Source organism: Homo sapiens, chromosome 16 (assembly GCF_000001405.40).
Source record: "Homo sapiens chromosome 16, GRCh38.p14 Primary Assembly".
Lineage (NCBI taxonomy): Eukaryota > Metazoa > Chordata > Mammalia > Primates > Hominidae > Homo > Homo sapiens.
In genome coordinates this window covers 28,368,389-28,438,561 of record NC_000016.10, presented here as the reverse complement: position 1 = coordinate 28,438,561, position 70,173 = coordinate 28,368,389, and the positions used below count along the sequence as shown (strand labels likewise).

General features: G+C 48.8%; 1 protein-coding gene, 1 non-coding gene and 1 pseudogene across 7 annotated transcripts, besides 1 other annotated feature; 2 read left to right on the top strand and 1 right to left on the bottom strand.

Moving 5' to 3' along the window:
* Positions 1 to 12,143: 12,143 nt before the first annotated feature.
* EIF3CL (eukaryotic translation initiation factor 3 subunit C like) lies at positions 12,144 to 58,981 on the top strand. 6 transcript variants are annotated; one of them, XM_047434558.1, is made up of 21 exons: positions 12,144 to 12,378; positions 34,914 to 35,044; positions 36,958 to 37,023; positions 37,166 to 37,355; positions 37,578 to 37,703; positions 37,893 to 37,947; positions 38,076 to 38,185; positions 38,564 to 38,691; positions 46,420 to 46,582; positions 46,707 to 46,810; positions 47,581 to 47,722; positions 47,917 to 48,042; positions 48,178 to 48,271; positions 49,864 to 50,054; positions 50,280 to 50,504; positions 55,081 to 55,444; positions 57,771 to 57,930; positions 58,029 to 58,094; positions 58,183 to 58,270; positions 58,424 to 58,586; positions 58,682 to 58,981. In XM_047434558.1, the coding sequence occupies exons 2-21, from the start codon at positions 34,944 to 34,946 to the stop codon at positions 58,762 to 58,764; spliced, it is 2,745 nt and encodes a 914-aa protein (XP_047290514.1). In that variant the 5' UTR covers positions 12,144 to 12,378; positions 34,914 to 34,943; the 3' UTR covers positions 58,765 to 58,981. The 6 variants fall into 6 exon arrangements, with proteins under 6 accessions (XP_047290514.1, NP_001093131.1, NP_001304785.1 ...); NM_001099661.2 differs by lacking the exon at positions 12,144 to 12,378 and adding an exon at positions 34,677 to 34,779; NM_001317856.1 differs by lacking the exon at positions 12,144 to 12,378 and adding an exon at positions 34,677 to 34,824.
* CDC37P2 (cell division cycle 37 pseudogene 2) lies at positions 24,447 to 24,814 on the bottom strand (annotated as a pseudogene).
* Positions 34,394 to 34,894: an enhancer, noted in NCBI's record as "H3K27ac hESC enhancer chr16:28414989-28415489 (GRCh37/hg19 assembly coordinates)". NCBI's record gives its function as "activates a minimal SCP1, AML or CMV promoter by ChIP-STARR-seq in naive H9 embryonic stem cells {active_cell/tissue: H9 hESC(naive)}" and the evidence as "EXISTENCE:reporter gene assay evidence [ECO:0000049][PMID:30033119]".
* On the top strand, positions 47,511 to 47,580 carry MIR6862-1 (microRNA 6862-1). Its single transcript, NR_106922.1, has one exon. It is a non-coding gene; the product is annotated as a microRNA 6862-1 (primary transcript).
* Positions 58,982 to 70,173: the final 11,192 nt, after the last annotated feature.

Here is a 70,173-nt window from a genome sequence, read left to right as displayed (position 1 = left end):
GTATTTTTGGTAGAGACAGGGTTTCACTATGTTGGCCAGGCTGGTCTCAAACTCCTGACCTCATGATCCTCACACCTCAGCCTCTCAAAGTGCTGGGATTACAGGCATGCGCCACCATGCCTGGCCTATTTACTTATTTTTATTTTTATTTTGAGACAGGTTCTCACTTTGTTGCCCAGGCTGCAGTGCAGTGGCATAAACATGGGTTATAGCAGCCTTGACCTCCTAGGCTCAAGCAAGCCCCCTGCCTCAGTCCCCCAAGCAGCTGGAACTACAGATATGTGCCACCATGTCCGGCTAATTTTTTTTTTTTTTTGAGGTGGAGTCTCGCTCTGTTGCACAGGCTGTAGTACAGTGGTGTGATCTTGGCTCACTGCAACTTCTGCCTCCCAGAGGCAGAGGATTACTCACACCTGTAATCCCAGTTTAGGGAGGCTGAAGCGGGCAGACAGCTTGAGGCCAGGAGTTTGACACCATCCTGGCCAACATGGTGAAAGCCTGTCTCTGCTAAATAAAAAAATTAGCCAGGCATGGTGGCACATGCCTGTGGTCCCAGCTACTCAGGAGGCTGAGGCACAAGAATCGCTCGAACCCAGGAGGCGTAGTTTTCAGTGAGCTGAGATCTCACCATTGCACTCCAGCCTGGGCGACAAGAGACTTCGTCTCAAAAAAAAAAAAAAAAAAAAAAAAAGATAATAAAGATGAGCAGAAATAAATGCAGCAGAGAATAAAAAATAGAGGAAGTAAGTAAAACCAAAATAATTTGGTTCTTTGAAAAATCCATAAAATTGATGAACCTTTAGATGGACTGACCAAGAAAAAAGCAGAGGAGACTCAAACTGCAAAACAGGAGCAAAAGAGGAGACATCACTACCAACATTAGATAAGTAAAAGAATTATCAGGGAATACTATGAACAGTTGTATGCCAACAAATTAGATGAAAGGAACAAATTCCTAGGGGAATTTAAACACCAAACTTAAGAAGAAATATAAAATCTAGGCCAGGCATGGTGGCTCACGTCTGTAATCCCAGCACTTTGAGGGGCTGAGTCAAGTAGATCATCTGAGATCAGGAGTTTGAGACCAGCCTGACCAACATGGTGAAACCTCATGTCTACTAAAGATACAAAAAATTAGCCAGGCAAGTGGCGCACGCCTGTAATCCCAGCTGAGGCAGGAGAATCACTTAAACCGGGGAGGTGGAGGTTGCAGTAAGCTGAGATTGTGCCATTGCACTCTAGCCTGGGTGACAGGGCGAGACTCTGTCTCAAAAATAAATAAATAAATAAATACAAAAATTAGCCGGGTATGATGGCATGTGCCTATAATCCCAGCTACTCTGGAGGCTGAGGCAGGAGAGTCACTTGAACCCAGGAGGCTGAGGCTGCAGTGAGCTGAGATGGCGCCATTGCACTCCAGCCTGGGCAACAAGAGGGAAATTCCAACTCAAAAAGGAAAAGAAAAAAAGAAATATAAAACCTAAATTGATCTATTGTAAAGACTTTTTTTTTTTTTTTTTTTGAGATGGAGTCTTGCTGTGTCACCCAGGCTGGAGTGCAGTGGCGCAATCTCAGCTCATGGCAACCTCCCCCTCCTGGGTTCAAGCGATTCTCATGCCTCAGTCTCCCAAGTAGCTGGGATTACAGCTGCATGCCACCAGGCTCAGCTCATTTTTTTGTATTTTAGTAGAGATGGGGTTTCACCATGTTGGCCAGGCTGGTCTTGAACTCCTGACCTCAGGTGATCTGCCTGCCTTGGCCTCCCAATGTGCTGGGATTACAGGTGTGAACCACCACACCCGGACTATTCTTTTGTGTATGGATATCCAGTTGTCCCACTGCTATTATCGAAAAGGTTGTTCTTTCCCCCATTAAGTGGTCTTGGAACCCTTGTCAAAAATTAATCTTCCATGTAGAAGGTTTATTTCTGGGCTCTCTAATCTATTCCACTTGTGTCCGGAATTGGTGGGTTCTTGGTCTCACTGACTTCAAGAATGAAGCCGCGTACCCTCGCGGTGAGTGTTACAGCTCTTAAGGTGGCGCGTCTGGAATTTGTTCCTTCTGACGTTCGGATGTGTTTGGAGTTTCTTCTTTCTGGTGGGTTCGTGGTCTCCCTGGTTCAGGAGTGAAGCTGCAGACCTTCGCGGTGAGTGTTACAGCTCTTAAGGTGGCGCGTCTGGAGTTGTTCATTCCTCCCGGTGGGCTCATGGTCTCGCTGGCTTCAGAAGTGAAGTTGCATACCTTCGCGGTGTTACAGCTCATAAAAGCAGCGTGGAGCCAAAGAGTGAGCAGTAGCAACATTTATCGCAAAGAGCGAAAGAACAAAGCTTCCACAGCGTGTAACAAGACCCGAGCCAGTTGCCACTGTGGGCGCGGGCAGCCTGCTTTTATTCTCTTATCTGGCCCCACCCACATCCTGCTGATTGGTAGGGCTGAGTGGTCTGTTTTGACAGGGTGCTGATTGGTGCGTTTACAATCCCTGAGCTAGACACAAAGGTTCTCCACCTCCCCACCAGATTAGCTAGACACAGAGTGTCAGCACAAAGGTTCTCCAAGGCCCCACCAGATAGCTAGATACAGAGTGTCGACTGGTGCATTCACAAACCCTGAGCTAGACACAGGGTGCTGATTGGTGTGTTTACAAACCTTGAGCTAGATACAGAGTGCCCATTGGTGTATTTACAATCCCTGAGCTAGACATAAAGGTTCTCCACGTCCCCACCAGACTCAGGAGCCCAGCTGGCTTCACCCAGTGGATCCCGCACCGGGGCTGCAGGTGGAGCTACCTGCCAGTCCCGCGCTGTCTACCTGCACTCCTCAGCCCTTGGGTGGTCGATGGGACTGGGCGCCGAGGAGCGGGGAACAGTGCTCCTGGGGAGACTCCGGCCTCACAGGAGCCCATGGAGGGGGTGGGAGGCTCAGGCATGGCGGGCTGCAGGTCCGGAGCCCTGCCCGGCGGGAAGGCAGCTAAGACCCCGTGAGAAATCGAGAGCAGCGCCCGTGGGCTGGCATTGCTGGGGGACCCAGTACACCGTCCGCAGCTGCTGGCCCGGGTACTAAGCCTCTCATTGCCCGGGGCTGGCAGGGCCGGCTGGTGGCTCCTAGTGCAGGGCCCGCCAAGCCCACGCCCACTCGGACCTCCAGCTGGCCCGCAAGCGCCGCGCGCAGCCCCGCTTCCCACTCGTGCCTCTCCATCCACACCTCCCCGCAAGCTAAGGCAGCTGGCTCCGGCCTTGGCCAGCCCAGAAAGGGGCTCCCACAGAGCAGTGGTGGGCTGAAGGGCTCCTCAAATGCCGCCAAAGTGGGAGCCCAGGCAGAGGAGGCGCCAAGAGCGAATGAGGGCTGTGAGGACTACCAGCACGCTGTCACCTCTCACACTGGTCTAATATATGTGTCTATTTTTTTCTCTCTTTCTTTATTTTTGAGACGGAGTCTCACTCTGTTGCCCAGGCTGGAGTGCACTGGCATGATCTCAGTTCACTGCAACCTCTGCCTCCTAGGCTTGAGTGATCCTCCCACCTCAGCCTCCTCCTCAGTAGCTGGGACTATAGGCGCAGGCTACCACGCCTAGCTAATTGTATTTTTTGTAAAGACTGGGTTTTGCCATGTTGCCCAGGTTGATTTTGAACTCCTGGGCTCAAGCAATCCACTCACCTCAGTCTCCCAAATTGTTGAGATTACAGGCGGCCTTATATGTTTGTCTTTATGCCAGTACCACACTCTTTTCATTGTGGTAGGTTAGTATTTAAGTTTTGAAATCAGGAAATGAGAGACCTGGTTTCTTCTTTTTCTGCAGACCTTTTTTTCCGTCTTTTTTTGTGTTATTTAGGATGCCTTGTGATTCCACATAAATTTTAGGATGAGTTTTTGTATATCTGTAAAATATTAAAAATACCATTTGGATTTTGATACAAATTGCATTGAATCTGTAGATTGCTCTGGGTAGTACCGTCATCTTAACAATATTAAATCTTACATTCAGGCCGGGCGCAGTGGCTCATGCCTGTAATCTCAGCACTTTGGGAGGCTGAGGCGGGCAGATCACTTGAGGTCAGGAGTTCGAGACCAGCCCTGCCAACATGGTAAAATCCTGTCTCTACTAAAAATGCAAAAAAAAAAATTAGCTGGGCGTGGTGGCACGTGCCTGTAGTTCCCGCCACTCAGGAGGCTGAGGCAGAAGAATCACTTGAACCCAGGAGGCAGAGGTTGCAGTGAGCCAAGATCGCATCACAGCACTCCAGCCTGGGTGACAGAGCAAGACTCTGTCTCAAAAAACAAACAAACAATAAATTTTACATTCTATAAACATAGGATATCTTTTTATTTATGTCTCTTTAATTTTTTGTAGTTTTCAGTTACAAATATTTTGCCTCATTGGTTACATTTCTTCCTATTTGATTCCTTTTCATGGCTTTTTTTTTTCTTGAGATAGAATTTCGCTCTTTTTGCCCAGGCTGGATTGCAGTGGTGTGATCTTGGCTCACTGCAACCTCTGCCTTCTGGGTTCAAGTGATTCTCCTGCCTCAGCCTCCCAAGTAGCTGAGATTACAGGCACCCGCCTCCACGCCCAGCTAATTTTTTGTTTTTGTTTTTGTTTTTTGAGATGTAGTTTTGCTCTTATTGCCCAGGCTGGAGTGCAATGGTGTGACCTCGGCTCACCGCAACCTCTGCCTCCCGGGTTCAAGCAATTCTCCTGCCTCAGCTTTCTGAGTAGCTGGGATTACAGGCATGTGCCACCACGGCCAGCTAATTTTATTTGTATTTTTAGTAGAGACAGAGTTTCTCTGTGTTGGTCAGGCTGGTCTCGAACATCCGACCTCAGGTGATCTGCCCGCCTTGGCCTCCCAAAGTGCTGGGATTATAGGCGTGAGCCACCGCACCCGGCCAGTTTTTTGTATTTTTAGTAGAGACTGGATTTTACCATGTTGGCCAGGCTGGTCTTGAACTCCTGACCTCAGGTGATCCACCCACCTCAGCCTCCCAAAGTGCTGGGATTACAGGTATGAGCCATTGCACCCGGCCGCATGGTAATTTAAATAGAGTTGTTTTCTTAATTTCTCTTTGGGGTTATTCATCGTTAGTGTAAAGAAATGCAACTGATTTTTGTGTGTTGACTTTGTATGCTGCAACTTTGTTGAATTCATTTATTGGCTCTAATAGTTGTGTATGTATGTAAGCTTTAGGGTTTTCCACGTATAAAATCATTTCATCTGCAAGTACAGATAATTTTACTTTTTCCTTTCCAATTCAGGTAACTTTTACTTATTTTTCTTGCTTAATTTCTCTGGCTAGAAATTCCAATACTCTGTTAAATAGAAGTGGCCAAAGTGGTGGTTCTTGTTTTGTTCCTGATCTTATGGGGAAAATTTTCAGTCTTTCATCATTGAATATGATGTTAACTCTGTTTTTCATGTATGGCCTTTACCATGTTGAGGAAAATTCTTCTAGTTCTAGTTTTATTTTATTTTTTCCAGACAGGGCCTTGTTCTCTCACCCAGGCTGGAGTGCAGTGGCCTGATAATGGCTCCCTGCAACCTCCACCTCCTGGGTTCAAGCCATCCTCCCACCTCAGCCTCCCAAGTAGCTGGGACTACAGGCATGCACCACCATACCCAGCTTAATTTTTGTTTTTGGTAGAGACATGGTTTTGCCATGTTGCCAAGGCTGGTCTTGAACTCCTGAGCTCCAGCGATCCACCTGCCTCGGCCTCCCAAAGTACTAGGGTTACAGGCGTGAGCCACCGTGCCTGGCTGAGTGTTTTTTTTTAAATCTTGAAAGAGTATTGGATTTTGCCGAATACTTTTTCTGCATCAACTGAGACAATTATAAGATTTTTCCCTTTATTCTATTAATGTGGTATATGACATTGATTAATTTTCATATGTTAAAACATCTTTGCATTCCAGGAATAAATCCAACTTGTTCATGGATAAAATACTTTTTTTTTTTTTCCTGAGACAGTCTTGCTCTGTCGTCCAGGCTGGAGTGCAGTGGCGCAACCTTGGCTCATTGCAACCCCCACCCCCTGGGTTCAAGCAGTTCTCCTGCCTCAGTCTCCTGAGTAGCTGGGATTTACAGGCATGTGCCACCACGCCCGGCTACTTTTTGTATTCTTAATAGAGATGGGGTTTCACCATGTTGGCCAGGCTGGTCTCAAACTCTTGACCTCATGATCCGCCCACCTTGGCATCCCAAAGTGCTGGGATTACAGGCATGAGCCACCATGCCCGGCCCCATAAAATCCTTTTAATATGCTGCTGAAATTGGTCCTCTATTTTATATATATATATATATATATATATATATTTTTTTTTTTTTTTTTGAGATGAAGTCTCACTCTGTTATCAGGCTGGTGTGCAGTGGCACAATCTCAACTCACTGCAACCTCCACCTTTTGGGTTCAGGCGATTCTCCTGCCTCAGCCTCCTGAGTAGCTGAGACTACAGGCACGCACCACCACACCCAGCTAATTTTTGTACTTTTAGTAGAGATGGGGTTTCACCATGTTGGCCAGAATGGTCTCGATCTCTTGACCTTGTGATCTGTCCGCCTCAGCCTCCCAAAGTGCTGGGATTACAGGTGAGAGCCACCGTGCCCGGCCATATATATATATATATATATTTTTTTTTGAAACAGAGTCTCACTTGTTAACCCAGGCTGGAGTGCAGTGGCGCAATCTTGGCTCACTGCAACCTCCACCTCCCAGATTCAAGCAATTTTGTATTTTCAGTAGAGATGGAGTTTCACCGTGTTGCCCAGGCTGGTGTCAAACTCCTGACCTCAAGTGATCCACCCGCCTCAGCCTCCCAAAGTGCTGGGGTTACATGCGTGAGCCAGTGCAGATATGTTTTGGTCCCCAGCAGGATATGTTTTGGTCCAATTTATGGAGGAGGAGGAAGGAGGAGAGTGAGGAGGAGGCGGAGAAGGAGAGAGGTCCCAAGGAGGCCTCCCATCAAGTTCCGTTCCCAAGGCAATGCTTCCCTGCTGATGCTCAGCAAGCAGTGAAAGAATGCAGCACGCCCAGCCATAAACACTAATGAAATCATGTTCTTCGCTCTGACATGGATGTAGCTGGCGGTCATTATCCTAAGCAAATTAACCCAGGAACAGAAAACCAAGGACTGCGTGTTCTCACTTATAAATGAGATCTAAACATTGAGTACACATTGCCTGGGTGTGGTGGCTCACACCTGTAATCCCAGCACTTTGGGAGGCTGAGGCAGGTGGATCATCTGAGGTCAGGAGTTCAAGATCAGCCTGGCCAATATGGCGAAACCCTGTCTCTACAAAAATACAAAAATTAGCCAGGCATGATGGCAGGTGCCTTTAATCCCAGCTACTCGAGGGGCTGAAGCAGGAGAATCATTTGAACCCGGGAGGTGGAGGTTGCAGTGAGCCAAGATTGCATGATTGCACTTCAGCCTACGCGACAGAGCGCAACTCCATCTCAAAACAAAACAAAAAAAAAACATTGAGTACACACATGGATGTAAAGATGGGAACAATAGATACTGGGACCTCCTAGAGTGGGGAGGGACAGTGGAGAGTAAGAGTTGAAAAACTGTTGGGTATTATGCTTACTTCCTGGATGACAGGATCATTCATAGCCCAAGCCTCAGCATCATGCAGTATACCCAGGTGACGAACCCACACACGCCTCCCTGAACCTAAAATAAAAGCTGGGAGACCAGGCTCGGTGGCTCAGGTCTGTAATCCGAGCACTTTGGGAGGCCGAGGTGGGAGGATGGCTTGAGCCAAGGAGTTTGAGACCAGCCTTGGCAACATAGAGAGACCCCACCTTTACAAAAAATTAGCAGGGTGTGGTGGAACTTGCTATAGCACCAGCTACTCAGGAGGCTGAGGTGGGAGGATTGCTTGAGCCTGCGGGGGTGAGACTGCAGTGACCTGTGATCGAGCTACTGCACTCCAGCCTGGGCAACAAAGCAACACCCCATCTCAAAAAATAATAATAATATGGCCGGGCACGGTGGGTGCCTCACGCCTGTAATCTCAGCACTTTGGGAGGCCGAGGCAGGCGAATCACCTGAGGTCAGGAGTTCAAGACCAGCCTGGCCAACACGGTGAAACCCCGTCTCTACTAAAAATACAAAAATTAGCCAGGCATGGCAGCAGGCACCTGTAATCTTAGCTACTTGGGAGGCTGAGGCAGGAAAATCACTTGAACCTGGGAGGCGGAGGTTGCAGTGAGCCAAGACTGCACCACTGCACTCCAGCTTGAGTGACAGAGCAAGACTCCATCTCAAGAAAATAATAAGATAAAGGTTGAAATTATTTTAAAAAAAATGTGGCATGCCCTGTGAAACGCAGAGCAGCACAGTACGACCCTCTTCTGGGTCACAGGTGAGATTTCCTCATGCACCTGTCAGACCTCAGGTTTCTCTCATCACTTTTCCCAAGCTCCCCCGCCGCCATTTTTTTTTTTTTTTTTTTTTTTTGAGACTGAGTCTGGCTCTGTCACCCAGGCTGGAGTGCAGTGGCGTGATCTTGGCTCACTGCAGCCTCCGTCTCCCAGGTTCAAATGGTTCTCCTGCCTCAGCCTCCCTAGTAGCTTGGATTACAGGCATGCATCACCACAACCAGCTAATTTTTTTTTTCTTTGAGATGGAGTTTTGCTCTTGTTGCCCCATTGGCGCAATCTCGGCTCACCACAACCTCCGCCTCCCAGGTTCAAGCGATTCTCCTGCCTCAGCCCCCCGAGTAGCTGGGATTACAGGCATGAGCCACCATGCCCGGCTAATTTTGTATTTTTAGTAGAGATGGGGTTTCTCCATGTTGGTCAGGCTGGTCTCTAACTCCCAACCTCAGGTGATCCGCCCGCCTTGGCCTCCCAAAGTGCTGGGATTACAGGCATGAGCCACCGCTCCTGGCTCTAATTTTTGTATTTTTAGTAGAGATGATGTTTTGCCATATTGGCCAGGCTGGTCTCGAACTCCTGACCTCAGGTGATTCTCCCACCTCTGCCTCCCAAAGTGCTGGGATTACAGGCATGAGCTACTTTGCTTGGCCTCCCTGAGCCTTTTAAAATAGAATCAAAGGCTCTATTTCTCCAACCCTCCTTGGTCCACAAGATGAGAGTTCTTGGGAATAACCACTCCCAAGCTTTTAGGTTATTCTCACCATTGCCCTCAACTTCCTTGTAACCCCAACCTCTCCTAGAATTGCCTGCATATGAGATAGAAGGTCTCAGACAAATAGATGGAAGTGTTTATTTTATTTTATTTTATTTTATTTTTATTTTTATTTTTTTGAGATGGAGTCTCACTTTGTCGCCAGGCTGGAGTGCAGTGGCGCGATCTCGGCTCACTGCAACCTCCACCTCCCAGGTTCAAGCGATTCTCCTGCCTCAGCCTTCCAAGTAGCTGGGACTACAGGCGCGTGCCACCACGCCCAGCTAATTTTTAGTAGAGACTGGTTTTCACCATGTTGGCCAGGATGGTCTCCATCTCTTGACCTCATGGTCTGCCCGTCTCAGCCTCCCAGAGTGCTGGGATTACAGGCATGAGCCACGGTGCCTGGCCAGGAAGTGTCTATTAATAATTGATAGTCCATCTGGCTGGGAGCAGTAGCTCACGCCTGTAATCCCAGCACTTTGGGAGGCCGAGGCGGGTGAATCACCTGAGGTCGGGAGTTTGAGACTAGCCTAACATGGAGAAACCCCGTCTCTACTAAAAATACAAAATTAGCCGGGCGTTGTGACACATGCTTGTTGTAATCCCAGCTGCTCGGGAGGCTGAGGCAGGAGAATCACTTGAACCCGGGAGGCGGAGGTTGTGGTGAGCCAAGATCACGCCATTGCACTCCAGCCTGGGCAACAAGAGCGAAACTCCATCTCAAAAAACAAAATAAATAAATAAAATAAAATAAAACACATTAAACTGGCTGGGCGCAGTGGCTCACTCCTGTAATCCCAGCACTTTGGGAGGCTGAAGTGAGTGGATCACCTGAGGCCAGGAGTTCAAGACCAGCCTGGCCAACATGGTGAAACCCTGTCTCTACTAAAAATACAAAAATTAGCCAGGCGTGATGGTGGGCACCTGTAATCCCAGCTACTCGGGAGGCTGAAGCAGGAGAACCACTTGAACCCAGGAGGCGGAGGTTGTGAGCTGAGATAGAGCCACTGCACTCCAGCCTGGGCAACAGAGCAAGACTCTGTCTCAAAAAAAAAAAAGGAGGCGGGGTGCGGTGGCTCACACCTGTAATCCCAGGACTTTGGGAGGCCGAGGTGGGTGGATCACAAGGTCAGGAGATCGAGACCATCCTGGCTAACACGGTGAAACCCCATCCCTACTAAAAATACAAAAAATTAGCCAGGCATGGTGGCAGGTGCCTGTAGTCCAAGGTACTCAGGAGACTGAGGCAGGAGAATGGCGTGAACCTGGGAGGTAGAGCTTGCAGTGAGCCGAGATCATGCCACTGCACTCCAGCCTGGGGGGCAGAGCGAGACTCCATCTCTATAATAATAATAATAATAATAATAATAATAATAATAATAATAATAATAAAGGAGAGGATAAAATCTGTAAGTGGTAGGCAGCCGCCAGGCTAATGAAAACAGATATTTTTTTTCATTTTTTTAAATTCTAATTTTCACTTAAAAAGTAGAATTTTGGCCAGGCGCAGTGGCTCACGCCTGTAATCCCAGCACTTTGGGAGGCCAAGGTGGGAAGATTACTTGAGGTCAGGAGTTGGAGACCAGCCTGGCCAAAATGGTGAAACCCTGTCTCTACTAAAAATACAGAAATTAGCCAAGTGTGGTGGCACGCACCTGTAATCTCAGCTATTTGGGAGGCTGAGGCAGGAGAATCACCTGACCCTTCTAGGAGATGGAGGTTGCAATGAGCCGAGATCTTGGCAATGAGCCGAGATGGTGCCACTGCACTCCAGCCTGGGTGACAGAGCGAGACTGTATCTCAAAAAAAAAAAAAAGAAAAAGAATTTCATCATTGGTAGCACTGTCAGTTGTTTTTCTTGATGTGACCGACTCAGTTCATTTTTGAAACAATGTCTGCCAGCTACCCAAGTCTGAATAATAATAATTTGGCTGGGCGTAGTGGCTCACGCCTATAATCCCAGCACAACATGGTGAAACCCCATCTCTGCTAAAGGCACAAAAATTAGCCCAGTGTAGTGGTGTGCACCTGTAATCCCAGCTACTTGGGATGCTGAGGCATGAAAATTGTTTGAATCCAGGAGGCAGAGGTTGCAGTGAGCCAAGATTGCGCCACTGCACTCTATCCTGGGCGACGGAGTGAGACTCAGTCTCAAAATAATAATAAATTGTTCTTGGTTCTTCCATGTATAAATGGTGTTCCATGACAGGTGGTGGTTGGCTCATCCCACAACTCCATCTCTGAGAGCCTTTCCAGAGGTAACCATTGGATTTATGATTAATCTAAACACTTTATCCATTCTTCTCATTTTGACACGCAGAATATTAAGAAGAAATATATTCAACGGTTGAGATTTAATAAAATTGATCATTTTTACTGCTTCAACAAGGACATTCTGAAATGAAACTGTGGCCAGGTGTGGTGGCTCACACCTATAATCTCAACACTTTGAGAGGCCAAGGTGGGAGGATCGCTTGAGCCCAGGAGTTCGAGACAAGCCAGGGCAACATAGTGAGGACCTCATCTTTACAAAAAATAAATAAATAAATAAATAAACATTAGCCGGGCATGGTGGTACACACCTGTAGTCCCAGCTACTTGGGAGGCTGAGGTGGGAGGGTTACTTGAGCCTGGGAGTTCGAGGCTTCAATGAGCCCAGATTGTCACTGCACTCCAGCCTAGGCGACAGAGCAAGAATCTCTCTCAAAATAATAATAGAAAGAAAGAAAGAGAAAGCAAGCAAGCAAGAAGGAAAGAGAAACAAAACTTGCCTTTCCTTTTTTTTTTTTTTTTTTTACCATGAGCACATACTGGTGCCAGTTTTCTATCTGTTGCCTCCCAGTTCCAAATCCATTTATTGCACCGCTTGCTACCAGATGTGGAACTGGCAAACATTTCTTCTTTGCCAGTAGAGGGCGCCGGAGGGACACCACAGGAGGAAGGGGCTTGTCCTGGTTCCTCCTCTGTCCCACCCCCGTGGCAGGCAGCCCTGCACCGGACACACAGTGGCATTCAACTTCCTGCCTGCCAGCCCCAGTGTGTGGTTCCCAGCCTGACAACCTTGGCACCCCAGCACCCCAGCAGGAGGGGTTTCTGCTTGTGGTCCCCTGGCCACCAGCCTCGGCCAGCTGGTTGTGGACCAGCCGTGACCTGGGGCAACCCAGCCAACCTCACCGTCCAATGGGCTGCAGCCACCTCTCTCCAGTGAGGTCTGAGACCCAGCCTTAACGAGGCTACCCCCTTCCAGGTTTGTTCTTTCTCTGGGCTCTCTCCCTCACCCTTTGGGTGTTTTTTGGTTGTTGTTGTTTGCGTGTGTGTGTGTGTGTGTATGTGTGTGTGTGTGTGTGTTGAGACAGAGTCTCCCTCTGTCACCCAGGCTGGAGTGCACTGGCATGATCTCGGCTGACTGCAACCTCTGCTTCCCGGGTTCAAGCGATTCTCCTGCCTCAGCCTCCCAGGTAGCTGAGACTACAGTTGCGTGCCACCACACCCAGCCAATTTTTATATTTTTAGGAGAGACGGAGTTTCACTATGTTGGCCAGGCTGGTCTCGAACTCCTGACCTCTTGATCTGCCTGCCTCAGCCTCCCAAAGTGCTGGGATTACAGGCGTGAGCCACCACGCCCGGCCCCATGGGTGTTTTTTAGAGTTCTCTTTGATTCACACTTAGTCACAATCCCCTGTAAATAGTTCATTGTTCTGTTAAAACTTCCCTGTTTAAATGACTCTGTGGTTTCCGCCTTGTGAGTGGATCCCGATCGATGTAGCATTATTACAAGAGGGGTGCCTGGAGATAGATCCACAAGGATAGCATTTGGGGACTGGTTTGTCCATGCCCTTGGGTTTGAGCTTTGTCTGAGCTCCAAGGTAATGGGAACTGGACGTCGGTAATCTGTGATGTGCTGTGGCATCGAGTTAATCAGACTGTTGCCTACAGCTTGTCTTTATAAAGTACCAACTCCAGCGCATGTCCCGGGAGCCCAAGTGGCTGCTGTACTTGACTGTGATGTCAATAACGATGACTGTAAGGGCTGTGGCGTGGGACGGATTCTTCTCAGTGCACTGCGTCACTTCCAGAAAGAAAACCACAGGCTTGGCTAGGCATGGTGGCTCACGCCTATAATCCCAGCACTTTGGGAGGTGAAGGTGGGTGGATCACAAGGTCAGGAGAGCGAGACCATCCTGGCCAACACGGTGAAACCCTACCTCTACTAAAAAATTAGCTGGGCGTGGTGGTGCACACCTGTAGTCCCAGCTACTCAGGAGACTGAGGCAGGAGAATTGCTTGAACCTGGGAGGCAGAGGTTGCAGTGAGCCGAGATCGCGCCACTGCACTCCAGCCTGGTGACAGAGCGAGACTCCGTCTCAAAAAAAAAAAAAAAAAAAAAAAAGTTCCAAGAACTGATAAGTGATTTTAGAAAGGGAGTAGAATACAAATCAATGTACTGTTTCTAAAATGCATGTGGGCCGGGCTGGGCACGGTGGCTCACGCCTGTAATCCCAGCATTTTGGGAGGCCAAGGTGGGCAGATCACTTGAGGTCAGGGGTTCGAGACCAGCCTGGCCAATATGGTGAAACCCAGTCTCTACTAAAAAAACAAAAATTAGCTGGGCGTGGTGGCAGGCACCTGTAATCCCAGTTACTCAGGAGGCTGAGGTGGGAAAATCACTTGAACCGTGGAGGCAGAAGTTGCAGTGAGCTGAGATCATACCACTGCACTCCAGCTGGGGCAACACAGCGAGACTTCATCTTGGGGGAAAAAAGGCACTTAATAGAATGAAAAGATAAGCCATAAATTGGGAGAGAGTCTTTGCGATAATAAGAGTAACAAAAACAATAATAATATCTGGGTCAGGCGGAGTGGCTCATGCCTGTAATCCCAGCACTTTGGGAGGCTGAGGCAGGCAGGTCACTGGAGCCCAGGAGTTCAAGACCAGCCCGGCCAACATGGTGAAACTCTGCCTCTACTAAAAATACAAAAAATTAGCCAGTCCTGGTGGCAGGCGCCTGTAATTCCAGCTACTTGGGAGGCTGAGGCAGAATTGCTTGAACCAGGCGGCAGAGGTTGCAGTGAGCCGAGATCTTGTCATTGCACTCCAGCCTGGGCAACAAGAGTGAAAGTCCATCTCAAAAAAAAATAAATAGGCTGGGCGTGGTGGCTCACACCTGTAATCCCAGCACTTTGGGAGGCCGAGGTGGGCAGATCACGAGGTCATGAGATCGAGACCATCCTGGCTAACACGGTGAAACGCTGTCTCTACTAAAAATACAAAAAAATTAGCTGGGTGTGGTGGCGGGTGCCTGTAGTCCCAGCTACTCAGGAGGCTGAGGCAGGAGAATGGCGTGAACCTGGGAGGCAGAGCTTGCAGTGAGCCGAGATCACACCACTGCACTCCAGCCTGGGCAACAGAGTGAGACTCCATCTCAAAAAAAAAAAAAAAAATTAGCCAGGTGTGGTTGCGGGCGCCTGTAGTCCCAGCTACTTGGGAGGCTGAGGCAGGAGAATGGCGTGAACCCAGGAGACGGAGCTTGCAGTGAGCCGAGATAGTGCCACTGCACTCCAGCCTGGGCAACAGAGCAAGACTCCGTCTCAAAAAATATATATATATATATAATATATATATTATATATATATATGGAGCAGAAAAAGCCTTTGTTGGACGAATTTACAAAGCTTGTGCAAATGTAAGGTGTTTAAAGCCTATGGTTGCTGGGCACGGTGGCTCACGCCTGTAATGCCAGCACTTTGGGAGGCTGAGGCGGGTAGATTGCCTGAGGTCAAGAGTTCAAGACCAGCCTGGCCAACATGATGAAACCCCATCTCTACTAAAAATACAAAATTTAGCCGGACATGGTGGCACATGCCTGTAATCCCAGCTACTCAGGAGGCTGAGGCAGGAGAATCGCTTGTACCCAGGAGGCGGAGGTTGCAGTGAGTGGAGATCGCGCCGCTGCCCTCCAGCCTGAGCGATAAGGGAGACTCCATCTCAAAAAAAAAAAAAAAAAGCCTATGGTTATTAACTGTATGATTCATCAGCAGGTACTTTGCACACATTTTTGAATCTGTCATAAGATATTGAACCAGTACTGTCAATTGTGAACTTCATTTGCTTGTGTGGATTTAACTGTCAGTTCCATAAATTTTTGTTAGAAATACAAGCTGAATATCCTGACTTGCCATGCCATACAGTAGTTTGATGTCTTGGAAGTGCTAAATTTTATGGTTTTGATTTGTTTTGTTTTTTTGAGACAGGGTCTCACTCTGTCACCCAGGTTGGAGTGCAGTGGTGTGATCTTGGCTCACTGCAACCTCTGCCTCTCATGCTCAGGTGACCCTTCCACCTAAGGTTACTTCCCTAAGAAACTGGGACTACACACATGTGCCACCACGCCTGGCTAGTTTTTGCATTTTTTGCAGAGACAGGGTTTTGCCATGTTGCCCGGGCTGGTCTTGAACTCCTGGGCTCAAGTAATCTGCCTGTGTCAGCCTCCCAAAGTGCTGGGGTTATACGTATGAGCCACCACACACAGCCATATGGTTTTTAACTCCGGGCTGAGATTGAATTTTTTTTTCTTTTCTTTTCTTTTTTTGTTTGAGACTGAGTCTCACTCTGTCAACCAGGCTGGAGTGCAGTGGTGCTATCTCAGCTCACTGCAATCTCTGCCTCCCGAGTTCGAGGGATTTTCCTGCTTCAGCCTCCCAAGTAGCTGGGATTACAGGTGCCCGCCACCACACCTGGCTAATTTTTTTTTGTATTTTTAGTAAAGACGGGGTTTCACTGTGTTGGCCAGGCTGGTCTCGAACTCCTGACCTCAGGTAATCCACCTGCTTCGGCCTCCCAGATTGCGGGTATTACAGGCTTGAGCCACTGCACCCAGCCTGAAATTTTTCTAAATAAGAACCGGGCCAGGTGCAGTGGCTCACACCTGTGTTACCAGCACTTTAGGAGGCCGAGGTGGGCAGATCACTTGAGGACCATCCTCACTAACATGGTGAAACCCCGTCTCTACTAAAAATACAAAAAATTAGCCAGGCTTGGTGGTGGGCACCTGTAGTCCCAGCTACTCCGGAGGCTGAGGCAGGAGAATCCCTTGAACCTGGGGAGGTGGAGGTTGCAGTGAGCCTAGATCATGCCACTGCACTCTAGTCTGGGTGACAGAGCGAGACTCCGTCTCAACAACAACAACAACAAAGAAGAACCACACATAACCACTGCTATCAAACACTGAGAGGCTTTGTTAGCTAGCTTTTGAAGCAGTTTTGATAATATCTCTTAATAATTCAACCTAAAATTATAAGGCAAAACAGCACGTATATGTTTAACGTATGCTGCTGTAAAGTAACTTCATTGATGGTATATTGTTTGAATCACAAGCGATGTCAAGCTGCCTTATACACAGCCCATAATATCAAAGTTAAAACAAGGAGCAAGATGTCCATTCCCATATAAATTTTTAGGAGCTACATTTCCAATCTCAAACTGCAGTTCCAGTAGCATTTTTAGGACTTCAGTGAAATTGAGACACATCTCAAGTGATTAAACCATAATGTAGTGACATGCTAAAAGGCAGATAGCAAGAGAAAAATCCAATCCAAATAGATTTTTTTTTTTTTTTTTTGAGACACGGTCTTGCTCTGGTGCCCAGGCCAGAGTGCAGTGGCACCATCTCAGCTCACTGCAACTTCTACCTCCCAGGTTCAAATGATACTGAGCATCAAGTAGCTGGAATTACAGGCACACGCCACCAGGCCTGGCTGATTTTTTTGTATTTTCAGTAGAGAGGGGGGTTTTGCCGTGTTGCCTAGGCTGGTCTGGGACTCCTGGCCTCGAGTGATCCACCTACCTCGGCCTCCCAAAGTGCTGGGATTAAGTGAGCCACCGCACCTGGCCAGAGTCCAAATAGAATTCTATAAATGCCTTTCAAATGATGAATGTGCTCGTGACATCATATGCTTGTGGATTGCTATCTGTATTTGGCAATACCTATCTTCAGGAAAAACTATTTTTGCCAAATCTCATTACAGATTAGAATTAACAGATAAACATTTGTCATAGACTTTGATGATAGGGAACACTAACTTTGTTCTTTTTTTTTTTTTTTTTTTCTGAGATAGAGTCTCGCTCTGTCACCCAGGGTGGAGTGCAGTGGTGTGATCTCGGCTCACTGCCACCTCTGCCTCCTGAGTTCAGGCAATTCACATGCCTGAGCCTCTCCAGTAGCTGGGATTACAGGCATGCGCCACCATGTCTGGGTAATTTTTGTATTTTTAGTAGAGTCTGGGTTTTGCCATGTTGGTCAGTCTGGTCTCAAACTCCTGGCCTCAAGTGATCTGCCCGCCTCGGCCTCCCAAAGTGCTGGAATTACAGGCGTGAGCCACTGTGCCCTGCCATAATATACTACTTTTTATCTGTTGTCCTACAACACCTAAAATATTTACTATTTGGCCCTTTACAAAAAACATTTGCCAACCCCTGCTCTAGAAAATGCAAATCAGGTCAGGCATGGTGGCTCACACCTATAATCCCAGCACTTTGGGAGTCTGAGGTAGGCAGATCACCTGAGCTCAGGAGTTCGAGACCAGCCTGGCCAATGTGGTGAAACCCCGTTTCTACTAAAAATACAAAAATTACCTGGGTGTGGTAGTGGGTGCCTGTAATCCCAGCCACTTGGGAGGCTGAGGCAGGAGAATTGCTTGAACCTGGGAGGCGGAGGTTGCAGTGAGCTGAGACTGCACCATTGCACTCCAGCCTGGGTGACAAGAGCAAAACTCCATCTCAAAAAGAAAAAAAGAAAATGCAAATCAACCTATCGTGACAGAAAGCAGATCAGTGGTTTCTTGGGTATGAGGGGTCAGAGAGAGGCAGGTGGGAGAGATTACAGTCACAAGGAGACTTCTGCGTGATGCATACCTTCGCTATCATGATTGTGGTAATGACTTCACGGCTATAGATATAAAATATATGTCAAAACATCAAATTCTGGCTGGACACAGTGGCTTATGCCTGTAATCCCAGCACTTTGGGAGGCTGTGGCAGGAAGATTTGCTTGAGGCCAGGTGTTTGAGACTAGCTTGGGCAATATTGTGAGACCATGTCTCCACCAAAAAAAGGTTTTTTTGGTTTTTTTTTTTTAATTAGCTGGGCATGGTTGTGCACACTTGTAGTCCCAGCTACTCTGAAGGCTGAGGTGGGAGGATGGTTTGAGCCCAGGAGTCCGAGGCTGCAGTGAGCTATAATTGCACCAGCGCACTCCAGCCTGAGCAACAGAGCAAGACCTTGTTAAAAATAAATAAATAAATAAGCTGCGCGCAGTGGCTCACACCTGTAATCCCAGCACTTTGGGAGGCTGAGGCAGGTAGATCACCTGAGGTCAGGAGTTCGAGACCAGCCCGGCCAACATGGTGAAACCCCATCTCTACTAAAAATACAAAAATTAGCCAGGTGTGGTGGCGTGCATCTGTAATCCCAGCTACTCGGGAGGCTGAGGGAGGAGAATTGCTTGAGCCCGGGAGGCAGAGGTTGCAGTGAGCCAAGATCACACCACTGTACTTCTGCCTGGTTGACAGAGCAAGACTCCATCTCAAAAAAATAAACAAAAAACTTGCTCTAGTAGCCAAAAACCTAAGTTGAGTTGCCATAGTGAAGAGTTGTAGTCTCTCGCCTGGATTTTAGACCTAAGTCAGCATAGATCCAGAGTCACTTAATTGGAGAGAAGTTTGGTTCTCCCTGAGAGAGGAACATGCCCTGTTTACTAGAGTGTGCATCAGGGAGAAGAAAATACCCAACCTTTTGAGGATTCCTAGACATTGGCTCTGAATTAACGCCAAGTCCTGAGGATCCAAAATGCCACTGTGGCTCATCACTAAAAGTAGGGGCTTAAAGATAGATGGTCAGGTGCTAGATGGAGTCTTAGCTCAGCCCCAACTCACAGAGGGCTCCGTTGATCTATGGTCCCACCCTGTGGTTATTTCCAAATTCCTGAGAGTATAATAGGAATAGCCATCTATGGCAACTGACAAATCTCCACACTGGCTCTCCCACCCATGGAGTGAGAGAATCATGGTGGAAAGGGCTAAGGGAAAGTCCCTGTAACTTCCACTTCCTGTCAAGACAGTTAACCAGAGGGCTGGGCGCACTGGCTTACACCTGTAATCCCAGCACTTTGGGAGGCCAAGGCAGGCGGATCACGAGGTCAGGAGATTGAGACCATCCTGGCTAACACGGTGAAACCCCATCTCTACTACAAATACAAAAAATTAGCCAGGCGTGATGGCGGGCACCTGTAGTCCTAGCTACTCAAGAGGCTGAGGCAGGAGAATGGCGTGAACCCAGGAGGTAGAGGTTGCAGTGAGCCAAGATCATCCTACTGCACTCCAGCCTGGGCAACAGAGGGAGACTCTGTCTCAAAGAAAAAAAATTTTAAAAAGACAGTTAACCAGAAGCATTATCACATCCCTGGAGAGTCGCAGAGACTAGTGCCACCCTCAAAGACTTGCAAGGGGCCAGGTGGGGTGGCTCAGGCCTGTAATCCTAGCATTTTGGGAGGCTGAGGCGGGTGGATCACCTGACGTCAGGAGTTCGAGACCAACCTGGGCAACATGGTGAAACCCTATCTCTACTAAAAGTACAAAAATTAGCCGAGTGTGGTGGCAGGTGCCTGTAATCCTGGCTACTCAGGATGCTGAGGCAGGAGAATCCCTTGAACCTGGGAGGCAGAGGCTTCAGTGAGCTGAGATCATACCACTGTACTCCAGCCTAGGCAAAAGAGCGAAACTGTGTCAAAAAAAAAAAGACTTGAATGGGCAGGCGTTTAGCATATGCTGGTTGGATGGATCTTAGAGAATGACTGTGGACTATGGGAAACTCATTTAGATGGTGACTCCAATTGCAGCTGCTGCCTCACATGTGGTATCTTTAGACAGCAGAAGAAATCAACATGACCCCTAGTGTGGTGCAATGATGTATTAAAGACTCAGTTAAGGCAAGATGTGGTGGCTTACACCTGTAATCCCAGCACTTTGGGAGGCCAAATCACTTGAGGTCAGGAGTTTGAGACCAGCCTGGCCAACATGTAAAACCCCATCTCCACTAAAAATATGAAAATTAGCCAGGCGTGGTGGCGCATGCCTGTAATACCAGCTACTCTGGAGGCTGAGGCAGGAGAATCACTTGAATCTGGGAGGTGAAGGTTGCAGTGAGCCGAGATCATGCCACTGCCCTCCAGCCTGGGCAACAGAGCAAGACTCTATCTCAAAAAAATAAAGACTCAGTTAAGGCACCACTTGAGAGACCACACCCCAGAAAGAATGGTTTGGGTTTTTTACCCCGCACAGAGGCTGGGATTCTTTTTTATAGCATGCACACTACTATCTTTTTTTTTTTTTTTGAGACAGAGTCTCACTCCTGTTGCCCAGTCTAGAGCGCAATGGGGTGATCTCAGCCCACTGCAACCTCCACCTCCTTGGTTCAAGAGATACTGCTGCCTCAGCCTCCTGAGTAGCTAGGATTACAGGCATGCGCCACCACGCCTGGCTAATTTTTTTTTTTTTTTTTTTTTGCATTCCTAAAGTGCAAACTTTATTTGAGTTTTTTTTTTTTTTTTAAATTTATTTTTTTATTGATAATTCTTGGGTGTTTCTCACAGAGGGGGATTTGGCAGGGTCATGGGACAATAGTGGAGGGAAGGTCAGCAGATAAACAAGTGAACAAAGGTCTCTGGTTTTCCTAGGCAGAGGACCCTGCGGCCTTCCGCAGTGTTTGTGTCCCTGATTACTTGAGATTAGGGATTGGTGATGACTCTTAACGAGCATGCTGCCTTCAAGCATCTGTTTAACAAAGCACATCTTGCACCGCCCTTAATCCATTTAACCCTGAGTGGACACAGCACATGTTTCAGAGAGCACAGGGTTGGGGGTAAGGTCACAGATCAACAGGATCCCAAGGCAGAGGAATTTTTCTTAGTGCAGAACAAAATGAAAAGTCTCCCATGTCTACTTCTTTCTACACAGACACGGCAACCATCCGATTTCTCAATCTTTTCCCCACCTTTCCCGCCTTTCTATTCCACAAAGCCGCCATTGTCATCCTGGCCCGTTCTCAATGAGCTGTTGGGCACACCTCCCAGACGGGGTGGTGGCCGGTCAGAGGGGCTCCTCACTTCCCAGTAGGGGCGGCCGGGCAGAGGCGCCCCTCACTTCCCGGATGGGGCGGCTCGCCGGGCAGGGGGGCTGACCCCCCCCACCTCCCTCCCGGACGGGGCGGCTGGCCGGGCGGGGGGCTGACCCCCCAACCTCCCTCCCGGACCGGGCGGCTGGCCGGGCAGAGGGGCTCCTCACTTCCCAGTAGGGGCGGCCGGGCAGAGGCGCCCTCACCTCCCGGGCGGGGCGGCTGGCCGGGCGGGGGGGGCTGACCCCCCCCACCTCCCTCCCGGACGGGGCGGCTGGCCGGGCAGAGCGGCTCCTCACTTCCCAGTAGGGGCGGCCGGGCAGAGGCGCCCCTCACCTCCCAGACGGGGCGGCTGGCCGGGCGGGGGGGCTGACCCCCCCCACCTCCCTCCCGGACGGGGCGGCTGGCCGGGCAGAGGGGCTCCTCACTTCCCAGTAGGGGCGGCCGGGCAGAGGCGCCCCTCACCTCCCGGACGGGGCGGCTGGCCGGGTGGGGGGGCTGACCCCCCCCACCTCCCTCCCGGACGGGGTGGCTGCCGGGCGGAGACGCTCCTCACTTCCCAGATGGGGTGGCTGCCGGGCGGAGACGCTCCTCACTTCTCAGACGGGGCGGCTGCCGGGCGGAGGGGCTCCTCACTTCTCAGACGGGGTGGTTGCCAGGCAGAGGGTCTCCTCACTTCTCAGACGGGGCGGCCGGGCAGAGACGCTCCTCACCTCCCAGACGGGGTCTCGGCCGGGCAGAGGCGCTCCTCACATCCCAGATGGGGCGGCGGGGCAGAGGCGCTCCCCACATCTCAGACGATGGGCGGCCGGGCAGAGACGCTCCTCACTTCCTAGATGTGATGGCGGCTGGGAAGAGGCGCTCCTCACTTCCTAGATGGGATGGCGGCCGGGCGGAGACGCTCCTCACTTTCCAGACTGGGCAGCCAGGCAGAGGGGCTCCTCATATCCCAGACGATGGGCGGCCAGGCAGAGACACTCCTCACTTCCCAGACGGGGTGGCGGCCGGGCAGAGGCTGCAATCTCGGCACTTTGGGAGGCCAAGGCAGGCGGCTGGGAGGTGTAGGTTGTAGTGAGCCGAGATCACGCCACTGCACTCCAGCCTGGGCACCATTGAGCACTGAGTGAACGAGACTCCGTCTGCAATCCCGGCACCTCGGGAGGCCGAGGTTGGCGGATCACTCGCGGTTAGGGGCTGGAGACCGGCCCGGCCAACACAGCGAAACCCCGTCTCCACCAAAACCAGTCAGGCGTGGCGGCGCGTGCCTGCAATCGCAGGCACTCGGCAGGCTGAGGCAGGAGAATCAGGCAGGGAGGTTGCAGTGAGCCGAGATGGCAGCACTACAGTCCAGCTTCGGCTCCGCATGAGAGGGAGACCGTGGGGAGAGGGAGACGGAGATGGAGACGGAGACGGAGAGGGAGAGGGAGAGGGAGAGGGAGAGGGAGAGGAAGAGGGAGAGGGAGAGGGAGAGGGCATGAAAATAGGAAATGTGAATCCTCCAACTTTTTTTTTTTGGAGACGGAGTCTCGCTCTGTTGCTCAGACTGGAGTGCAGTGGCACTATCTCAGCTCACTGCAAACTCCATCTTCCAGGTTCAAGTGATTCTCCTGCCTCAGCCTACCAAGTATCTGGGACTACAGGCAGGTGCCACCATGCCCGGCTAATTTTTGTATTTTTAGTAGAGATGGGGTTTCACCATGTTGGCCAGGCTGGTCTTCAACTTCTGACCTCAAGTGATCCACCCTCCTCAGCCTCCCAGCGTGCTGGGATTACGGGTGTGAGCCACCTCATCCAGCCTCTTTTTTTTTCTTTTAATATCTAAAATCCTTTTTAGAACATCATTGCTGTTTGCCAAATAGAAGACACAGACAGCAGATGAACAGTGGAAACAGAACCCGGTGACCTGAGCCACCTAGTGGCTGGGGACCCTCCCCTCTACCTGGCGGACCAGCCTGGCGACCTCTGCCCCTCCCCGGGCCCCTGGGCCTTTGGCATGATGCTGATGGGGCGCTGTGGGCAGTGAAGTCCCTTGACTCAAAGCAGAGACTTGAATGGGTGCTGGAGAGTGGGGACAGTGGAGAGGGCGGGGAGGGGGAGAGGGCAGGGAAGGCCTGGCAGGCCCCCAGGGCTAGGGGGAGCAGCGGAAGTGGAGGAAGCCAGGAGCTGGGGAGATGGTGTCTATTTTTGTTTTCTGAAAAGGGGCGCCTAGGGGCTTGCACACAGGTGGCAGCTGCAGCTGGGGTGGGTCACGCACTGACATCCCCGCCTGTCTTGGGAACAGCTTCCAGCAGCCGGTCCCTGAACACTCCTCCTCTCCCTCCTTGGCCTCGCTGACCTCAGAGTTGGGGACCCGGAGGCCGGCGTCGATACACTGTTGCATGGGGAACTTGGCCTTGGTGGGGTCCATCTTGCTGCATTTGCGCGTCCTTCGCATTGAAGCCCTTTTGGAGTTCCTCAGGGGGAACTCGTCACCTCCACGGGTTCCAGGCCACCAGGGCCAAGCTGCTTCTTGAGCTCCTCCTCCTAGTACTCCTGCACCACCTGCTTTCTAGACGCGCAGCTTGGCGCAGCCCCACACAGGCTCCGTGGAGGCTTCCAGCTCGTCCTTGAAGCTCTCCATGCACTAGCAGTCAGCCGTCTGAATCTCAGTGAAGAACTGCCAGAAGCAGACCCGGGGGACCCCTTCCGGCTCCTGACCAACACCAGGTTGAACTGCGTGACAATTGCCTAGTGGACCACCTGCTCCATGAGGGCGCATTTCTCCTGCACCTCTAGATCAGCACACCAGATGACCAGGTAGTTGACCATCTTCTCATCAGGCTTGGTGTTCACCATGCTCCTGCTAAAGCCGTCTTTTCTTTTTTTTTTTGAGACGGAGTCTTGCTCTGTCGCCCAGGCTGGTGTGCAATGGCATGATCTTGGCTCACTGCAGCCTCCGCCTCCCGGGTTCAAGCGATTCTCCTGCCTCAGCCTCCCGAGCAGCTGGGATTACAGGCGCCCACCACCACGCTCAGCTACTTTTTGTATTTTTGTAGAGACGAGGTTTCGCCATGTTGGTCAGGCTGGTCTCAAACTCCTGACCTCAAGTGATCGCCCCGCATCAGCCTCCCAAAGTGCTGGGATTACAGGTGTGAGCCACCGCACCCAGCCTGAAACTGCTTTTGCTGAGCGTGTCCACGTTCCAGGTCATGCTCTTTTTCTTGGGCATCTCCTCCAGCTTTTGCTCCCAGCTCAGCTCCTCGTGTAGCCACTCCACCTCCACCCTGGCACCCTCTGACACCTCCAGCTCCTTCAGCTTCCTCTGGCACTCGGCCATCTTGCACTTGTACTCCCAGCAGCCCCTGTCCAGTTCCTCCTTCTCCTTCTGGAACTGCTCCATGAGCTCCACCCGGGCTTGGTGCTGCCAGCGGAAGAGGTTAGCCCGGTGGGTGTTGGGATGCCTCTCCTCTTCATCATCGCTCAGTGTGGCCCCACACGCTGTAGTCCAACATTTTGCCTCTGCGACCCAGCTAACTCCCTGAACAGTGGTTCTCAGTGAGGTAGTACTGCCCCCTAGGGCCATTTTGGAAGCTTGTTTGTGGGGGCTTTGATCTCACTGTGAATGTGACAATGTCCTTAGAGGGAGAGAGCAAAGCCATCCTGCCATGCACAGTATGGTCCTGGATGAAGAGAGATTCTTCTACGTTTGAGTGGTTTTTTTAATATCCCCGCCAGACATCCAACAATATGTGCTAAGAATCTAACTTCATTTTACATATGAACCCAAAGTCGCTTGTTTTGTTTTGTTTTAGATAGAGAGTCTTGCTTGGTCACTCAAGCTGGAGTGCAGTGGCGCGATCTCAGCTCACTGCAACCTCCGCCTCCCAGCTTCAAGCGATTCTCCTGCCTCTGCCTCTTGAATAGCTGGGATTACAGGCATGCACCACCAAACCTAGCTAATTTTTGTATTTTTAGTAGAGACAGGGTTTCGCCATGTTGGCCAGGCTGGTCTCGAACTCCTGACCTCAGGTAATCTGCCCGCCTCAGCCTCCCAAAGTGCTGGGATTACAGGCATGAGCCACTGCGCCCAGCCTAAACCCAAAGTATTTCTTGCTTGGTTTTAATATACACTGAATTTTTCAAGAATTCGACTATCGTGTATTAGTATGAACTAAATGTTTGTGTTCTCCTGCCAAATGCATATGTTGAAGCCCTAATCCCCAATGTCATAGCATTTGAAGGTGAGAAGGTGAGGCCCTTGGAAGGTAATTGGGGCTAGATTACGTCATGAGGGTGGGAGACTTCATGATGGTATTAATGCCCTCACAGAAAGAGAACGAGACAAGCAATCTCTTTCTCCACCAAGTGGGGATACAGCAAGAAGGCAGCTGTGAGCAAACCAGAAACAGAGCCCTCACCAGACACCAAATCGGTTTTGCCAGCACCTTAATCTTGGACTTCCCAGCCTCCAGAACTGTGAAAAATAAATATTGTTTTTTAAGCCACCCTGTTTATGGTATTTTGTTATAGCAGCCTGAGCTGACTAAAATCTCAGGTCATTGAAGGAAGATGTATTTTGCTTCGTTGGGATCTTTACCAAGAGCTGTACTTGGACAATTCCTTTACTGAAGGCAACACACACATTAAAATCCATTGCTTACCAGCTGCACTGCAGTGCCTCAGTCACCATGATTCTAAGTATAAAAATGCTAAGTATAGGCCAGGTACAGTATCTCATGCCTGTAATTTCACCACTTTGGGAGGCTGAGGCACTCAGATCACTTGAGATCAGGAGTTCGATTCCAGCCTGGCCAACATGGTGAAACCCTGTCTCTACTAAAGATACAAAAATTAGCTTAGCATGATGGTGTGTGCCTGTAATCCCAGCTACTTGGGAGGCTGAGGCAGGAGAATCGCTTGAACCTGGGAGGCAAAGGTTGCAGCGAGCTGCACCATTGCACTCCAGCCTGGGCAACAAGAGTGAAACTCCATCTCAAAAAAAAAAAAAAAAAAAAAAACTAGCTACTAGCTATATGCTATTTCAAGATGTATATAAATATCATTATTATACAGAAATATTGAAAAGCAATTAATAAAAAAATACATCAGGCCAAAACCAACTAAAATGAAGTTGGAAAGCTATATTAGTATCAGAAAAAATAGACTCACAAAAAGTATTACTGCAGATAAAGAGTGTCATCTCATAATAATAAAATAGTCCCAGCCTGTCCAACATGGCGAAACCCCGTCTCTACTAAAAAATACAAAAATTAGCTGGGTGTGGTGCCACGTTCCTGTAATCCAAGCTACTTGGAAGGCTGAGGCAGGAGAATCACTTGAACCTTGGGGGTGGAGGTTACAGTGAGCCGAGATTGTGCCAGTGCACTCCAGCCTGGGTGACAGAGTGAGACTCCATCTCAAAAAATAAATAAAAAATAAAATAAAATATTCAATTTAACAGGGATGTATAACAAAAACTACTCTGTACCTAATAATAAAAATTTAAAACATATGATGTAAATATTGAAAAAAATGTTGATACAAGCTTTATTTATAATATGGCCAGGTATGGTGGCTCACACCTGTAATCCTAGCACTTTGGGAAGCCAAGGTGGGAGGATCACCTGAGGTCAGGATTTCCAGACCAGCCTGGCCTGGTCTCTACTAAACATGGTGAAACCCCATCTCTACTAAAAATACAAAAATTAGCCAGGTGTGATGATGCACGCCTGTAATCTAAGCTAATTGGGAGGCTGAGGCACGAGAACCTCTTGAACCTGGGAGGCGGAGGTTGCAGTGAGCCAAGATCATGCCACTGCACTTCATCATGGAGGACACAATGAGACTCCATCAAAAAAAAAAAAATCTACAGGAGAATGAATACATTGTGGTATCGATCGTCATTCAATTGAAAACCATTCAGGAATTTAAAAAGAATGACTGGGCTGGGCGCGGTGACTTACGCCTGTAATTCCAGCACTTTGGGAGGCCAAGGTGGGCAGATCACCGGAGGTCAGTAGTTCGAGACCAACCTGACCAACATGGAGAAAACCAGTCTCTACTAAAATTGTAAAATTAGCTAGGTGTGGTGGTGCATGCCTGTAATCCCAGCTACTCATGAGGCTGAGGCAGGAGAATCGCTTAAACCCGGGAGGCAGAGGTTGCGGTGAGCCAAGATTGCGCCATTGCACTCCAGCCTGGACAACAAAAGCAAAACTCCATCTCAAAAAACAAACAAACAAACAAAAAAGAATGTCCTACCATACTGGTGCACTTAACACGGATGAATCTCATAATAAGTATTATGGTCAACAATAGAAGCCAGGTACAAAAAAGGATATGCCTTATGATTCTATTTATATGAAGCTCAAGAACCGGCAAAACTGGCCAGGCGTGGTGGCTCATGCTTGTAATCCCATGCTTTGGGAGGCTGAGGCAGGATGATTGCTTGAGGCCAGGAGTTCGAGACCAGCCTGGGAACATAGTGAGGCCCCCCCCGTCTCTACAAAAAACAAAAACCCCACAAAAAACATTAGCTGAACTCGGTGGTGTACACCTGTGGTCCCGGCTACTTGGGAGGCTGAGACAGGAGGATCCCTTAAACCCAGGAGTTCAAGGCTGCTGCAGTGAGCTGGGATCTTGCAATTGCACACCAGCCTGGGCAAGAGAGTGAGATCTTGTCTCTAGTAAAAAAAAATCAAAAAACAGGCAAAACTAATAGATGATGATAGACACCAAACCAGTGATTGATTAGTGCAGCTGATTCATTTAGCTATATGTATGTTGTCTTTTAATAATTACAATAATAGGCAGAGTGTGGTGGCTTATGCCTGTAATCCCAGCATCCTGGGAGGCCGAGGCAGGCAGATCACTTGAGGCTAGGAGTTTGAGACCAGCGTGGCCAACATGGTGAAACCCTGTCTCTACTAAAAATATAAAAATTAGTTGGGTGTGGTGGTGCATGCCTGTAATCCCAGCTACTCCAGTGGCTGAGACAGGAAAATTGCTTGAGCCTTGGAGGCGGAGGTTGCAGTGAGCAGAAATCGTGCCACTGCACTCACACCTGGGCGACACAGCAAGGCTCTGTTTCCAAACGAAAAATTTATAATAATAATAGAAACATATCATTGAACATGTACTATGTGAAATGCACTGAGGGGATACTAAGACATTCCTGTCTTCAAGGTACTTGAGGTCTATTTGAGAAAATTAAACACAAAGCAAAATACAATAAAATTGTGTGTATCAGAAAGTTATATTATCTGTGAATTTCATAGTCTTGACTTTTCTTTTTTTTTTTTTTTTTGAAATGGAGTCTCGCTCTGTCGCCAGGCTGGAGTGTAGTGGCGTGATCTCGGCTCACTGCAACCTCCGCCTCCCAGGTTCAAGCGATTCTCCTGCCTCAGCCTCCCGAGTAGCTGAGACTACAGGCACGCGCTACCATTCCCAGCTAATTTTTGTATTTTTAGTAGAGTTGGGGTTTCACCATGTTGGCCAGGATGGTCTCTATCTCTTGACCTCGTGATCCTCCCACCTCGGCCTCCCAAAGTGCTGGGATTACAGGCATGAGCCACTATGCCCAGCCTGAATTTCAAAGTCTTTTGAGACATTTATTTTAGAAAGGGGATATTGAAGCCAGGCACATTGGCTCACACCTGTAATTCCAACACTTTGGGAGGCCAAGGCAGGAGGATTACTTGAGCCCAGGAGTTTGAGACCAGCCTGGACAACATAGCGAGAATCCATCTCTAAAAAAATTTAAAAAATGAATCTCAGCCAGGCACGGTGGCTCACGCCTGTAATCCCAGCACTTTGGGAGGCCAAGGTGGGTGGATCACTTGAGGTCAGGAGTTCAAGACCAGCCTGACCAACATGGTGAAACTCTGTCTCTACTAAAAATACAAAAATTAGTTGGATGTGGTGGTGCATGCCTGTAATTCCAGCTACTCACAAGGCTGAGGCAGGAGAATCGTTTGAACCCAGGAGGTGGAGGGTGCAGTGAGCCGAGATCACACCACTGCACTCCAGCCTGGGCAACAGAGCAAAACTCTATCTCAAAAAATAAAAAATAAAAATAAATAAGTCTCGTGTGGTGACGGGCGCCTGTAGTTCCAGGACAATGATTGTATCACTGCACTCCAGCCTGGGTGAAAGAGCAAGACCCTGTCTCAAAATAAATACATAAATAACAGTCCAACGTGGTGGCGTGCACCTGTAGTCCCAACTCGGGAGGCTGATATGGGAGGATCACTTGAGCTCAGGAGTTTGATGCTGCAGTGACCTATGATCACACCACTGCACTCCAGTCTGGGTGACAGAGTGACACCCTCTCTCAAATAGTAATAATAATAATTTTTAAGATTAAAAAAAGAAAGAAAAGGAAAAAATAAAAGAAAAAGGGGGGATATCAGTGGCTGGAGTTGCGTGAGTGAGGGGGAGTGTGGTACCCAGCATTTTGTCCCACAGAGGGGTTCCCATGGCACTCCCTCCCCTTTTCCCACGCTCTGTCCTCTCCTTCCGCTCAGTTCATTCCCCTTCTGCAATAAAATAATATACTTGGAAGCGTCTTCTGTGACCTGCGAGTTAGAGGACCTGGTTTCAGAATCTCATGCTGTCACAACAGAGCCCTCCCCCGCACTGCAGAGTCCTGCTTTTCTCATTTGTAAAATGAGGTTAGTAATAGCTGCTTTTCCTGCCCACCTATAAGTTTTCATGAGTTTCAAGCACCTCTATGCATTTGAAATTGTTATTCAAATGCCAGTTATGGTTATCATCTTCCTGCTTGCTGGCTGTGTTATTACAGGCACATGAAGAGAGTCAATCTGCTGTGAGAAATACGTACGCCCACATGAACTGGAGACACCAGACTGATCAAAGCTCTTCCAGGGTGTCGTTCCCACTCTGGGACCATTAAGGACCCCATCAGAATCTGGGTATTAACAAAATTCACCTATTAAATACACCCATGTTACGTTTGTCTCCAGTCACAGAGCCTACTACACTCATAAAGGAAGAAATTATTAGGTAAATTACTAGGTTTTCTTTCCCTTTTTTTTTTTTTTTTTTTTTTTTTTTTTTTTTGGCGACAAGGTCTTGCTCTGTCGCCCAGGCTGGAGTGCAGTGGCAAGATCTTGGCTCACTGCAACCTCTGCCTCCTGGGTTCAAGCGATTCCCCTGCCTCAGCCTCCCAAGTAGCTGGGATTACAGGCGTGCACCACCATGCCCGGCTAATTTTTGCATTTTTAGTAGAGGTGGGGTTTCACGGTGTCAACTAGGCTGGTCTCGAGCTCCTGACCTCAGGTGATCCACCCGCCTCGGCCTCCCAAAGTGCTGGGATTACAGGTGTGAGTCACCATGCCCGACCTAGGATTTCTTTAAGTCAGCTGCCTTCATTCCCATTTTTCCTATTTACAAAATGAAGTTGAGGCCAAGCACAGTGGCTTAGTCTTGTAATCTCAGAGCTTTGGGAGGCCAATGCTAGAGAATTGCTTAAGGCCAGGAGTTCAAGATCAGCCTGGGCAATATAGTGAGACTCCATCTCTACAAAAAGTAAAAATATTAATTGGGTGTAGTGGTGTGTGCCTGTTGTCTCAGCTACTCAGGAGGCTGAAGTGGGAGGATCGCTTGAGGCCAGGAGTTTGAGGCTGCAGTGAGCCGTAATCACACCACTGCACTTCAGCCTGGGCAGCAGAAATTGCAAAAAAAGAAAAAAGAAAAAAGAAAAAAGAAAAAAAAGGCCGGGCGCGGTGGCTCACACCTGTAATCCCAGCACTTTGGGAGGCTGAGGTGGGCGGATCACAAGGTCAGGAGATCAAGACCATCCTGGCTAACACGGTGAAACCCCATCTCTACTAAAAATACAAAAAATTAGCTGGGCGTGGTGGCAGTTGCCTGTAGTCCCAGCTACTCGGGAGGCTGAGGCAGGAGAATGGCATGAACCCGGGAGGTGGAGCTTGCAGTGAGCCAAGATCGCGCCACTGCACTCCAGCCTAGGTGATGGAGCAAGACTCCGTCTCGAAAAGAAAAAAAAAAGACTAAGTTGAATTCACTCAAAAATTGTTGGAGTCTGGCTCTAAAACAACACATCTCTCAACAGTTTAGATAGCTGTGGAATAATGTTTGGGTTGGAATGCAAACTATCGATTTGACCTTAGACAGGTCACTTGACCTTTTAGGACATCAACATTCTCCTCTCTAAAGTGGAACAGTGTGGCCTGCCTTCTGGGGTTATTATGCTTTTTTTTTTTTTTTTAAATGGAGTTTTACTCTTGTTGCCCAGGCTGGAGTGCAATGGCGTGATCTCGGCTCACTGCAACCTCCACCTCCTGGGTTCAAGCAATTATCCTGCCTCAGCCTCCCAAGTAGTTGGGATTACAGGCATGTGCCACTACACCCAGCTAATTTTGTATTTTTAGCAGAGATGGGGTTTCACCATTGTTAGTCGAGCTGGTCTCGAACTCCTGACCTCAGGTGATCCACCCACCTCAGCCTCCCAATGTGCTGGAATTACGGGTGTGAGCCACCACACCCAGCCTATTATGAATACTTTTAAAAGGCAATCAGGCTGGGTGTGGTGGCTCATGCCTTTAATCCCAGCACTTTGGGAAGCAAAGGCAGGCGGACCACTTGAGGTCAGGAGTTCAAGGCCAGCCTGGCCAACATGGTGAGATCTCATCTCTACTAAAAGTACAAAAATTAGGTGTGGTGGCAGGCACCTGTGATCCCAGCTACTCAGGAGGCTGAGGCAGAAGTATCGCTTGAACCTAGGAGGCGGAGGTTGCAGTGAGCCAAGATTATGTCCAGCCTAGGCGACAGAGCAAGACTCTGTCTCAAAAACCAAACAAAAAAAAAGAGAATGAGACAGAGCCATATGCACTGATACAGAATGAGCTGCAAGATATATGATGAATAATGAAATAAGATGCAGGAAACAATGGTAGAGACAGATATGTTCCAGGTAGACGCACACACACACACACACATACCCTGATCTATATAATTCATATACATATATTGAATATATATATATACACACACACATATATATATACATACACACATACAATACATCTATCTATATCCTTTCTGTCTCTATCTAGTCATTTCTTGGTATCCTCAAGGGATTGGTTCTAGGATTCCTGGGAGATACCAAAACCTGTACATACTCAAGTCCCGCAGTTGCCCCTGTGGAACCTGTAGTTACAAAATTTGGGCCCTTGGTATACATGGGTTTCAAATCCAGTGAATACTGTTATTTTTGATTGACATTTCGTTCCAGATGTGGAACCCACCTGTATGGAGGATTGACTGTATTTATTGAATAAAATCCACATATACGTAGACCTACACATTCTTCAAGAGTCAACTCTGTGTGTGTGTGTGTATGTGTGTGTGTGTGTGTGTATACACAAAGAGAGATACGGAGAGAGAGGGCACAAAGTGACATCTGGAAGATAACGCTATAAACTGACAATTGTGTTTGCTTCTAGAGAGAAAAGCTGATGAACATGAGGTCAGGGCAGGAAGGAAACATTTTTTCCTGTATATTTTTTCTTCCTGTGTATTCTGTTGTACCATTTTCATTTTGTAAAAATGTACACATATTATTTAAAATAAAGAGAGCTGGGCGTGGTGGCTCACGCCTGTAATCCCAGCATTTTGGGAGGCCGAGGCGGGTGGATCACCTGAGGTCAGGAGTTCGAGACCAGCTTGGACAACATGGTGAAACCCCTTCTCTATTACAAATACAAAAATTAGCTGGATGTGGTGGTGCACGTCTGTAAATCCCAGCTACTTGGGAGGCTGAGGCAGGAGAATTGCTTGAAACTGGGAGGCGGAGGTTGAAGTGAGCCAAGATCATACCATTGCACTCCAGCCTGGGCAACAAGAGCAAAACTCCATCTCAAAAAAAAAAAAAAAAAAGATATTTATGGATTTACAGACGTACAATGAACCCCTTGGTTTTTTTTTTTAACTTTTTTTTTTTGGAGACAGAGTCTTGCTCTGTCGCTCAGGCTGGAGTGCAGTGGCACGATCTTGGCTCACTGCAACCTCCACCTTCAGGGTTCAAGCAATTCTCCTGCCTCAGCCTCCTGAGTAGCTGGAATTACAGGCATCTGCCACTATGCCAGGCGAATTTTTGTATTTTTAGTAGAGATGGGGTTTCACCATGTTGGCCAGGCTGGTCTCGAATTCCTGACCTCAAGTGATCTGCCCACCTCTGCCTCCCAAAGTGTTGGGATTACAGGCATGAACCACCATGCCCAGCCTCATATTAAGTTTTGACGGTGCTGGGTGGGTTGTGAGTACATAGATGTCCATTGGAATAGTCTTTATTCTTGTCTGTTGAAATATTTCACAATAAAAAACAAAACGGCCAGGTGTGGTAGCTCATGCCTATAATCCCAGCACTTTGGAAGAGCATGCTCTTCCCTTCCCAGCACTTCCCTGTCCCGCTCCCATATCAAAACCACCTTGAAAAATGTAACACAGTCCCTTGCACTAAAACCTCTGCCGATGGCGGCTCCAAACCACAGGCCTATAAAGACCTGCAAGATCTAGCATCGTCTACTTTTTTTTTTTTTTTTTTTTTTTTTGAGACAGAGTCTTGCTCTGTCACCCAGGCTGGAATGCAGTGGTGTGATCTCTGCTCACTGCAATCTCTTCCTCCTGGGTTCAAGTGATTCTCCAGCCTCAGCCTCCCACGTAGCTGGGATTACAGGCAGGTGACACTGTGCCAGGCTAATTTTCGTATTTTTTAGTAGACACGGGGTTTTGCCATATTGGCCAGGCTGGTCTCGAACTCCTGACCTCAGGTGATCCACCCACCTCAGCCTCCCAGAGTGTTGGAATTACAGGAGTGAGCCACTGTGCCTGGCTAGCATTGTCTACTTTTTTTTTTTTGAGATGGAGTTTCGCTTTTGTTGTCCAGGCTGGAGTCCAGTGGCTCGATCTCGGCTCACCACAACCTCCGCCTCCCGGGTTCAAGCGATTCTCCTGCCTCAGCCTCCCGAGTAGCTTGGCTTACAGGCATGCACCACCACGCCTGGCTAATTTTGTATTTTTAGTAGAGATGGGGTTTCTCCATATTGGTCAGGCTGGTCTCGAACTCCCGACCTCGGGTAATCCGCCTGCCTCGGTCTCCCAAAGTGCTAGGATTACAGGCGTGAGTGAGCCACCGCACCCGGCAGGATTATCTACTTCTATACTATTAATGCCTATTAATGCTGTAATTACACGCGTGAGCCACTGCGCCCCGCCGATCTTCGTGTTTTAAATCCCGACACCAACGCGCGGTAGGATTCGCGACGCCTGCAGCCAAGGTCTCAGCGCCCGGTTCCCTCAGGCTTGTCCCCGCCCCCTTATGGCGCGAAGGCCACTGGGAGTTGTAGTCTCCCAGTGTAGTTAGTCGGCGCTTCCCGGAAGTGACGCGAGGACCCGCCTTCTCTCTCGGCGTTTCCGCTGTCAGGGCCCTGCGGTGTGACTCGCGGGCTCAGCTGGTTGGTATTTTTTGGGCCTCGTGCTTCGTGGTGGGAGACCCAGGTCGAGGTCCGGGTGGGGCCGGTGAGGGGTTGGGCGTCGGGAGGTGTTGGCTCGGGCCTCTTCGCGTGGCCGGTGACGCCTTGGCTCCCCCGCAGGTCCGGCCGTAGCACCTCCGCGCCGTCGCCATGTCGCGGTTTTTCACCACCGGTTCGGACAGCGAGTCCGAGTCGTCCTTGTCCGGGGAGGAGCTCGTCACCAAACCTGTCGGAGGCAACTATGGCAAACAGTGAGTTGCGGGGGCTGTGGCTGTGACCATTCTGGGAGTGCGGGGTTAGGCAGGCTGTGGAACGCAGTGCACATGGGAGGGGATGGAGGTGAGGGCGGGGAGAGTGGGTTTGGACAATGACCAGAGTTTGCAGGATCGGAGCGGTGTTGGAGAGAGACAGCCTTAGAGGGCTGTGATAGCCGGTAGCCACCCACCAGGCACAAGGGATAGAATCACAGAGGTTTCCCAAGCCAGATCTGTTGCATCAGCTTCTTAACTGGCCTTAAGTCTACAGCCTCTACCTGTCTCCTCTCATTTTACCGCCGAGAAGTCCTTAGTGACTTCTCACTGCTCACAGAAGGAAATGCAAAATGCTTGATTGGTATCTGGGAGCCCCCTGATGCGACTCTGAAGTCTGGTCACCTGCTGTGTACGCAGGTGCTTAAACATTTTATATGCCTGTTCACCTCTACGTAAATACCCATCCGCCATTTCTGTACATTAATTTTTTTTTTTTTACCCTTTGGAACAATAGAATGGTTTTTCTTTTTCCTTTTTTTTTTCTTTTTTTGAGGGGTCATAGCTCACTGCTGCCTCGACCTTCAGATCTCAAGCGATCCTCCCACCTCAGCCTCTCAAGTAGATGGGACTACAGGTGCACGCCATCGCAGCAGGCTAATTGTTTTTAATTTTTTGTAGAGAAGGTGTCTCACTGTGTTGCTTAGACTGGTTCTGAACTCCTGGGCTCAAGTGAACCTCCCGCCCAGCATTCTAAAGTGTTGGGGTTACAGGAATGAGCCACTGTGCCCCACTGGAATGGTGTTTCTTAAACATCTGCCACGTTTGTGCTACTGTTTTAAAAGTATGTATTGCACATGTATATGCCAATATGCATATGGTTTCGTATCACTTCCACAGGTGGAAACCAGTGTCATTTGCCATAAAATACCAAATAATCCAGGCTGGGCAGGTGGCTCAAGCCGGTAATCCCAGCACTTTGGGAGGCTGATTACTTGAGGTCAGGAGTTTGAGACCAGCATGGCCAATAAGGTGAAACCCCGTCTCTACTAAAAATACAAAAATTAGCCGGTTGTGGTGGCACATGCCTGTAACCCCAGCAACTTAGGAGGCTGAGGCAGGAGAATCTCTTGAACCTTGGAGGCGGAGGTTGTAGTGAGCCGAGATTGCGCCATTGCACTGCAGCCTGGGCGATAAAAGCAAAACTCCACCTCAAAAAACACCGCTAAAATAATCCAAAAAATAATAAAAAGGGAAAAGAGGCAGGCAAGATGGTGCATGCCTGTAGTCCCAACTACTCTGGAGGCTGAGGTGGGAGGATCCCTTGAAACTCAGGAGTTGGAGGCTGCCTGGGCAACATAGTGAGACCTTATCTCTTAACAAACAAAAAGAGTAGAGATACTGTTGCTGACTGTGAGCCTGTGGTCTGGTCTTATTATCGTAGAAAAATACTAGCAGTGGAGGTGTTAATACCATTGAGACTTTCTCCTTGCTGTTGGCCTCTCATACTTTGGGAAATGTTGCTAAGATCTAGTTTAGGTACCACCTCCCTAAAGCCTTTTCTGTTCATTATAGCTCAAGTATCATTTTTCTCTACCTCTTTTTTTATTCATTACTTCTGTGGTGACTTGTGTCTCTATGTCATTAGTTACACAGTAAATTAGCACTTTCATTTGTTTTTGAGAGGATAGTGAATGTCATCTTTGTGTTGCTACAACACTGAGCAAAAGGCCTTACTTAGTGTACACTTAAAAGATTGAGTTGTATATGAAGTGGCCCTGAGGAGGAGTCAAAAAGAGGATGGGTGTGGTGTGGATGGCCTGGATTACTTAGTTCTACCTGTCCTGAGTAGGGAAATACGGATCTCTTGGAAAGACTGGGAAAGGAGGTTAATGGCCTCTGTTCCTTCCAAACAGGCCATTGTTGCTGAGCGAGGATGAAGAAGATACCAAGAGAGTTGTCCGCAGTGCCAAGGACAAGAGGTAAAGCCATGGCGAGGCTGGGTGATGGGAGTCTCTGGGAGCAATGAAGCTGTGGGGAGGCTGGGTGATAGGAGTCTCTGGGAGCAGTGGTGAGTTTTCCCTCGGTGGGCACGTTCAATGTGGTATCGGGCTCCCAACCCAGGTTTGAGGAGCTGACCAACCTTATCCGGACCATCCGTAATGCCATGAAGATTCGTGATGTCACCAAGTGCCTGGAAGAGTTTGAGCTCCTGGGAAAAGCATATGGGAAGGCCAAAAGCATTGTGGACAAAGAAGGTGTCCCCCGGTTCTATATCCGCATCCTGGCTGACCTAGAGGACTATCTTAATGAGGTGTGATGCCTATATTTATTACCACCACTTATTCATGGTTTTGTACTTTTAGTGGTGGGATGTATAGGATCTTTTAAAAATAAGCTAACAGATGTAGTTAATAAGTAGTACCAGTGGTGTTCCAATAGCAAGACTCAAAAGTGGAGAAGAAGCCTGGAGTTTAGGAAATGTTACTTAGTTTCAAATCACTGTTCTCTGTTTCTTTCCTCTTCTTCCCTTTAGCTTTGGGAAGATAAGGAAGGGAAGAAGAAGATGAACAAGAACAATGCCAAGGCTCTGAGCACCTTGCGTCAGAAGATCCGAAAATACAACCGTGATTTCGAGTCCCATATCACAAGCTACAAGCAGGTGGGGAGGCTAGAGGCACACTTACTGAACTGGGAACAGTGACCCCGTGACTGAGGCCCAAAGATGGAATTGCTAGTGGGAGGTGTGACTGGAGCAGGAAGATGACAGAACTGTCTGGGGTGGAGGGGTGGGGTGGGCTGATGGCTGGACAGCGTCCATGATTGTTCTCTCACTTCCCTCTCTGTCCAGAACCCCGAGCAGTCTGCGGATGAAGATGCTGAGAAAAATGAGGAGGATTCAGAAGGTGAGCCAAAGAACCTTTGTTGCAAATAGGAAGTCCAGAGTTAGTGTTGCCCTTCGCCTGGTTTCTTGGCTGCCCTCCAGTCTGGCTTTTCAACATTCAGGATCTTTTTCTCCCTCCATTACCACTAGGCTCTTCAGATGAGGATGAGGATGAGGACGGAGTCAGTGCTGCAACTTTCTTGAAGAAGAAATCAGAAGCTCCTTCTGGGGAGAGTCGCAAGTTCCTCAAAAAGATGGATGTAAGAGCCAGGGTTAGATGGATGATTTCCTGCCAGAGGTAGTTCCTGAGTCCCTGGGGGAAAAAGACAAGACTCAAACCCCTAGGGTTGGGAGGGGTGGAATTTAGTGGAGTTGAGAACAAGCTTCCTCTTACATCAGAGCAGTGGGCAAACAGGGATCTGGGCCCAGCTCTGCCAGGGGAAGCTGTGTGTGTTCCTGCGGCCAAATTGCAGCATCACTCTGGGACTTGATGGTGAGTCCCAGCCCTTGGTATCTTGATTCCATGAGTAGCTGCTCTTGTTCTACTCATGTAAATAAATCTCGAACATGCGTTAGTAAGGAGGAGACACCAGTCAATCTCCCTGTCTTCTTGCTGATCCTCTTTTCTTCCCTCTAAGGATGAAGATGAGGACTCAGAAGATTCCGAAGATGATGAAGACTGGGACACAGGTTCCACATCTTCCGATTCCGACTCAGAGGAGGAAGAAGGGAAACAAACCGCGCTGGCCTCAAGATTTCTTAAAAAGTAAGGAAAGTAGTGGGACCTAGGGTTACACTGGAACTGGTGGAAAGCTCTTAATTGTCTGGAAGGTTATTGATTCTTCCATGGAGTCCTTTTAGGTTGGAGCAGCCAACTGTTAGCATTTTACAGTAGGATCAGAGAGTCAAGTACATTAGTTGGCTAAAGTCACGAAGCTAATGTGTCCTAAAGATGAGAATTGAAGGCTCCAGAGTCCAAATATTTACCCACAGCCTTACTCACTGCGTGTGGATTGGGTGCAAATCTCACTTTGGCACCCGATACCTGTGTGACATTGGACAAACTACTTAGCCTGTCTAATCTTCAGTTTTCTCATCTGTAAAATAAGGCAGGGAACCCTCCCTTCCAGAATAGCTGCAGGAATACAGGGAGGTGTGATGTAAGAAAGTAGTTCATCTAGGACTGACGTGTGGTGAGCCCTCAGTGTGCGTTGCTACTGTGTTACCCTTCCTGATAACTTCTTAGTACACATACAGCATACAGACTGCCGCAAGTGTTCATGACCTTTACTGGGACAGTCAGAATAGGGGAGGATCCCAGTGTGGATTCTGTCTCCCAGCCTTTATCAGCTGTACAACATTGTATAAGTTACTTGACCTTAAGTCTTAGTTTCTCCCTTTGAAGTAAAAGTGATACCTGCTCTTTTGTATCCCATGGGAGTGAAATCTCAAGCTCACTAAAAATAGTGCTTTTATTTATTTTTTCTTAGCCAGTTTGCACAAACTACAGATAAAAAGTGCTTTTTTTGAGACAGGGTCTCACTCTTCCCAGGCTGGAGTGTAGTGATGCAATCTTGGCTCACTGCAACCACAACCTCTTGGGCTCAGGTGATCTTCCCACCTCAGGCTCCTGGGTAGCTGGGACTACAGGTACACTCCAGTACATCCGGCTAATTCTTGTGTTTTTAATACAGACAAGATTTCACCATGTTACCCATGCTGATCTTGAACTCCTGGGCTTAAGCGATCCTCCCGCCTCAGCCTCCCAAAGTGCTGGGGTTATAGGCGTGAGCCACTGCACCCAGACAAATAGTACCCTTTTAATGGGAAGATTATTGCTCTCAAGGTTGCTTTCCTGTGTTTAAAAGTTGTGGTCGTGCTGCTTTAGGGAGGTAGTGAGTTTCCAGCCCTCTAGAGGTCTAGAGAGGCTGAACAACTTACTTGGTGGGCATTTTGTTGAGAAGGCCTTTTTTGTCCAGTGCTTCAGGGAACACTGGTCAAGGTCTGGGCCACATTGTCTATCACACCCCTTCTTGGAGGGTTTACAACCACCTCTGGAAAGTTCCATGAGAATAAATATACCTAACTTTGTTTTATTAACCATCTCAAAAACTTGCTTGATCATGAAACTCGTTTTTTTAACCTGTTGACATCTTACAGAACTATCAGCGTTACTATTGGTTCAGGTCTTTTATATCTACTGTACTTTGTGTTTTTGTCTTTGAATAATTGTGTATTGAAGTCTCCCATTGTGTGGACTCCGGTGTGTGATGTGCACTGCACATGTGTGTTACACAAAGGCTCCTGTCTGAGGGAGCAAATGGGGCCTAAAATTAAACTTAAGACATCAAGGCTGGGCACGGTGGCTTACGCCTGTAATCCCAGCACTTTGGGAGGCCGAGGCGGGCAGATCACGAAGTCAGGAGATCGAGACCATCCTGGCTAACACAGTGAAACCCAGTCTCTACTAAAAATACAAAAAATTAGCCAGACATGGTGGCAGGCGCCTGTAGTCCCAGCTACTCGGAAAGCTGAGGCAGGAGAATCGCTTGAACTGGGAGGCAGAGGTTGCAGTGAGCCGAGATCGTGCCACTGCACTCCAGTCTGGGCGACAGAGCAAGACTCTGTCTCAGAAAACGAAACAAAACAAAAAAAACTCTAAGACTATAAAGCTATACTTTTATAAATACAGACTCAAAAGTTCTTAACAACATAGTAGAAAACCAAACACAGCAACATACAATAAGGATTATATGGGAGCACCCCCTCCTTGCCTGTAGGGGGATGGAGGATGGGTGGGCTCATCTCCCAAAAAAGTTTTAAAAAAAAATTTAATAACAAGGAGGATTTATCCCAATAATAGAAGGATGTTTTAATATGAAAATCAACTAATATACTATATCAATAGAATAACAGACAAAAGCCGTAGAGTCATCTCAGCAGATGCAAAAAAAAGCATTTGAAAAAAATCCTAATATTCTTTCATGATAAAAGACTGAAGCTAGGAATAGAAGGGAGCTTCCCTCTACCTGATAAAGGATGTTTATGAAAAGGACGTTTCCTGTCCTTTTATTTTTAACTCTGCCATGCTGTATGATTAAGAGTGTTTCTTGGCTGGGCGTGGTGGCTCACGCCTGTAATCCCAGCACTTTGGGAGGCGGAGGCAGGCAAATCACAAGGTCAGGAGTTCGAGACCAGCCTGGCCAACATGGCGAAACCCCATCTCTACTAAAAATACAAAAAAATTAGCCCGGTGTGGTGGCCTGCGCCTGTAGTCCCAGCTACTCATGAGGCTAAGGCAGGAGAATTGCTTGAACCCGGGAGGCGGAGGTTGCAGTGTGCCGAGATCGCGCCATTGCACTTCAGCTTTGGGCAACAGAGCAAGACTCCGTCTCAGGAAAAAAAAAAAAAAAAAAAAAAAAGAGTGTCTCTTAAGCACAGCTAGGTTTTTGGTTTGTTTTTTTTTTAATCTCATAAAATCTCTGCTTTTTTTTTCTTTTATTGTGATACATAACATTTCCCATTTTAACCATTTTCAGGTATACAAATCAGTGGCATTTAGTACGTTCACATTGTGCAATGACCGCCAGAACTTGATCTCTGCTTCTCTGGCAATTTAGTTCATTTACGTTTATTATAGTTATTTACATATATATGATGGTTATTTATATATGTGTCTACATAATTAGTTTTTATCAAGATGGGGTCTTGCCCTGTTGCCCAGGATGGTCTCGAACTCCTGGGCTCGAGTAACCCTTCTGCCTGGGCCTCCTAAAGTGCTGGGATTACAGGCGTGAGCCACTGCGCCCAGCCTATTGTGGTTATCAATGCATTTATTCTTACCATTTTATGGTATCTTATACTTTCTGTTTATCCTCTTTATTTTAAATTTTGTAATAGCTTTATTGAGGTGTACATGACATACAATAACTGCACTTGTTTAAAGTTTTTTTTTTTTTTTTTTTTTTTGAGACAGAGTCTTGCACTGTCGCCCAGGCTGGAGTGCAGTGGTGCAATCTCGGCTCACTGCAAGCTCCACCTCCCGGGTTCACACCATTCTCCTGCCTCAGCCTCCTGAGTAGCTGGGACTACAGCCACCCGCCACCACGCCTGGCTAATTTTTTGTACTTTTAGTAGAGACAGGGTTTCACCATGTTAGCCAGGATGGTCTCGATCTCCTGACCTCGTGATCCACCCGCCTCGGCCTTCCACTAAGTGCTGGGATTACAGGCATGAGCCACCGCACCCAGCCTTAAAGTTAAATTTAATAAGTTGTGACATATGTTTACACCCATAGAACTCACCACAATCAAAACATAATATCCTAAAAATTTCACACCTAAACATTTCCACCTTCCCCTTTGTAATACTTCTCCCTGCCTCAGTTTCCTCACCCTATCCCTGGGCAACCACTAATTTGCTTTCTGTCACTAGGTAAGTTAGCATTTTCTAGAATTTTATGTAAATGGAATCAACGGTATATAATTTGGAGGGGGTAGTTTCTTTAATCATAATTATTTTGAAATTCATTCTGTCTTCTAAAGATTGGGCATCTCTAATTCCAAAGTCTGAAACTTCTGGAGCACCATAAGTGGACAATTCCACATCTGACCTCATGTGACAGGTTGCAGTCAAAACTTTGTTTCATGCACAAAATTATTTAAAATACTATGTAAAATTGCCATCAGGCTGTTTGTATAAGGTGTAGATGAAACACACAAATTTCATAGTTAGACTTGGAGCCCTTCCCAAGATACCCCATTATATATATGCAATTATTTGAAATTTGAAACACTTCTGGTTCTAAGCATTTCAGATAAGGGATATTCAGCCTGTATTTTATTTTTCTTTTATTTGTGTGTTTTTTGTTTTTGTTTTTGAGAAGGAGTCTCACTGTGTTGCCCCGGCTGGAATGCAGCGGTGCAATCCTGGCCCACTGCAACCTCTGCCTCCTGGGTTCAAGTGATTCTCAGGCCTCAGCCTCCTGGGTAGCTGGGACTACACGTGAGCACCACCACGCCCAGCTAATTTTTATATTTTTAGTAGAGATGAGGTTTCAGCATGTTGGCCAGGCTGGTCTTGAACTCCTGACCTTAGATGATTCGCTCGCCTCAGCCTCCCAGAGTACTGGGATTACAGGCATGAGCCACCACACCTAGCCTACATGTATTTTCTCATCCTCTTTTTTTTTTCCCCGTTTCTAGTTATATATATTTTCTTATTATTCATTTTGTTTTTTTCTGCTGGTTTGGGAGTTAGACGTGCTATGCTTTTAGAGGTTATTCTTGAATTTTTTTTTTTTTTTTTTTGAGACACTAGCCTGTTGCCGAGGCTAGAATGCAGTGAGTGGCGCAATCTCGGCTCACTGCAAGCTCCGCCTCCCGGGTTCACGCCATTCTCCTGCCTCAGCCTCCTGAGTAGCTGGGACTACAGGCACCTGCCACCATGCCCAGCTAAATTTTTTTGTATTTTTAGTAGAGACGGGGTTTCACTGTGTTAGCCAGGATGGTCTCGATCTCCTGACCTCGTGATCTGCCCACCTCAGCCTCCCAAAGTGCTGGAATTACAGGCGTGAACCACCGCACCCAGCCAAATTTTTTTTTGTTAACCTGTAAACTAACTTGTATACCTAATCAGAATAGTCTAAAATTAGTTGAATCAATGTTCTGAGGAAAACCCTTGAGAAAATAAAGTTAGAATTTCAAGTGTCAGAATCTTTTTGACATTGAGAGTTTGTGGCTTTGTAGTGTAGAAGAATAATTCACAGACACTATTTCACTTGTGTAACAAGGGAGACAGATTTTCAGATTAATTTCCAACCGAGCAAAAGCAGGATTTATATAGGAGAAAGAGGAACAAGGAGAGAGGGCAAAACCACAGAACAGTGGATTCTGTTTGCCCGTTTTTCTGTGTAAACTCTGATATTAACTCTCCTTGAGTATGCCACCCAGGGTTGGTGGATGCTCTAGAAAACACGATAGGCCCTCTGCCAGTAAGGGTTTTCAGCAACTCCAGATTCAGCCAGTCTAAATATACCCTTTCCATCATCAGCATTTCTCAGCCTTCATCTTTTGGTCAAAACAAGCTTGTAAAGGAGTGGGTTTATTCTCATGAGCTTCAGCCTCTTTGATGTGGGATAAGGCCATCTGTTGTCTTATGGTGATCTGAAGGTATTAGGGGGAAGTTCATCTATACCTGATGTCATGATTGACCTGTGAACTCTTTTTCTTTTTTTCTTTTTTTAGATGGAGTCTTGCTCTGTTGCCCAGGCTGGAGTGCAGTGGTGCAATCTCATCTCACTGCAACCTCCGCCTCCCTGGTTCAAGCAGTTCTCCTCAGCCTCCCAAGTAGCTGGGATTACAGGCACGTGCCACCACGCCTGGCTAATTTTTTGTATTTTTAGTAGAGACGGGGTTTCGCCGTGTTAGCCAGGATGGTCTCGATCTCCTTATCTCTTGATTGCCTGCCTCGGCTTCCCAAAGTGCTGGGATTACAGGCGTGAGCCACTGCGCCCAGCGACCTGTGAACTCTTACAGAGCTGCTGTCTACTTCTAAGAGTTACCTGATTCTGGAGGCGTTTTTTTGTTTTTGTTTTTGTTTTTTAAGTGAACCCCAGGATCTCTAGTGAGACTGAATGTCCGAGTTAGGATCCTAAGCAAGGGTATACATCTAGGGCTTTCCATCAGTAGTTGTGGTTGGGAAGGCATGGGAAAATGGTGTGGTCCTCTGCAGTGTAGTTAGGCCTGACTTCCGTTGGTGTCTCTCAATAATGAGTTTTTAGTCTCTTAACTATGTATTAAGTAGAGGTAATACTCGTTTAGAAATGTTGCTTTTATCTGTTGATTATATAGCTGAGGATATAAACATTTGTTATCTGATAATTTCTAACAAGATATGAATATACCAGAGTATAATCTGTCATAGGAGAGGTCAAGCCAAGTCTTAGGTCTTTCAGTTAGAATTTCATACAATAGTACATTTCCCTTTTGAGGTGTGTATCATACTATCTTTAGTGCTAGAAGTAATACTTTAGCCAAGGAAGTTTAAGTTCTTTTGAAGCATTCATTTTAAAAAATAGCTTTAGTTCTTCTGATCTCAGAGCTATACAGATGGTTTGGACCAAGAGGTTTTAGTTTAATGAACATGCTTTGCATATTTGCAAAGGATTTTACCTATAAAGTGAGTCATCATTAGAGTCTTGCAGTGGTACAGGGGAAAGATCCATAAGCTTTTGTTGTTGTTGTTGTTGTTGTTGTTGTTGTTTTTAATAGAGACGGGCTTTTTACCTTGTCACCCAGACTGGTCTCAAACTCCTGGGCTCAAGCAATACGCCCACCTCGGCCTCCCAAAGTGCTGGGATTACAGGCTTGAGCCACCGTGCTTGGCCAGTCCATACACTTTTGTTGAGAGTTATGGCATTGGTCTTCTGGCAAGGGAAGACTTAATTTAACTGGTAAACTTATAGACTATTCCAAAAACATATTCAAACCTTTTAAGCAGTGAAAATGAAATTTATTTATAAATGTTCAAATGGTAGATTATGGTTATTACATATGAGTTTTCAAAAATGTTGAGTCTTTCTGGAAAGATTTATTCTTCAGTATCTGTGCAAAGTTTGAAGTAATTTGTCTTTGCCATTTGGTTTGTATTTTGTTACATAAATACATACTCAAGTCTGGAGATGGTTTCAGGCAACATCCAGTAGCCTAAGACCATTTTAAGGTAGCTGGTGATCTTTTTCTGTTTTGTGGGGACCTTTTTTGTAATGAACATTTTTTTAAAATTCAGAATTTAGATTAATCGGTTGTCAAGAGAGGAGAGAAAGCGATAAAACAGTTTAGGAATAGTAAAAAAGAAAAAAATGTTTTTATATATTTGGGGGAACTGATTCATTGATTAGTTGGTCAGTCTGGAGAAAGCAGCTGGTATCAAAGAAAATAAGTTGTTTGTGGATTCTTTGGAAAACTGTAGATGTTAGCTTTGGAGCAAAATGACAGGTTGGTTTTTTTTTGTTTTGTTTTGTTTTGTTTTTTTGGAGACTGAGTCTTGCTCTGTCACCCCGGCTTAAGTGCAGTGGCATGATTGTGGCTCACTGCAGCCTTCTCTGCCTCCCAAGTTCAAGTGATTCTCGTGCCTCAGCCTCCTAAGTAGCTGGGACTACAGGCGTGCACCACCATGCCTGGCTAATTTTTGTACTTTTAGTAGAGATGGGGTTCCACCATGTTGCCCAGGCTGGTCTTGGATTCCTGACATCAAGTGATCTACCATGCTTAGCTGACAGGTTGTTTCTATTAATATGTCTACAGTGGCCTGGTTAGTACTCTGTCTTGTTAGAGATGGCTATGGTTATGGTTCACTGTGCCCTCTAGGTCATTGTTGTAGAGCATAACTTGGACCCAGGAGCTGCTGGAGGAAAAGAGGAAGTTGATGGGAGGAAGAAGCCTTAGAGGTGGGGAGGGGCTGATCTGTCATCTTCTCCCATGTCTGTCGGCAGGGCACCCACCACAGATGAGGACAAGAAGGCAGCCGAGAAGAAACGGGAGGACAAAGCTAAGAAGAAGCACGACAGGAAATCCAAGCGCCTGGATGAGGAGGAGGAGGAGGACAATGAAGGCGGGGAGTGGGAAAGGGTCCGGGGCGGAGTGCCGTTGGTTAAGGTGAGGGTTTCAGAGGTAAAATGAATTGGGGAACAGTTTGGGAGGACATAAAGGTCCCCTTGTGGGGAAAAGGCAAGGACAGTTTCCCGCTGGCATGTACATGACGGGATATGTACTGATACAGGAGAAGCCAAAAATGTTTGCCAAGGGAACTGAGATCACCCATGCTGTTGTTATCAAGAAACTGAATGAGATCCTACAGGCACGAGGCAAGAAGGGAACTGATCGGTAAGATTCGTGGGCCTGGGCAGTGGGATTGCAGGGTGGCAGAGGGTGGAGGTTGGGGGAAGGGATTGTTGGGAGGGTCTGTGTGTGGCTGTAGTAGAGGGAATTGTATGCTTGGGGCATCCCCGTCCATTATCTGCTGTTTACTCTTCTTGTGACTTAAAACCAATCACTTAACGTTTTGGATCTGTTTTCCCATCTATACAATGAGATAATGTTCTCCTCTTTTTTTTTTTTTTTTTTTTTTTGTTTGAGATGGAGTCTCGTTGTTGCCCAGGCTGGAGTGCACTGGCGCGATCTCGGCTCACTGCAACCTTTTTGCCTTCTGGGTTCAACCGATTCTCCTGCCTCAGCCTCCTGAGTAGCTGGGATTACAGGAACCCGCCACCATCCCTGGCTGATTTTGTACTTTTAGTAGAGATGGGGTTTCACCATGTCTCGAACTCCTGACTTCAAGTGATCCGCCTGCCTCAGCCTCCCAAAGTGCTGGGATTACAGGCATGAGCTACCACACCTGGCTTTTTTTTTTTTTAAGATTAAAAAAGTAAAAGAGTGTTTACCTTCTTTAGTTATTAGGTAACAGAGGATGGTGGTAGGTGTGAAGCATTTCACAGCATTCCAGGATGGTTGGGATTATTGTTGCTTCTGTTTGGAATTTATAAAGGAGAAGCAGGGATATGGGTGATGAGGAGGGCGCGTTATCCGAAGCGGGCATGCTGGGAGAGACTTTGTGATTTGTCTCCAAAGCCTCACCCAGCTCTCTGGCCCTCTAGTGCTGCCCAGATTGAGCTGCTGCAACTGCTGGTTCAGATTGCAGCGGAAAACAACCTGGGAGAGGGCGTCATTGTCAAGATCAAGTTCAATATCATCGCCTCTCTCTATGACTACAACCCCAACCTGGCAACCTACATGAAGGTGAGAGCAGTGAAGAGGCTCATCTCAGGGCATCGCTGGTGGGTTGGGGGAAGAAGGTACCTAGCATCTTAAGACTCAGGGGCTATGGAGGCAGTCTTGGTGGTGGAAGGCCCCATGATTCCTGCTGAAGGGGGAGGCATCCGCTTACTCTACCTTCACACCTCTGACTCTGATGTGGCCTGAAATCTTGGCAGCCAGAGATGTGGGGGAAGTGCCTGGACTGCATCAATGAGCTGATGGATATCCTGTTTGCAAATCCCAACATTTTTGTTGGAGAGAATATTCTGGAAGAGAGTGAGAACCTGCACAACGCTGACCAGGTAAAGGGAGGAGTTGGCAGGATAACTGGAGGTGTGTATTTTATGCTTTGGGAAGGCTCAGTGGGACCCGAGGGTTGAGGTTTGAGACTGAGATCTGGGCTAATTTGTTGACTCCTCCTTCGCCTTCCTTTTCAGCCACTGCGTGTCCGTGGCTGCATCCTAACTCTGGTGGAACGAATGGATGAAGAATTTACCAAAATAATGCAAAATACTGACCCTCACTCCCAAGGTGAGCCTGAGCAAGCGTGGGCTTTGCTGAGAGGAAAATTGTGGGGAATATTACTAGGTTTAGAGCTTTGTGAGGATTATACTAAGTCAGAGTGCTTGAAAAGCCAGCCTTTCAACTTACCTAGCGTTCACACGGAAGGGCCTGATGAGATGCTGGCTCCCAGTCCCATCGTTTCTGATTCCATAGGTCTGAGTGGGGCTTGAGAACCTGCACCTCTAGCCTGCTCCCAGGTTGCTGGTCTCAGGGCTATACTTTGAGAACCTTTGGGGTAAGGCATCTATTCACTTCTCTTGTTTAGCTTGGATGAGAGGCATTGGGGTGTGAAAGTGCAGCATAGTTTACTCAGTAAAAGTGTGAATGTGCCCATCAAGTCAAGGGTGTAGTGATTAACAAGGCAGCCAAAAGCTTACCTTTTGTGCTGGATGGAGAAAGGCAGATTGAAAAATAATAGTAGTAAGATATGGCCGGGCGTGGTGGCTCACGTCTGTAATTCCAGCTCTTTGGGAGGCCGAAGCAGGCGGATCCCGAGGTCAGGAGATTGAGACCATCCTGGCTAACACGGTGAAACCCCATCTCTACTAAAAATACACACACACACACAAAAAAAATTAGGCGTGGTGCTGGGCGCCTATAGTCCCAGCTACTTGGGAGGCTGAGGCAGGAGAATGGCATGAACCCAGGAGGCGGAACTTGCAGTGAGCCGAGATCACACCCCTGCACTCCAGCCTGGGCGACAGAGCAAGACTCCATCTCAAAAAAAAAAAAAAATAGTATGATGTTAAGATAATTCTGGGCCAGGTGCAGTGGCTCACGCCTGTAATCCTAGCACTTTGGGAGGCCGAGGTGTGTGAATCACCTGAGGTCAGGAGTTTGAGACCAGCCTGGCCAACGTGGCAAAACCCTGGCTCTACTCAAATACAAAAATTATCCAGGCATGGTGGCAGGTGCCTGTAAATCCCAGCTATGTGGGAGGCTGAGGCAGGAGAATCCCTTGAGCCCAGCGGGCCAGAGGTTGCAATGAGCTGAGATCACACCACTGCACTCCAGCCTGGGCGAAAGAGTGAAACTCCATCTCAAAAAATAATAATAATAATTCTAGATGATATAAAGTTCAGAGTTAAACTAGGGCCCTGTGGTAAGAAGTGGCTGGAGGGGTGGCTGCTGTAGCTAACAGCTGGAGAAAGCACCCTTAAGTAGGGACCACCTGAGGTGAGATCCAATGAGGAGGAGTTAGGGGAAGAATCAGCTGAAGACAGCGCCTGACAGGAGGAGCAGAGAGCGAGCTTGATGTTCCAGGAGTAAAAAGGCCAGTGGGACTCCAGCACAGGAAGCCAGAGGGAGAATCGTGGGAGACCAGGCAAGGGCCAGGCCTGGCAGACCCTTATTGGCAGAGGTTGGCAGTTGGGATTTTTTTCCTAAGCTGTGGGACTGGAAGGTTCTGGGTCCTGGGAGTGGGAGATGGCCTTTCTGGGGCACACTGACTAGACTTTTCTGACGGGTGCAGAAGAGGGACGGGTTGATTGGAATGAGTGGGGACAGATGGGAAAGCCTGGCTGCCCAGCTGAGACAAGGGTGGGTGCTCTCCCTGCCAGAGTACGTGGAGCACTTGAAGGATGAGGCCCAGGTGTGTGCCATCATCGAGCGTGTGCAGCGCTACCTGGAGGAGAAGGGCACTACCGAGGAGGTCTGCCGCATCTACCTGCTGCGCATCCTGCACACCTACTACAAGTTTGATTACAAGGCCCATCAGCGACAGCTGACCCCGCCTGAGGGCTCCTCAAAGGTGAGCACGTGGCAGTCATGGCAGAGGGGAATGGGTGTGTCCACCTGTCCTCCACTTCTGTCAGGACTTGACAGCAAATCTGTTACTCTCTAGACTTCCGCAGGTGGAGCAGGGAGGGAAACTGAGGTATTAGAATGAGACTGGATAGAGTCTCATCTTTAGTTGCTAGAGCCTGTGCCTTTTAAAGCTGGATCTCCTTTGCAAATAACCTCCCTTCCTCCCCAGTCTGAGCAAGACCAGGCAGAAAATGAGGGCGAGGACTCGGCTGTGTTGATGGAGAGACTGTGCAAGTACATCTACGCCAAGGACCGCACAGACCGGATCCGCACATGTGCCATCCTCTGCCACATCTACCACCATGCTCTGCACTCGCGCTGGTACCAGGCCCGCGACCTCATGCTCATGAGCCACTTGCAGGACAACATTCAGCATGCAGACCCGCCAGTGCAGGTAGGATGGGGAGGCCTTGGAGGTGAAGGAGTGCCAGGCCCCTGGCCTCTTGGCAAACTGGCTTAACCAGAACAGCCACCTGTCTGGCCGGTGCAAATTTAAGTAGACACTTGGTCTTTCCCAGTTGCCAGCATCCTGCAGTCCTCCTGCATGTAAACACATAATTTCGTGTCAAAAAAAAAAATTATCCAGGCTTGGTAGTGCTTGAGCCCAAGAGGCAGAGGTTCCAGTGAGCCGAGGTTGTGCCACTGCACTCCAGCCTGGGTAATGGAGCAAGACTGTTCAAAAAAAAAAAAAAGCTGTGTCTGGAAGTGTAGATCATGTAAAAGTATATTTGAGGCAACTAGGAAATGTTTATGTGTAGAGCACCTGGTGAACCTGTCTGGGGGTACTGCTGGTTTTTAAACAGCCCTCCTGTTTGTGTTTCTATTCTATGGTATGAACATATCACTGTGTCTGTTTTCCTCTTGGCGGACACCCAGTTTATTTCCAGTTTTTGGCTCTAATGTATGAAGCTGCTGTGAACATTCTTGTAAGAAACTCAAAAGTGGTTATACCATTTTACACTCCTGCTAGTGTTTGGGAGTTCCTTGTCAACTTTTGGTGGTGTTGGTCTTTTTTTGAGAGGGAGTCTCGCTCTGTCGCCAAGGCTGGAGTGCAGTGGTGCAATCTTGGCTTACTGCAACTGCCACCTCCCAGGATCAAGCGATTCTACCTCAGCCTCCCGAGTAGCTGGGATTACAGGTGCCCGCCACCACTTCCGACTAATTTTTGTAATTTAGTAGAGATAGGGTTTCACCATGTTGGCCAGGCTGGTCTCAAACTCCTGACCTCAAGTGATCTGCCTGCCTCAGCCTCCCAAAGTGCTGAGATTACAGGAGTGAGCCATCATGCCGGCGGTGGTATTGGTCTTTTAAACTTTTTTTTGTTTTTGTTTTTTGAGGCAGGGTCTTGCACTGTCACCTAGACTGAGTGTAGTGGCATGATCATGGCCCGCAGTAGCCTCAAATTCCCAGGTTCAAGTGATCCTCCCACCTCAGCCTCCATAGTAGCTGGGACTACAGGCATGTGCCACCATAGCTGGGACTACAGGCATGTGCCACCATGCCTGGCTAATTTTTTATTTTTTGTAGAGACAGGGTCTCACTATGTTGCCCAGGCTGGTCTCAAAGATCTTTTAGGGGTGTGTGTGTGTCTCTTTTAGGGGGTGTGTGTGTATCTTTTAGGGGTTGTGTGTGTATCTTTTAGGGGGTGTGTGTGTGTGTATCTTTTAGGGGTGTGTGTGTGTGTGTGTGTGTGTGTTTTGAGACAGAGTCTCGCTCTGTTGCCCAGGCTGGAGTGCAGTGGTGCAATCTTGGCTCACTACAACCTCCATCTCCCAGGTTCAAGCCATTCTCCTCCCTCACCATCCCATGTAGCTGGGATTATAGGCACGTGCCACCACACCAGGCTAATTTTTGTATATTTAATAGAGACAAGATTTCACTATGTTGGCCAGGCTGGTCTTGAACCTCAGGTGACCCACCCACCTCAGCCTCCCAAAGTGCTGGGATTACAGGCATGAGCCACCGCAACCGGCCACTCAAAGGTCTTTTAAATTTTAGTTGGTTGTCTAATGGTATCTCATTGTGGTGTTAGTTTGCATTTCCCTGGTGACTATTGATATTGGCTACTTTTTTACTTTTTTATGTTTATTGGCCATTTATCTTTCATGAAATAATAAATATCTAGTCAGTTCTTGCCCATTTAAAACAATTGGATTGTTCACTTTATTGAGTTGTAGGAGTGCCTTATCTATCCTGGATAGCTAGTCCTGTGTCAGAATTTTTTTTTTTTTTTTTTTTTGGAGACGGAGTCTCGCTCTGTCGGCAGGCTGGAGTGCAGTGGCGCGATCTTGACGACTCACTACAACCTCTGCTTCCCAGGTTCAGGCAATTCTCCTGCCTCAGCCTCCCGAGTAGCTGGGACTACAGGCGCCCACCACCATGCCCAGCTAATTTTTTTTATTTTTTAGTATCTGTGTTGGCCAGGATGGTCTCGATCTCTTGACCTCATGATCCGCCCGCCTCACCCTCCCAAAGTGCAGGGATTACAGGCATGAGCCACTGCGCCCGGCCCAGTTTTTTCTTTTATAGTAATTATTTTCTGGATCCTGTCTAAAAAACCTTTGCCTAACTGAAATTCATGAAGACTTTTTAAATTTCTCTCTTTTTTTTTTTTGTAAGTTGCTATGGGTGTTAGCTTTTACATTTAGTCTTATAGTTGGTCTTGGTTTGATTTTTGCATCTGCTGAGGTTGGGATCAGGGTTTCTTTTTCCTCCATATGGATACCTAGTTGTTCTAGCATCATTTGTAGAAAAGACTTCCTTTCCCCTATTGTATTGCTTTGGTGTCTTTGTGGAAAACAATATGAAAAACCACATTACCTATAAGAGTAGGTGTTTTTCAGGTCATTCCCTCTGTCCCATTCATTTACCTTTTTGTCTGTCCTTATGCAAGTCCCATACTATCTTCATTGCTGTGCAACATAACAAAACCCTGTCTCTACAAAAAATACAGAAACTAGTCAGGCATAGTGGTGCACGCCTGTAGTCCCACCTACTCAGGAGGCTGAGGTAGGATTGCTTGAGCTCAGGAGGTCGAGGCTGCAGGAGCCACGATCACGCCACTGCACTCTAGCCTGGGCAACAGAGCAAGACTGTCTCAAAAAGAAAAGAAATACCCGGTTACTTCTCCTTCATTCTATTCATATAATGAATAACTGTGAGTTCATTATTGTGTGTTTTTTGTTTTTTGAAAAAGGGTGTCACTCTGTCACCCAAGCTGGAGTGCAGTGGCGCGATCTCGGCTCACTGCAATCTCTGCCTCCCAGGCTCAAGCAATTCTCCTGCCTCAGCCTCTCGAGTAGCTGGGATTACAGGTGCACATCACCACTACCCGGCTAACTTTTGTATTTTTAGTAGAGACGGGGTTTCACCATATTGGGCAGGCTGCTCTTGAACTCCTGACCCCACGATCCACCCACCTCAGCCTCCCAAAGTGCTGGGATTACAGGCATGAGCCACCACGCCCAGCCGAGTTCATTACATTTTTATACCAACCTTTTATTCCTGAAGTATATCCAGTTTGGTCATGTATATTGTCTCTTTTATATTATATATTGCTGGATTCTGTCGCTAACATTTTTAAGGCTTTTTGCATGTAAGCTTATGACTGGTATTGATCTCCACATTTTTGTTGTTATGGCTACACTTAGCCTTTTCCCCCAAGATTTGTACCACTTACCGTCTCCCCTGTCTTAATTAGTGCCAAGTCCCTCTTCCCAGTTGCTTAGACCAGAAACCTTGGAGTCATTCTTGATTTGAACTTTTCCCTCATATACTGTATCTGATTCCCCAGCCATTCCTGTTTACAGTCCATTATGAGAACACTTCTGTCACTTCTGCTTGTACCCTCTGCTCTAAGCCACCATCATCTGCCTTTGTGTCCCTTCAGTCCCTTTGTTCTGTTCATAATACAGATTAACCCTGTTCAGTTATGTCAGATCATATTACCTGTTTGCTCAAAACCTTCCCATGGTTTCTTGTCTTAAAACTCATAACAAGGCCAGGCACGGTGGCTCACACTTGTAATCCCAGCACTTCGGGAGGCCGAGGCGGGTGGATCACGAGGTCAAGAGATCGAGACCATCCTGGCTAACACGGCGAAACCCTGTCTCTACTAAAAATACAAAAAATTAGCCGGGCGTGGTGGCGGGCGCCTGTAGTCCCAGCTACTCGGAGAGGCTGAGGCAGGAGAATGGCGTGATCCCGGGAGGCGGAGCTTACAATGAGCCAATATCACACCGCTGCACTCCAGCCTGGGTGACAGAGTGAGACTCCGTCTCCAAAAAAAAAAAAAAAAAAAAACTCATAAATGGCTGGTGCTCGCCCATCCCCCAGCTTGTGGTGGCATCTTTTCCCAGCCCTAGCTGTGTTGCGCCCCTTGTTTCTTGAATATGCCTGGCCCGGTTCTTCCACAGGATCACTGCGTTTATTTTTCCTTTTTATAGGATATTCTTTCCCCAGATGCCTGCATGACTTGCTCTCTCTTTAGGTCTTTATTCAAACATTCTTTCCCAATGAGGCCTTCTGTAGTTATATGAACATTTGAGCCTCCACCACTGCGCAGACTGCCTTCCTGGCTCCGTCCTCTGCTTTATTTTTCTTCTCAGCATGAGTCACCATCCTTGTAGTGCAGCTCTCTTGCCCACCACACCCCACCCCTAGACATAAGCTCCATGCAGACTGGGGACTTGTCTGTTTTGCTCTCCCTCCCCAGCCTAGTGCTCAGCACATAGTAGGCACTTGAAGTAGATTTGTTTAGTTTTGTTTTTGTTTTTTATCTTTAGCGATGGGGTATCTCCATGTTGCTCAGGCCCATCTTGAACCCCTGGGCTCAAGTGATCCTCCCACCTTAGCCTCCCAAAGTGCTGGGATTACAGGCGTGAGCCACTGCACCCGGCTTAGTTATGGAATAAATGAAGACTTGTCTTGCAGCTGTCATCTCTGAGTGCATTATGACCCTTTGCCCCCAGATCCTTTACAACCGCACCATGGTGCAGCTGGGCATCTGTGCCTTCCGCCAAGGCCTGACCAAGGACGCACACAACGCCCTGCTGGACATCCAGTCGAGTGGCCGAGCCAAGGAGCTTCTGGGCCAGGGCCTGCTGCTGCGCAGCCTGCAGGAGCGCAACCAGGAGCAGGAGAAGGTGGAGCGGCGCCGTCAGGTCCCCTTCCACCTGCACATCAACCTGGAGCTGCTGGAGTGTGTCTACCTGGTGTCTGCCATGCTCCTGGAGATCCCCTACATGGCCGCCCATGAGAGCGATGCCCGCCGACGCATGATCAGCAAGCAGTTCCACCACCAGCTGCGCGTGGGCGAGCGACAGCCCCTGCTGGGTGAGTGTGGAGCTCCAGGGTTCAGCAGGCTGCCTTGCTCCCTGATTACACATAAGGATTAAGAGAAGTGAAGGGAGTAACTCTCCCACCACTCGACTCCATCTGATTTAATGACACCTCCTCTGCCTGGCACTGTGCTAAGTGTTTTACAAATAATTATTTAATCTGCATTAGTAATAACCCTATGCCGGTAGGTACTAGTAATACCCTTTTTCCCAGTGGAGAAACTGAGGCACAGAGTAGTTAAGTGACTTGCCCGAGTTTAATGCAGCTCATGTGTACCTCTGATCTTTCTTTCCCTTTTCTTCCCTTCATGTACATTATATTCCAGCCAAACCAACTATCATAGAGCCTTATCGTTCAAGAGGCTAACGTTGATTCCTTTGGCCCCTTTTGAAAGACAGATCCTGCAGGGTTGCAGTGAGTGGTGACTCACTGGAAAGGAATTGAGCTGCGCCCTTCCTGTGACATTGGCCCACAGGAGGGCTTGACGAGTGAGCTGAGCCCAGTGTCCACAGCCACATCCCCCTACAGATTTGTCCTCTCCTGGTCATGTATATGTTTGGGCTAAAGGGCAGGTTCCCTTAGGCACATTTTGTTTGGCTTATGTAGTGAGATTTACTTTGTGGGGAAATTTCCCATGAAAATCGGAATTTTCATGTCTTAGAATATTGGCAGTCTGTCGCTCCTGGCCCTGCCTTCCTGCAGAGCTAGCCTTGGCTGGAGCTGAAGTAGCAGCGATGGGAAAGGGCTGTCTGCTTCTCCACAGTCCCTGCCTCTCAATTTCTCCCTACAGTGGTTCCAAAAGCCAGTTTCCATCAGCCCTGCACTGTTGTTCGGCCTATAGAGAAATATTCTTTGAGCCCCTAAACTTGCCTTTTTCTTTCTTTCTTTCTTTTTTTTTTTTTTTGAGACGGAGCCTCACTGTTGCCCAGACTGGAGTGCAGTGGCGCAGTCTCAGCTCACTGCAACCTCCACCTCCTGGGTTCAAGTGATTCTGCTGCCTCAGCCTCTCGAGTAGCTGAGACTACAGGCCCCCGCCACCATGTCCAGCTAATTTTTTGTATTTTTAGTAGAGATGGGGTTTCTTCATGTTGGCCAGGCTGGTCTCGAATTCCTGACCTCAGGTGGCCCGCCCACCTCGGCTTCCCAAAGTGCTGGGATTACAGGTGTGAGCCACTGCGCCCAGACCAACCTTGCCTTTTGCAAGTGTTAATATGGTTAAAATGGAGGTTCATCCAGGAGGGCTGTGTGCCTCTCCTTACACTCTTAACACTTAGCCCTGCTCCTATGGTTCCATTTGGACCTGATCCCCGTTCGCATTGAGCTTGCCGTTCTTGCTGTGGAGTCTGCGTGTTTGTGTTTCACTGTCTGCCACCCATTTCTAGCCGTAGAACTTTTGCACTTTGTCTACCCTGAATTCCAGTTACTATGGCGTACCATGTCTTACCTTCCTGGCTTGTCTTAGGATTGTATTTGGGGGCCTGAGTTCATAATTAATATATAAACTTGTGATTTTAGAGATAATTTTGACCGGGGCTAAGTTTTTTAAGGAAAAGAAGTGAGCTGCTTGGAAGAATAATAAGCTGGCAACAGTGTAATTGATGCATGGGCATGGCACCATTCATGAAGGTGATGTGAGTGAGGAAGGGTTGGTAAATTCCATTCCAGTTGAGCTGGAAGAGGTGGTTTGGTTTTGTTTTGTTTTGTTTTTTGAGACAGAGTCTCGCTCTGTAGCCCAGGCTGGAGTGCAGTGGCAAGATCTCAGCTCACTGCAAATTCTGCCTCCCGGGTTCAAGCAATTTTCCTGCCTCAGCCTCCCGAGTAGTTGGGATTACAGGCGTGTGCCACTATGCCTGGCTAATTTTTGTATTTTTAGTAGAGACGAGGTTTTGCCATGCTGGCCAGGCTGGTCTCCAACTCCTGACCTCAGATGATCCGTCTGCCTTGGCCTCCCAAAGTGCTGGGATTATTACAGGTGTGAGCCACCACGCCTGGCTGGAAGAGGTGTTTTTAGGTCAAGGAAGCTTACGAGAATCTGATGAAAGCCATGGGCCTTTTTCCTAGGAAGAATGTACATGAGGACATGTGCACAATTTGTCAACATTTTTGAGGGTTTCGGCAGTCCCCTGAAGTGCATCTATGGACTGATTGAGTTCAAACATTTGTGCAGATGGAGTGGCTTGGGCGACTACGTGGCTGTTTGGTGGAGAGGCGGGGAGAGTCTCTAGTATGGTTTGCTCCTCCAGCCTCTGTTCCTCCTTAAAGAGTGCTAATGGAACTTGTCCCAAGTTCCCTAGGCCCTGCCTCATTCCCACCCTTTCAGGTCCCCCTGAGTCCATGCGGGAACATGTGGTCGCTGCCTCCAAGGCCATGAAGATGGGTGACTGGAAGACCTGTCACAGTTTTATCATCAATGAGAAGATGAATGGGAAAGTGTGGGACCTTTTCCCCGAGGCTGACAAAGTCCGCACCATGCTGGTTAGGTGAGCAGACAGAGAGGCCGTGATGGGTCGGGGAAGAAGAGACTGGTTGGTCCCCTTCCCTGAGGCCCTGTTGTGTCTTCTGTCCCCTCTTCCCACAGGAAGATCCAGGAAGAGTCACTGAGGACCTACCTCTTCACCTACAGCAGTGTCTATGACTCCATCAGGTAGGCGGGGCCCTGGGGACACAGAAGGGCCCCAGCCTTGTGGGCAAGTGTCCTGACTGCCCCTGCCCTCTGCCTTCTTTCTTCCCAGCATGGAGACGCTGTCAGACATGTTTGAGCTGGATCTGCCCACTGTGCACTCCATCATCAGCAAAATGATCATTAATGAGGAGCTGATGGTAGGGGCCGGGGTGGGAAGCGGGCAGGTGGAGCCATGGAGGGATTGGAGCGTAGGGGCCGGGGTGGGAAGCGGGCAGGTGGAGCCATGGAGGGATTGGAGCAGAGGGGCCTGATCTGTGTCGTGTCCCCTCCTCTGCCTTGGCGCCTGTCAGGCCTCCCTGGACCAGCCAACACAGACAGTGGTGATGCACCGCACTGAGCCCACTGCCCAGCAGAACCTGGCTCTGCAGCTGGCCGAGAAGCTGGGCAGCCTGGTGGAGAACAACGAACGGGTGTTTGACCACAAGCAGGGCACCTACGGGGGCTACTTCCGAGGTGAGTACTTCGGCTCCTCTCCTTGCCCACTCCTGGTGCCCTCACCGCCTCTCACCTGGCATTCCCTGCCCTTCCTTCCCATCTCTCTCCTACAGACCAGAAGGACGGCTACCGCAAAAACGAGGGCTACATGCGCCGCGGTGGCTACCGCCAGCAGCAGTCTCAGACGGCCTACTGAGCTCTCCACTCTGTTTCCCGCCTGGGCCATCCAACCTTGAAGTCCTAAACCACACCTCAGTCACTAAAGGTCTGTTTAAAGTTGTTCTGGTTGATTGCTTGTTGCCACAAAGGTGTGTTGAGCCCATTCATTTGCTGATTATATTTCTGAGCTGCTACCACATGACAGACACAAGGCTCAGATGAAGAGGTGAATTGAACACGTTCCTGACCTCAAAGAGCCTGCTGCTTTTTGACATTTAACAGAAAATTATAGTAACATAAGTTATAATGGGTGTTTTAAAAGGCCAGTCGCAGTGGCTCACGCCTGTAATCCCAGCACTTTAGGAGGCCCAGGTGGGCAGATCACAAGGTTGGGAGTTTCAGACCAGCCTGGCCAACATAGTGAAACCCCCTCTCTACTAAAAATACAAAAATTAGCCGGGCATGGGGGCACATGCCTGTAGTCGCAGCCGCTTGGGAGGCTGAGGCAGGAGAATCGCTTGAACCCATGAGGTGGAGGTTGCAGTGAGCCAAGATCACACCACTGCTCTCCAGCCTGGGCAACAAAGCGAGACGCCGTTTTAAAAAGAAAGTCACAGATGTATTGAGGATGTGACCGGGGGTGGAACATCAGGAAGACATAGTGGAGACAGTAGTGACAGTTGGACCCTGAGGGTTCACCAGGCAGGGAGAAGGGAGAGCTGGTCCAGACCAGTGTGGATGCACTGTTACCTGTTCATAACAAGACAGGTGCCATCAGTAAGAGGGTGCATTGAGAGACTGGGCCTTTGCTCTGATATCTAAGCATGTGGTTATTTTCTGATCATTTAAGTTTATTGTGTTTTTTGTTTGCTTGTTTTTTGTTTGTTTGTTTTTGAGACAGAGTCTCACTCTGTCGCCCAGGCTGGAGTGCAGTGGCGCGAGCTCAGCTCACTGCAAGCTCCGCCTCCCGGGTTCACACCGTTCTCCTGCCTCAGCCTCCCAAGTAGCTGGGACTACAGGCGCCCAACACCACGCCTGGCTAAATTTTTGTATTTTTTTTTTTTTTTTTAGTAGAGACGGGGTTTTGCCATGTTAGCCAGGATGGTCTCCATCTCCTGACCTCGTGATCCACCCGCCTCCACCTCCCAAAGTGCTGGGATTACAGGCGTGAGCCACCGCGCCCAGCCTTATTGTGTTTTACATAAGTATGGGTCCACAGTAGATTGGTTTTTTTTTTTAAGACATGGGATCTTGCTGTGTTGCCCAGGCTGGTCTTGAACTCCTGGACTCAAGCAATCCTCCCACCTCAGCCTTCTAAGTAACTGGGACTACAGGTATGCATCACCATGCCTGGTCTAGATTGGAAATTTTTTTTAAATGATCCTTTACCACATTTGAGAAGCACTGATGTAGGCAGAGGGAAAAAGTGCAAGCTCAAAGGGTTGGAGAAGTGAGATAGTGGCATGATTAGTGTAACGCAGGTGTGGAGCATGTGCAGGAGATGCACTGAAGACTTACCCGGGCCGTCTCTTAAAACTTTCAATGCTCTGGGTTTTTATAAACAAATTCACAGCTGGGGCTGGGCGCAGTGGCTCACACCTGAAATCCGAGCACTGTGGGAGGCCGAGGCAGGACGATCACTTGAGGCCAGTAGCAGGGCACAAAAATTTTTTTTTTTTTTTTTTTTTTTTAGTATTTATTGATCATTCTTGGGTGTTTATCGGAGAGGGGGATTTGGCAGGGTCATAGGACAATAGTGGAGGGAAGGTCAGCAGATAAACGTGAACAAGGGTCTCTGGTTTTCCTAGGCAGAGGGCCCTGCGGCCTTCCGCAGCGTTTGTATCCCTGGGTACTTGAGATTAGGGAGTGGTGATGACTCTTAACGAGCATGCTGCCTTCAAGCATCTGTTTAACAAAGCACATCTTGCACCGCCCTTAATCCATTTAACCCTGAGTGGACACAGCATATGTTTCAGAGAGCACGGGGTTGGGGGTAAGGTTATAGATTAACAGCATCCCAAGGCAGAAGAATTTTTCTTAGTACAGAACAAAATGGAGTCTCCTATGTCTACTTCTTTCTACACACGCACAGTAACAATCTGATCTCTCTCTCTTTTCCCCACATTTCTCCCTTTTCTATTTGACAAAACCGCCATCGTCATCATGGCCCATTCTCAATGAGCTGTTGGGTACACCTCCCAGACGGGGTGGCGGCCGGGCAGAGGGGCTCCTCACCTCCCAGATGGGGCGGCCGGGCAGAGGTGCCCACCTCCCGGACGGGGTGGCGGCTGCGTGAGGGCTGCCCCCCACCTCCCTCCCGGACGGGGCGGCTGGCCTGGAGGGGGCTTACCCCCACCTCCCTCCCGGACAGGGTGGCTGCCGGGCGGAGGGGCTCCTCACTTCTCAGACGGCGCGGTCGCCAGGCAGAGGGTCTCCTCACTTCTCAGACGGGGCGGCCGGGCAGAGACGCTCCTCACCTCCCAGACGGGGTCGCGGCCGGGCAGAGGCACTCCCCACATCTCAGACGATGGGCGGCCTGGCAGAGACGCTCCTCACCTCCCAGATGGGATGGCGGCCGGGCAGAGACGCTCCTCACTTTCCAGACTGGGCAGCCAGGCAGAGGGGCTCCTCACATCCCAGACGATGGGTGGCCAGGCAGAGACGCTCCTCACTTCCCAGACGGGGTGGCGGCCGGGCAGAGGCTGCAATCTCGGCACTTTGGGAGGCCAAGGCAGGCGGTTGGGAGGTGGAGGTTGTAGCGAGCCGAGATCACGGCACTGCACTCCAGCCTGGGCACCATTGAGCACTGAGTGAACGAGACTCCGTCTGCAATCCCAGCACCTCGGGAGGCCGAGGCTGGTGGATCACTAGCGGTTAGGAGCTGGAGACCGGCCCGGCCAACACAGCGAAACCCCGTCTCCACCAAAAAAATACGAAAACCAGTCAGGCGTGGCGGCGCGCGCCTGCAATCACAGGCACTCGGCAGGCTGAGACAGGAGAATGAGGCAGGGAGGTTGCAGTGAGCCAAGATGGCAGCAGTACAGTCCAGCTTCGGCTCGGCATCAGAGGGAGACCGTGGAAAGAGGGGGAGAGGGAGACTGTGGGGAGGGAGAGGGAGAGGGAGAGCCTGTTTCTAATAAATATACAAAATCAGCAAGGCATGGTGGCACGCACCTGTAATCCCAGCTACTTGGGAGGGTGAAGCAGGAGAATCGCTTGAACCCAGGAGGCAGAGGTTGCAGTGAGCTGAGATCGTGCTATTGCACTCCAGCCTGGGCAACGAGAGTGAAACTCCATCTCAAAAAAAAAAAAAAAAAAAAAAACACGAAAATAAAACGGCATTTAGAGTTGAAAGCTTCGCCTTCCTCTCTGGATGGTGAGTCCTCACTCTCCCAGCAGCCCACACCTCTGCCTCAAACCTCCATGGCTCCCAAGAGTCTGGATAAAGCTAAGGAGTCTCAACGCACCCCAAGTCCTGGGGGTAGTCAGCCCCTCTCACCCCTCCCTCATCCTCTCACACAAGAGTTGTTTACTGTTCCTCCAGTTATGCCTGGTCACGCAGACACTCTGCTGCTCAAATGCCCTCACCCCATCCTCAGCCTGCTCCCAGGCCACCTCCCTCCAGAATCCACCCTGCCTGCCAGGTGGCCATAGGGACCCTCGCCATACTGTCTGCTTGTGGCAGTGCCCTCCAGCCTGGGGGGTCTTCCAGAGCAGATCTCTGGCCTAGTGCAGTGGCTCATGCCTGTAATCTCAGCACTTTCAGAGGCCAAGGCAGGTGGATCACCTGAGGTCAGGAGTTCGAGACCAGCCTTGCTAACATGGTGAAACCCCGTCTCTACTAAAAATACAAAAATTAGCCAGGTGTGGTGGTGCACGCCTGTAGTCCCAGCTACTCAGGAGGCTGAGGCAGGAGAATCTCTTGGACCCGGGAGGTGGAGGTTGCAGTGAGCTGAAATGGTGCCACTGCACTCCAGCCTGGGCAACAGTGAGACTGTCTTAAAAAAAAAAAAAAGATCTCTGATATAAGCTCCCCTGGCACACAGTGAGCTTCCAGAAATGGTCCCTCGACCTCTAAATCCACCAAGACCCAGGGAACACGCCCACTCTGAGCACCCTGACAATGTCCCAGTCCCAACACAGTACCCTGAAGCTGTCCCCAAAGTTTCCCCTGCCACACTCCCTGACCACACTCTGGTATCTCAGAGCCCTAGCAACAGCCCTATAGAGGGAGGGTTCTAGGTATGGGGCAGGCATGAGCACTGCTTATAACCAAGCAAAACACTCCCTCTGTGCCAACATAGGTGGGGCAGGTCACGCTGGGGTCTGTTTGCCCTGTCTGCCCGCTGCAGCCTCCTCGGGGAGGGCCAGGGTTGTCTGTGCATCCTGTGAGCCCCAGGGTCTATGTGCACATATGTGTGTCTGTGCTGCTCTGTGTGTGTGTGTGTGTGTGTGTGTGTGTGTGTGTATATACACGGCACATCTGAATTGTCCTGAGTGCTGTCTCGGGTATCCTTGAGCTGTGTGTGCATGTGTCCCCCTAGCGGTATCTCAGTATTTTTGCCTGTGGGAGCTGCACACCGTGAGCTGCACACCTGAGGGCCAGGTGAGTCTGGGGCTGGTCCTGTGCCTGCGCATCTGTGTGCTGGCGGTGTCTGCATAGTATTCTGTGGCTACATGTATCTGTGCACCCCAGAAATGGGCAGTCACCCAGGAGACCTCTCTACAGTGACCCCAAATGATGGATAGTGAGATAGGGACAGTATGATCTATATTTTTTTTTTGGTCACAGGGGTTTGTTGTACAGGGGCACAATATATTCTTCTCCCACCCCCAAGCCGGGCCCTTTCTGCCCCTGCTCCTCCCACCCTCTGGTGTCTCACATCTCAGGGATAGGTGGAATGAAGGATAAGTTCGCGGACCCCAGATCAGGACAAGCGGGAAGCTTCCGGGCTGCTGGAGAGGGTCACAGCCGGTTAGGGGAGGGAGCCAGGAGAGGACTCTGTGGCCCCGGGGAAGGGCTGGGCTAGTTCTGGGTCCCTGGGAGGAGTGAGTGGGGGGCCCTGCAGAGGGCTGGGACCCAGAGTGTGGGTGAGCATTAGAAGAGCGAGCTGGGGGCTCTAGGGCAACTAGGAACTTGAAGAGGGATGGGAGGCAGGGCTGCTGGGTCCCTAGGAAGGGCTGGAGGAATCCCGGAACGCCTGAGTTCCGGGAAAGCCCCTTCCTCACTTACCCTCGCCGGACCTGGGGCCAGGTTCAAGCAGCAGCAGCAGCAGCTACGGGAGCCGCAGGAGCAGCTTGATTGGCAGGCGCACAGGTAGCGGCCCCATCGGAGGGTGGCAGAGGTGGGGCGGTGCTGCCGGGCCGCCGGAGGCAGCAAGCCCAGCGGACACACACCCTGGATGCCACGCCTCGGCCCGGCCCTCGACCTCACCTTCCCTCGGGGCCCAGGCGGAACCAGCTAGGGGTGGGCACCTGGGGTGGTGCAAAGGCATCCTGATCTCTGCATCTTGGTCACTGAAGGGGCTCGAGAGGCCGCGGGGCGCTGGGGACAGGACCGGGAGTCAGGCCCAGGAAAGTCTCCTCGGAATAAGGGAGGAAAAGGCGCTCTTTTGATGTTATTATTCCCCCAGCCCCTCCCCCGCTCACCTGGGCGCCCAAAGGGGACAGAAGACTTGGAGGAGGGGTAGTCCTGAATTTACTTTAGCATTTTATTTCATTTGGCCGGGTGCGAGGTGGCTCACGCCTGTAATCCCAGCACTTTGGAAGGCCGAGGCTGGCGGATCACCTGAGGTCAGGAGTTCAAAACCAGCCTGGCCAACATGGCGAAGCCGTCTCTACTAAAAACACAAAAATTAGCAGGGCGTGGTGGTGCGGACCTACAATCCCAGCTACTTGGGAGGCTGAGGCACAGGAATCGCTTGAACACGGAAGGTGGAGGTTGCAGTGAACCAAGATCACTCCACTGCACTCCAGCCTGGGTGAGAGCCAGACTCCGTCTCTTTCTCTCCCTCCCTCTTTCTCTCTCTCTGTCAGTCTAGAGAGAGTTGATTGTCCCCAGTCAGTCTCTCTCAGTCAAGAGAAGGGTGGGGGGGAACGGAGGCTGGGCACAGGGCTCACGCCTGTAATCCCAGCACTTTGGGACACTGAGGCGGGTGGATCACCTGAGGTCAGGAGTTTGAGACCAGCCTGGCCAACATGGTGAAACCCTGTCTCTACTAAAAATACAAAAAATTCCCTGGGTATGGTGTTGGGCGCCTATAAACCCAACTACTCAGGAGGCTGAGGCAGGAGAATCACTTGAACCTAGGAGGCAGAAATTGCAGTGAGCCAAGATCGCACCACTGCACTCCAGCCTGGGCAACAAGAGTAAAACCCTGTCACACACACACAGACACACACACACACACACACACACACAAAATTAACCAGGCATGGTGGCATGTGCCTGTAGTCTCAGCGGCTCAGGAGGCTGAGGTACAAGAATCGCTTGAATTTGGGAGGTGAAGGTTGCAGTGATCCAAGATTGCGCTATTCCACTCCAGCTGGAGCGAGAAGACCGAGACTCCATATCAAAAAAAAAAAAAAGTCTGTCTCAAAAAAAAAAAAAAAAACAATAAAAACCAGAAGTCTTGATCTGTGATCTTGGGAAAAGCTGTTCACATCAAGGATGCCATCTTCTTCCAGCGAAAAACTTCCCTCTTGTGAGATTATGAACCCAAAGTTCAAGGTCCTGAAGTTCTGCTGTAGTGTGGATGGCAAGGACATTCTTTCTCTGATGTTCTCAGAAGATCCAATCTTCAGGTTCTAGATTGTGAAGGAATTGATTGTCCCCAGTCAGTGAGCCATAAAAAGCTTTCAGTATCTGGTGAAAATACACCATACCATAGATCTACTGTTATAATATCAGCCCTCTTGCATGGGAAAGCAACCAGAAAACATGCATTGAAAATGACAGTTGACAATTGAAATGTTCAAATTGCCCATGAGGTAGCCAAATGCACCTGAAGCTTTGATTGTCTTCCCAGGAACATGGATTTGACAAACGAAACATTGGTTATGAACTATTTTAGCAATTTATAAGTCAGCATAGAAATACATATTTAATTTGGATCATTTTATCTTTTCCATGATGAGTCATGGAATGCGGAGCCTTTTATTTTTTGTTTTTAGACAGAGTTTCATTCTTGTTGCCCAGGTTGGAGTGCAATGGTGCTATCTCGGCTCACCGCAACCTCTGCCTCCTGGGTTCAAGCGACTCTCCTGCCTCAGCCTCCCGAGTAGCTGGGATTACAGGCATGAGCCACCACGCCTGGCTAATTTTTTGTATTTTTAGTACAGATGGGGTTTCACCATGGTCTCGATCTCCTGACCTCGTGATCCACCCACCTTGGCCTCCCAAACTGCTGGGGTTACAGGCTTGAGCCACTGTGCCCGGCTTAATTTTTGTACTTTTAGTAGAGACACGGTTTCACCATGTTGGCCAGGATGGTCTCCATCTCTTGACCTCATGATCTGCCTGCATTGGCCTCCCAAAGTGTTGGGATTACAGGCATGAGCCACCACACCCGGCCCCCCTTTTTTTTGAGATGCAGTTTCGCTCTTGTTGCCCAGGCTGGAGTGCAATGGCGTGATCTCAGCTCACTGCAACCTCCGCCTCCTGGCTTCAAGCAGTTCTCCTGCCTCAGCCTCCCAAGTAGCTAGGATTACAGGCATGCCCCACCGCACCTGGCTAATTTTGTGTTTTTTTTTTTTTTTAACTAGAGATGGGGTTCCACCATGTTGGTCAGGCTGGTCTTGAACTCTTGACCTCAAGTGATCCACTCACCTCGGCCTCCCAAAGTGTTAGGATTACAGGCGTGAGCCACTGCACCCGGCCAGCATTTTCTTATAGTAAAGAAAGTGAAACCACGGGTTGTTGAAAGAAGGAAGAAAGAGCGTGAATCTTCGTAGGAAAAAGAAGGAAAGCAAAAGGAAACAAAAACTTCCAGCTGTCTGGCTTGTATTGGCATTTACAATGTTTGCTGGTGTCCCACTTTGATCAGTGAAATGTGGCTGGGAGGAACCTGTGTCACTTTTTGTTTTTTCTTTTTGAGACTCACTCTGTAGCCCAGGCTGGAGTGCAGTGGCGCAATCTTGGCTCACTGCAAGCTCCGCCTCCTGGATTCTCACCATTCTCCTGCCTCAGCCTCCTGAGTAGCTGGGACTACAGGCGCCCGCCACAACGCCTGGCTAATTTTTGTGTTTTCAGTAGAGACGGGGTTTCACTGTGTTAGCCAGGATGATCTTGATCTCCTGACCTTGTGATCCGCCCGCCTCGGCCTCCCAAAGTGCTGGGATTACAGGCGTGAGCCACCACGCCCGGCCTGAACCCCTGTCATTTTTTAGCAGAAACTTTCAGAGTCAGTAAGTGGCCAGGCATTTCTCTTTTTTTTGTGCCACAGGACTCTGGATGTTTCCAATGCAGACTAATCCAAGGCTGCTGTGGATGTGTCCTATGGGAGAGAAATTGACTTTGTCTATTTCTCTACGGAGAATGGGGGGTGCACCAGGCAGGATGACTCATGCCTGTAATTCCAGCACTTTGGGAGCCCAAGGCTGGTGGATCACTTCAGGCCAGGAGTTCAAGACCAGCCTGGCTAACACAGTGAAACCCCGTCTCTACTAAAAATACAAAAATTAGCCAGGTGTGGTGGGGCATGCCTGTAATCCCAGCTACTCAGGAGGCTGAGGCAGGAAAATTGCTTGAACCAGGAGGTGGAGGTTGTAGTGAGCCAAGGTCACGCCACTGCCCTCCTGCCTGGGCAACAGAGCGAGATTCTTATCTCCATAAAATGAAACAAAGCAAAACAAAGGGAGAGAGAATGGAGGTTGCCTGTTACTGCATCATAATCTTGTTTATGCTGACTGATGCATTAGAGGTACTAATGGCATGAGAGGAACAATTTCCTGAGACACAGTTTACTGACCATGAATTTCCTCAAAACCCCAGAGAGCAGGCTTCTCAGGAGGAGACTCAGTGTGGAATCCCTTGCCAAGGTAGACCCTGGTTCTGTAGCAGGACGAGCCGCAGACAAATCTCCTCAAGACACCGGATTAAAGAAGGAAAAGGTTTATTTGGCCAGGAGCGTCAGCAGATTTGTGTCTTAAGACCCGAGCTCCCCGAAAAAGAAATTCTTGGCCTTTTTAAAGGCTTACAACTTTAAAGGGTCCACGTGAAAGTGTCGTGATAAATCGAGCAAGCATGGGGAAGGTGAGTGGGGGCTACATGCATCAGCTAACAGAACAGAAAGCTTTGCAATGCTTTTTCATACAAGGTCTGGAATTTACAGATAACACAAGTAGTTTAGGTCAGGGGTTGATGTCATTATTATTATTATTTTTAACTCCTGTGGCAGGTGGTGGTGCCAAGGTGTCTGGCTACTTATCTTACTTTTGTTTCTAAATTTTTGCTTTCTCTCTTTCCTCCTGTCTTGTGAACTAGGCAAGATGGTGGGAGGAGGGCAGCCGGAGTAGTAGTGGTCTCCTTCGTTAGTTCAGGTTCCAGCTACAAACACTTACCACCTGTGAGACCTTGGGCAGTTCACATCCCCTCTCTGTGGCTCAGTCTGCTCAACTGTAAAATAGGTTAAATCCTGAAAGATCAAAATCCCTCACATCTAAAATCTCAAAAATCACAGTCCCAAAGTGATCGTTCTTGTTGCCCAGGCTGAAGTGCAATGGTGCGATCTCAGCTCACTGCAACCTCCGCCTCCCAGGTTCAAGTGCTTCTCCTGCCTCAGCCTCACGAGTAGCTGGGATTACAGGTGTGCACCACCATGCCTGACTTATTTTTTGTCTTTTTAGTAGAGACAGGCTTTCACCCTGTTGCTCAGGCTGGTCTCAAACTCCGGACCTCAGAAGATCCACCTACTTCAGCTTCCCAAATTGCTGGGATTATAGGCATGAGCCATGGTGCCCGGCTCCTTATTTTATTTATTTATTTTTTTGAGTTTTGCTCTGTCACCCAGGCTGGATTGTAGTGGCACGATCTCAGCTCACTGAAACCTTCGCCTCCTGGGTTCAAGCAATTCTCTGTCTTGGCCTCCCGAGTAGCTGGAATTACAGGCGTCCGCCACTACGCTGGCTAATTTTTGCATTTTTAGTAGAGACGGGGTTTCATCATCTTGGCCAGGCTGGTCTTGAACTCCTGACCTCGTAATCCACCCGCCTAGGCCTCTCAAAGTGCTGTGATTACAGGCATGAGCCATTGTGTCTGACCCCTTACGTTTTTTAAAAACAACTTTATTGAAATAGAATTCACGTAGCATACAACTTCCCCATTTAAGGCATACAATTCAATGGCTTTTAGTATATTCACAAATCCTTTCTTTTTGTGTATATGTACCACATTTTCTTTGTCCATTCATCTGTTGATGGATACTTAGGTTGATTTTGTATTTTGGCTGTTTTGAATAGTGCTGCAATAAACATAGGAGTGCAGATGTGTCTTTGAGATACTGAGTTTCTTTCTTGTGGACTTACACCCAGCAGTGTGATTGCCGAATTATACGGTAGTTCTATTTTTAGCTTATTGAGGACCCTCCATGCAGTTTTCCGTAGTGGATAAGCTATTTTACATTCCCACCGGCCAGGCGTGGTGGCTCACGCTGGTAATCCCAGCTCTTTGGGAGGCTGAGGCGGGAGAATAACGAGGTCAAGATATCAAAAGCATCCTGGCCAAAATGGTGAAACCCCATCTCTACTAAAAACACAAAAAATAGCTGGGCATGGTGGCAAACGCCTGTAGTCCCAGCTACTCGGGAGGCTGAGGCAGGAGAATGCTGGAACCCGGGAGGCGGAGGTTGCAGTGAGCCGAGATCCGCGCCATCGCACTACTCCAGCCTGGGCGACAGAGAGAGAGACTCTGTCTCAAAACAAACAAACAAAAAACATTCCCACCAAGAGTGTTTGAGTGCTCCTGTTTCTCTGCGTCCTTGTCAGCATTTGTTGTTTTCTGACTTTTTGATAGTCGCCATTTTAGTTGAGGTTAGATGAAATTTTACTGGGTTTTGATGTGCACTTCTGTGATGATTAGTGATGTTAAGTTTGCATATACCTGTTGGCCACTTGTATGTCTTCTGTTGGAAAATAGCCATTGAGATCTTTTGCCTTTTTTTTTTTTTTTTTTGCCAATGCTGTCGTTTATTGCGCGGAGTGGGGGCGTGGGGGTTAGTGGGGCGTGGGGGTCGTGATGGGGGCACTGCTGCCTCGGTTCGTCAGTACATTAATCACAGCGGCGGGACTCCAGCCTTTGCAGCCTCGCCCACGCGCCCTGCGCAGCCAGGACGGCCCGCCCCTCGGCGCAGGTGCTGGAGGGAGCTGGGGCACTGCTCCAGGAGGTCACCGCGGGACGCGCGTGGACGGCGGCTGGGCAGGTTATTGCGTGAGCACGGTGGGAGCAGCG

Coding starts and splice junctions, on each gene's coding strand:
- EIF3CL (XM_047434558.1), top strand. CDS start 34,944: ATGTCGCGGTTTTTCACCACCGGTTCGGACAGCGAGTCCGAGTCGTCC. Junction 37,948..38,075: donor AAATGAGGAGGATTCAGAAG/GTGAGCCAAAGA, acceptor CATTACCACTAG/GCTCTTCAGATGAGGATGAG. Junction 48,043..48,177: donor ACCTGCACAACGCTGACCAG/GTAAAGGGAGGA, acceptor CTTCCTTTTCAG/CCACTGCGTGTCCGTGGCTG.